This window comes from Beta vulgaris, chromosome 1 (genome assembly GCF_026745355.1).
Source record: "Beta vulgaris subsp. vulgaris cultivar EL10 chromosome 1, EL10.2, whole genome shotgun sequence".
Taxonomy (NCBI): Eukaryota; Viridiplantae; Streptophyta; class Magnoliopsida; order Caryophyllales; family Amaranthaceae; genus Beta; species Beta vulgaris.
Window position 1 is genome coordinate 46,194,561 of NC_079202.1, and position 72,089 is coordinate 46,266,649.

Sequence of the window (72,089 nt, forward strand, 5' to 3'; positions counted from 1 at the left end):
GCCCAACAAATGGGATTATCAGGAGATGACTATTTACAAGCGATGAATATTGAAATTATGGATGCTCTAGAAGCTAAGGAAGAAGCTTTAGCCAAAATGAGAATCCAAAAAGAAAAGGTTGTTAAGGCCAAAATGATAATAATGTTATATCTTAAACATTCCAACATTGTCTAACAGCTAAACTAAGGTTTTTAATGGCTGATCAAGCATTACAGATCTAGTTTCTCCTTTTGGAGGATCACGCTTTGTTGTACAACCATGTCTTGGTTCCTCATTAGTGTAGCCTCTTCTTTTTAATGTCAATGGAGCTCTAAAGTGAAGACTTCTCATTGATAATGTTTTGATCTCCTCTCTATTGATCTCATCCAGGCGATTCTGCAAAGTCTGCCTTTCCTCAGAAAGAAACTTCAGCTTATGAATAAAAGAACTCAAAGAATCTTGAATTTGTTTACTGAAATTTTCGAAGGATTTGGCTTGAGTTTCCAAAGAAGGTTCCTCTTCTTGAAGTTTTTGAGCTGATAATTTCATAGATTGAACTCTTGATTTAGCATTACATTGCTGAAGAAGAAGGATTTCTTTGACATAATCAAGGCAAGGTATCTAATACTCAAGTCCTTGAGAAATTACGGACTCCAAAATATGTTTGAGTGTCTGTGTAGAAGTATGATCATAAGGGTTGTTTGTTAGGGTCAAGCAGAGGTCCCATATCTTGTCTTCTTGTTTTATATGCTTAGAAGACTCATCGTTGGAGGAATGATCACTGCTAGCAGAGGCAGGCTGATTCCTTACAATGATGGATGTTTGCAAATTAACCTTCTTCCCTCCATCAGACTCTTTCATCACACTTGCTTCTTAAGTGCTTCCCTCTGCATCATAAAATAGAGAAGTCAAGTTAGCAAGAGAGTGAAGTCTGGTTTTATGAGGATATGGACTCATATAGAGGAAGTGTAAAATGAATTTACGAGGAAAGAAAGGCAAACCAGTCCCAGCAGAGGATTATGAAGTTGATGATGAACCTTTAAACACAGAGGTAGTCAAAAGCTCAGTATTAATCCTCAAGGGTGTGATCTTTAAGGGAATAACATCTTTTGGAACCTCACTCCTAAGCCTAGCAGTAGAAGGGCTTGCTATGACAATTGTTGGAGCAACAGCAGAGCTTGGAACTTCAACGTCTAAAGGAATTGACTCCAAGGGATCCTCACTAAACAGATGAAACAAATCTTCATCAGGGAATTCCACGTTACGATGCTCATTTTCTTCCAACTGGGGCCAACACATCCTTCCAAAGAGGAAGTAGCCATATGCTCCAATTGGGGGACAGGATCGCTTGATAGGGAAGTGGGATGATTGATGAGGGGTTCATCAATAGAACCATCCTTTGAATTCAATCCTGGGTCAACCACTTTAGAAACATCTACTGAAGGTTGACTGGTAGAGTCAAGAGGTGATGGCTTCTCAGAAAAAGGATCACTGGAGGTCTTAGGTTCTTTCAAACCAGAAGAACCTAGAATTAAACATGTTAGTGTTCCAGAGAATGAAACTTCTTACAAAATAGAGTAAAAGATGGTATCCATACCTGCTTGACTCCATAATGTTTGATTTTAGGAAAGATTTGAGATATGATCTTAGCATATTCTCATCAGAGGAGATCACGTATTGTTGTACCTCATAAGATGTTTCTAACTTAGGATGTTTCCTATTGGAATGTCTCAAAGGTTGGGAAGCAGAAAGGCAGCTGTGATTTTCCTTTTTGGTAGCCTTCTGAAAAGGCTCGGGTTGCTCTACTAACCCCTAGGGTTGAGTGTCCTTGGAGGCAGAGAAATAATTGTACTCTCTTTTCTTTGCAGCCCTCTTAAAAGGGTCAATCTGCTCCATTGATCTCATGGTCTGAATGTCCTCCACAGCCTAAACATCTCCATATATAGGAAACCTCTTGATCATAAGCAGCATCATCTTCATCCTCTGAAGAGGCATGGGGTTGAACCCTTTTGTCTATGGTGGCCCAATAGAGCTTGCCATATCTAGAGTATCTTCATCCCGTCAAACACTCTTAGCTTCTTCCTGCCAGCTTTAGCTAAAAGTCAACAAAAAGCACACGGAAGATTTAGTAATACTCATTCCCACTAAAAGTTACAAAATAACTGAAGAAAGAAATTACTTACAGCCTAAGAAGAGTTAATTCTCAAAATTTGCCAAAGCATCAAAGCATTTTGAGTAGTCTGGGGATACATGATCCCACCACAGATGGAAGCCTTGAACAACTTTAGTGATCCATTTCCAAGGAGAAATGGACATGAAACTAAGGCTGAGAGATTTATTTTGAAGGGCTCTACCTTCTTCAAAACGACCCCTTAAAATCGAAGGATCAGTATTGCGGGTCAAGAAATAAGGTATAGCTAACATTTGGACATTGTCTAGCTACCAGTTGTAGATTGTAGGCTTCAAAGCCAAAATACTCAGGTTCAGCAGCTATCAAATCACTGGACCTAAGGACACTACTCCAAAAGTTCCCACTCCCTAAGGAACTAGAGTGGATGTCAAGGGATTGTAGTCAAGCAGGCATTGCATGAAGGCGTCAAGTTTCATCTTCAACAGAAAACAACCCTCTTGCATAGGAAAATATTCTAGATGCCGAGATTGAATTTAAAAAACCAAGTAGTACAAAGAGATCAAACTTGGACGTCAAACCTCATTTGGAGATATAAGATTGAAGCTGACTTCACCATAACAGTTATAATCTTCAAGACTAGATAGGAACAAAAGAGGATCAAAAGAAAGACCTTCTTCCTCTAAACCCTTAGGTGCTTCAAAGCAAAAGAGGGTTGAGAACCATCAGACTGGGTAAGTACATGTGGTCCCAACAGGTACAAATCCCTTATTAGTAGAGAATACAGGGGACCTAGAGGTATGAATTTCAAAACCTTTGTAAGATTCTCTAGTCCTAAAGACACATCTACAAAGTTGTCCCAATTGAATAGGAGTCAAAGCTACTTCTTCAGAAGTAGAGGAGATATTAACAGCTAGAGATAGCCATAATGTTTGCAACTCCTCCAGCTCTAAACATCATTAATCTGGAAAATACAAGAGGATCCAAGGTCTATCAAATAGGATCCAATTTAAATCTCATACGAAAATGGATATTTTTTTAACTCGAAAGGAATGACCAGGTTATATTTCTTCTGGTTTGCAAATCATAGGGAAAAATCATTACCGAAGAAATATGGCAATCTAACATGCATTGGAGATATCTAAAAAAACTCTTTGTCAAAGTAACAACAAAAAAACATCAATATTCATCCACAATTGATAATTATACAAAAATTATTAAAAGAGAGAGTCTAATTCTAATATAAAAGTAGACCCATCGTTCTCCTCAACTTAAAAAATTAAGTTTTAGGTCCAATAAGTTCAGATAAGTTGTAATAAGGTACAATCATGGCAATAAGTTCCAATCAGGTCTAATAAGGTCCAATAAGTTTCAATCAGGTGCAATAAGTTCTAATCAGGTCTAATAAGGTCCAATAAGTTCGAATCAGGTCTAATCAGGTCCAATAAGGTCCAAACAGTCAATGTTCAATAAACATTTGTATTATTGTCCATTATTTTATTATTCATAATTTCATATCACTATTAGCTGATTATGTTATTATTAGAGTTTTAATTAAAGTACCATAATGATTATATAGTATTATACTTGTATTAGTGTCTATTATTTTATTAAATTTTTGTATTTTTTTTTTTAGGGGAAAATTTTGTATTATTCTCTATTATTTTATTATTCATATTACTATTAGCTGATTATGTTATTATTAGAATTTTTTTATTAAAGTACCAGAATGTATAGTATTATACTTGTATTATTGTCTATTTAATTATTCATATTAATATGAACTGATTATATTATTATTAAATAATATTATAATCATGGTCAAATAATTAAGGTTAACAATAATAATCATTATAATTACAATATTTTGCTATTCGTCTTTAAATAAGGAGTTAATGGATTCTACTACCTTCAAGTAAATGAAAGTGGGGTGAAAATTTTTCATATGTGCCAATTTTAACTTGTTAACAATAAATGTTAATCAACTTTTGATTTTCTACTAGTGCTTTATAAAATCAAAACAAGACTATTAGATATATTAGTGGTAAAAGTTATCTACAGGCAAATATATAAATAGTAAATTTTTTTTGTTAAATTAATTATCATAAGAGATAATTAATAATTATTATTTTTTTAAAGGACAGATTTTAATAATTATTACTTCATAATAAATTTGAGGGGTAGTATTTACGTTTGGGGTAATATTTATGTTAGTAATGGTCAATTTTTTTTGTCTGATAAGGTCAAATAAGTTTCAATCAGGTCTAATAAGGTCTAATAAGTTTCAATCAGGGCCAATAAAGTCTAATAATATGGTCAATAAGTTCCAATCAGGTCCAATAAATTCCAATTATGTTCAATCAGGTCTAATAAGTTGTATCAGGTCCAATCAGATTTAATAAATTGCAATAAGTTCAGTTCATGTTCAACAAGTTCAGTTCAAATAAGTTCAAGGCCAATAAGTTGAAGAAAACACACCCCTAGTCACTAAATGGATTAAACTAGTCACCGAAAAAAATTAATCTAGTCACTATTGGGCTAATTTTGTTTTAAATATCGAACTTACCATTGCCTAATTTTTATTTTAAAATAGACGGTTTCTTACAAGACAAACTCATACTTATATTTGACTAATAGAATTGCTTATATTAACGAGAAATTATAAAATGCCCCTATGTTGGAACTTGTATAAATTCCCAAATGACAATGAATTTTTTAAGGTACCAAAATATGGCAAATTTTTTTACCATGCCCACTTGGACCGTAAGTGCATTTTGAGCTACCTAATTTTTTTTTTCTGCTATACATCATACATGTAATCGTTTCCACAGTTCCAAGGTCCAGTAGCAACCATATGCACAATTGGATATTGAGCATGATGGTCGTAATCACAATTCACAGATATTGGACGTTTCAGTACATCTGGAACTTAACTTGGAACCATCCAAGTTTGACAAAGATAAATAGGCTCCAAGCATGGAAAGAGAAATATATTGATTAACTATGTGCAGAATGCTTGTCATCGGATTGCTCCAAGCAAGTTTGCACCATCAAGCTTTGCACCTTCCAAATCCTGAAGGGAAATAAAAACAAAAACAAGATTACATCTATTAGTGTAGGAAACCTTGTCGGATAACATTCAGCAATGCAGTTAACAACAATTTCGATCATCCAACAGAAACATTTCCATTCCAAAGAGACATCGCATTAAAAAGACACAATTGGAACTTCAGTGTATAACTGGAAGCTCACAGAAACAAATTTGCGAAGATTCAGCTCACAAGACAGCTTGTCTGCTTATAAGAGGGATTTCCTAACAATAACTAGATTACATTTTCATAACGTTATTTAAACTTTAAAAAAATGAATCTTTCCATTACTAATGTAGATAGCATGAAATCAATAACTTTCCCTTGAAGGTACCAACCAACGGGCCATACTTCACATATTTATCAAGAAAAACAAGCTTCTGCACAATTTACATCAGAAAAGAGCAGGAGTGCTGCCCTTACTGGTGAAGTTACATCAAAGAAACTATGTCTCATGACAATCCAAGTATTCATTTGCACGCAAAAGTTGCAGCAGTTCTCATATTCCTATTCATCAAGGCTTTATTCTCTTGCACTCTAATAATATTTAAAATTCAGTAAAAACACGTTCTACTTAGTAAGATCGGTAAAATTCAGTACAAGTAAAAAGCATTAGAAAATCAGCAAAAACTAGTAATAGTCACTTAAAATCATTTTAATCAGCAGATATCAGTTTTACTACAATAAATTCAATTTATTCCATTCAGTAGAATTCAGGTGGAAAAAACAGGGCCTAGGTTACTGGAGTTGGAGCTATCTGGCATGTTTTCGGTTTTCTGGGTTGCTTCTACAGGGCCTCATCAGTTGCACTTATGGCAGTGTCATGTTTGCTGTTAATCAAAAGTTTGTATACTTACTTGGGGAGCGCTGTGAACTTTTAAGAAAACAAATCATTTCAAGTAAACTTCCTCGTAAAACCAGAAAAAGAGAGAAATGGCGTAGATATTAAGCATGGAGGCTGAATGTTGTCACCAAACTTTATAATAGGGAAATGTGCATGTGTTTATCTGGCAATGCAAGAACTCTCAAGCATCACCTGCCTTGTTAAAGTGGCAAAAATCAACCCAATAAGAGCAGTGGAAAAATAAACTACATTCAGCATTCTCCTTTAAATGAACCTAAGTCTTTTAGATGAGTTGTTCTTCTATAACGCATCATGTTCAATGGATAGGCAGATTAAAATATAAACTTGGATCGATTGTTAGGAGAAAAAGTGTGTAAGGGATTCATAAGTGGATTAAATAAAAAGTAAAGAAAGCGAGAGGGAAGGATTCAACATAGTGCACCCACGTTCAATGATAAAAGATTGGGCAATTGCTTAGTTGTCACAAAGTCTCTTTGTTTTTTTTTTTTTTGGGGGGGGGGGGGGATCAACATGATCAAGTACAGGTGACAGACTGACAGCGCATTCTTCAGGTAGTAACTTCCACCCTATCTTCTGCAAGTATAAAAGCAAAAAAATTCCCCGGATTTCACTTGGATTCACATCTATTCTTAAGACCCAGAAGATGGATGGACTTTGGCGGTATCCTTGAGAGGGAACAATTGGGTACGTTTATTGGAAATGCCATTTTTTTCTGGAAATCTATGTTTTGTACGACACAACTTGTACAAATTTCATTCTTTCTTGTGTTCTTGAGTCTTAAATTTAGTTCTGGAACTCTTATGCAAAGTTTTTGTTACTTGACTGAGTTTTTCCATGCAGCGTGTTCTTCTACATTATGTTGAGTAGGGAAAATCAATTGCTAAAGATGCTTTTAGGTTCATTTTGATCTTTGTACTTTTTTTTAGTTTCATGAGATCTTCTAAGGTTTTGTTTTCTTCACCATTAAAAGGAGATACGTCTAATACGTCATATAAGTTCCAGTAAGTTCATATAAGTTTTGTTAAGTTTAGATAAGTTCAGCAAAATTACTGTGAAGGAGTGAGGCAAAACACATCGTAGATCAATTGTTGTTTATAAGTTTCAACTGTTACAACATTTCAAGTTCGACTTATGTAGTTATGTATGTTAGAGTATTTGTATATTTACAATGTCGTTTAATGTTTAGCATTTTGTTACAGATTAATTGTTACATGGAACACCGAACGTTCCGAAACGTGGTACAGAAACGGGAACGCGGAACGCAGCCTCTTGAGTAAACCAGATGGACTCCTAGACCACGTACCACGTTCCGCGTTCCGGGACGCGTCCCGTGGAACGTGGCCACGTTCCTGGTATCAATGAGACCGCCTATTGGCCACAAGTCAATCCAAAGTATCCTCGGATAGAAAATTTCACCTTGTCTTATAACTGGGAACATATTATAATTAAATTTAAAATAGAACTTTGCAGTAGGGGAATATATTTGTAAAAAGAATAATTTGATAAACTCACTGTTTCTCGAAGATTGACATGTCGTAGATAAGCTCGTTGAAGGTTTGCTCCCTTTAGATTAGCATTGGTCAATTTTGCCCCCTGAAAAACACTGCATGTCATTACTTATGCCTTTTGTAGTCTCATCTCTGACTTTTGTAAGCCCATCATGTCACACTTATCTTGTTCCTTATTTCCAAATTTGTTAACTAAGCACATGGATACAGTATCGAGAAGCTAGATTTGATACTAGAAGCCAAGTTACCTTTAAGTTGGCCCCTTCCAAATTCGCTCCCTCTAAGTTGGCATCAGTAAGATCTGCACTCTGGCAAGTCAAGGTTATCAAATAAACGACACCATAACTTGCATTATATAAATCATTAAACTTGCATAAGAGAATTGGAAAACCGTTACACACTGTGAGCAATCAACTTAATTTCTAGGCGAAGTATGAAACACATTCAATAATGCAATATGATACTTCGACTAAGGCTCTATTTGGCACAACACATGTTGAAGTTAGCAAAAAGCCTAGTGGGAAGCTGGTAGCTGTTGAGTGCTTAACCTGATTCCTTTTGATTAAATATATAAAAAGTGTTACAATCTAGTGCAATATTAAATGTCATTTGTAATATCAACACAACATAACAAGCAGTCAAGAACATCAATACTATATATATGCCACTTTACAATACCATAGCAATTTAACTTTAGCTCAACTGATTTCTAGATATGATTGAATCGTTGGAAAGACTAATAATTTGAATCAAAGGGAGCATTACATAGATAAGAGAAGAAACAAGGGAATAAAATATAGCAGATGCAGGTCATGGAAAAAAAAACCGCCAGTCACGCGGCAAAGCAGCCCAAAAATATTGTGTAAAAGCCTCCAGAAGCCAAATTACCCATATGCCCCCCCCCCCCCTCCCCGAAAAAAAAGCACATATAACAAGGGCCTCATATCCGAACTTTCATATATTCACCTTACACTATGCTCATTATATTGTGAACTAAAAGAACCTGTTCTCCAAACCTATAGGAGCCCACCGTATGACATTCCATTAGGAAAGTAAAAATAAAAATTTATCCACCACAAGTCCAAAGGGTAGTGCAAAACTGGTCATTCACATCTCATAAGCAAATTTCCTTTTGCGACCAATCTGATACCAAAACACCACTGATGATCAATAGGAAATAATTCAAATTATTACTTGACAATCCAAGAGCCCCTCTCCCAAATTCACTCATAGTTCAGAGGAATACCAAAAGCAACATATATTAACAAGTGAATGTCAGGATTTCAACAATAAATTACACACGTCTTTATTTAACACCATTCATATACGTCAATTAGATGAGAGACAAACGGCTTTCTTTACATAATTTATGATATTCCTTCCCATTGTATCTAAGGATAGAAACATTTTATTGAGGCAAACACAATATATAATACAAGTACGGAATAAAAAGTCCTCTTCAATGAAACTTTTTACAACAAATCAGCAAATCACGTTGGCCATCCGGAAGCAAGCAAGTAGGAAAAAACCCCAAAACCAAAGACCGGTAGACCAGAAAGCTAGAAGCACCGCACAATCCCACAGCACCTCAACTCATTACGCTCATTACGACAGATAGGGCATCACGTTGTAATCATATCAGTATATCACCCAAACTACCATCAGAATTACACACCTTCAAGCATCCTCTGATGTTTACATCTCCCCAAACCAACCTTTCTCACATAAAAGTGCCCCATCAAAGATACAAAGTACAGTTGAAGCTCACCTCTTAAGCCAAATAGCCGACTCCACATATTAGGGCCACATCTAGGATTATATATTTCAAACGCCACCATTAGAGTAATATAAGAAACAAGAATCAATTCGAACGAGTTATTTAATGTTAAATAGTACACGTAATCAAATTTGAAATCAGAATCTATTATAGAAAAGCTGGATCAAAATTTTTGTTACAATTATTCTGGTCAGGTTGTCATCTAGTGTAGACCATTTAAATGATCAAATATTATTAGTTATTCATATATACCATTTCCAATTGATTAAAACATTGTTAGATTTTTTATCAGTAATCTGAGTTGAGAGTGTGCGTTCATTCAGATTTTGCATTATAGGCTGGTTTTTCCCGAAAAGATTGGAGAGAAAGAAAGGCCAAGATAGAAAGTCATGAAAATTTTCCGATAATAATCCTTCTGAGAATTAAGGACATGCTTTTATTTAAACTTTGACAGTAGTGACTAGTGAGAATTACTCGATCAGTTGACCTTGAGAAATGTGCCGATATGTAAGGATTATCATTAAGCTTTTCCTATGGGATTTTAAGATGGCAGAATAGCCTTGGTCTAGGGTTGCATCTTGCAGCTTCCTGTGAAACTTCTTCAGATTTTCTCCATAATTCTAGTAGCAGCTGCCAACTGCCACTCCTTTTAACCTGTTCCTTGCATAAAGCACCAGCTACATAACCATGTATCCACACAACATCTCGACTCCACAACCAACCCCACCCCCCCCCCCAACCCAAAAGAAGATACAGTCCTTTCGGTCCAATTATATCATCTAATCTAATTGTGAAAGTGCAACTCCATAACATACTCTAAGTTCACTAATGCCGAAACCAACCCAACTCACATGACACATAGGGCCATTTAGGAAGCAGAATCCTCCCTCTATAAAAGCAAATAGCCCATTACATACCAGCCACATAAGGTATTGGAAGAGATGAGATCCAGATTCCAGAGTCTCTACCTTAGCAAAATGTTACATGCTTAGGAGACAGGTTTCATTGGCCCCTACACCAGCTGATAATATCAAGATGGTTGGTCCCATCCACATTTATTGTCGGGTTGTTGGCACAAAAGATTGAACCCTCATACAGATCTTCTCCTTCAAAATAAACTTAATTTTCCATCCCGCTCAAAGCATGAGTCCATGATATATAGGATTGACTATGTTTTGATAATTTATATTTATTTTGAAATCCATACAAGCACATATCATTTGCGTGGAACTTTTTTCAGAGGCTGTGATAGAGTACAGTAGCATTAGAGAAGAACATAGAGGGATGACAGTAACACTAATGACTTGCACACAAAAAAAATGACTGTTTAAGCAAGTCAAGGAAAAAAGCTAATTCATCAAAAATATATAATAATTTTCGTTCAAGTAATCAACTTAGATAGGAAAGTAAGAAAATTTCGAAGGTCTCAAATACACTGAATTTCCTACAAGATTTTGTCATATTTCTCATTCTTTTTAATGTTTGAACAAGAGAATATATTCTCATTCTAAGGTCAACAAAAAACCTTTTACTCCCCCTGCCCACAATGAAATAAACATTCACCAAGGCTTGGGTACATATTTTAAGAGTAAGTTGTAGATGAGTTTTTGGTATGTAGCGTAAAAGTAAGAACAAAGAAAACTAATTGAAAGAGAAACAAAGTTAGCCAGAAATAATTGACAATAAACTACTGGAAAAGAAAGATGATAAGAAATTCTAAACGTACTTCCTCCATCTTTAAAATATTGTTATGTTACTCAGACACGTATTAGTGTCTACTCGGATACGTGTGTCTAAGCATCCGACTCGGCTATTTTGTAGAAAAAAGTCAAGTTTTTAGTTTAAAACGAAGCATCTAAGTGAAGTATCTTGTTGGACAGGACACGACACCTGGTTTTTGAGGTTAATGAAGGTGTCAGAGTAGCATAGAAATATAGTCACATAGATGTACAGAAAAAATTTGTCACATTTCTTAAAATGGTAATGGTTTGTGATTAGATTTCCAAGATGACCCGACTTATAGTAAATGAGGGGGTAAGTGTGAGAATGATACAACTACCACTAAGGGCCTCGATTTCACCTCCTAAAGAGATGTATTTTATTACACCCAAAAGTTCTATCGCCAGCTATTGTTAACAAAAGGATAAGATAACAGAAGTATATTAACCAATCTTGTAGAAGCTATAGTGACTTTTATAAGTCCATATCTTACTGTAGGCAGCCAAAACATCACATAATACAAAAATGGATTATATAGTAACAAAGTACAAGATTTAGTGATAAAGATGCAAACCTGCAAGTGAGCAGAACGCAAATCGGCTCCGCAAAAACTGCAGTCAATTAAACAAGCATCTGCAAGAAATAAAACATTTGGTAATCAAAACAGGGGTATCCTAAAAGAAAATCCGAAGTAACAGGACAAAATTTAAGAAAATTTTGTATGTTAACCCATAAAATAAGCTACACAATGCTTCAGTAACTTGTAAGTCTAATATTAGTAGGCTTTCTTGAATCAGTAATTTTGAAACCACCTAAGTTAAAGCTAGATTTGACCTTCAACAGCCAATAAATTCCCGTCATGGAGGGAAAAGAAAAGGGATTCAAGGTCTTATACTCTGCACAAGGACATACACATTCATAAGTACTCATTATTTTCCAGGCTACTGATGGGCAAAGTTCAACATTAAAAGAATATCATCTACTTCCTCCGTTTCAAATTACTCGCTACACTTCTCAATTCACGGACTCCTAGGCAATTTTTGGAGAAGAGAGAGGTAGAGAGTAAAAAGAAAAGGGACCCATGTGATAGGAGAGAGATAGAGAGAGTTTATTGCCCAAAAAAGAAATGTAGCAAGTAATGTGAAACTTCCCACAATGGAAAGTGTAGCGAGTATTTTGAAACGGAGGAAGTACATAATACAAAATCAAATCAAATAATCAATAACCAGACATGACATAATCTCTCCCTAAATATAATCCCACCAAAGTTATATATGAAATATACTTTTGAAGGGGAAATGTCCAACTTCCTTTAACTGAAAGTTTCAAATAATCTTCCTCTAAGAATTTCAGATGGACTAATGTTGTTGAGATTTTCATTATATATGAAGATGGAAAAATTGATTAGAGCAATCCCAACTATTGGTGTTCCGCTATTAATAAACCCAACTAACCTATGTCTTCCCCAATTGCCCCAAAGTCACCTACAACTTGTTAAACCGCTAATTTTTGTTTCTAGAAAAAATAGAAACAAAATTGCCCTTAAGCACGCACCACCTACTCCATCCAAAAGGCTTAGCTTCCACCCTCCGATCCATCCCTCCGACCAACCAAACTTACAGCCACCACCTCCAGCCATATATAGCCATTGCCGCTCCCTTCATCGGCCACCAAATCAGAGTAATTGTAAACAACAGAAAACTACCATCTCTGCCTAACCAACCTAACCTGCTGCGGAACACCTAATTTTCCTCTCACAATTACCCAGCCAAGCCCAGTAGGCCACCTCCCACTCTTTTACTGGCCACCACCTACTGCATTTTGAGAATTCAGCAATTCACCAACTCCCCCCATTAGTTAAGAAAATGCATTACTGAGCTAATTCCTAAGAAATCTAATGAAAACTTATTTATGGGTGAATTGAACTTGTGTAGACCTTGGTTCCAGCCCTCAGAATGTTGGAAATTGATATAGAGAACTAGGAATGAAACACAACAAAGGATAAAGACGGTATTTATGTAGTTTTAGAGCCCTCTTGACTCTTGAAAAAGTTCTTTGGTTTGTTTTTCTTATCATTTGTCAGTTAATAGTTTGGAGGTAAACACTTTTCTTGTGTTTACATCATTTCTCAGATATATTGAGCATGACATTTAAGAAAAACGTGAGTTATGTTGATTGTTGACGGGTAGTGATTGGGTCGTTAAAAAGAGGAGGTATGGTGGCAAGGGAGATCCTTCCTGGTGGTGGAAAAAGGGTAAAAAAAAGCAGCTGAGAAGGTGAGAGATGGAAGGAAAGGCAAGAAGATCAAATAATTATCAAAAGAAGCAGCCATCACAATGTCCCAAGAAATGACTTGTTAAACAGGTTATTTTAGGTTACGGAGTGGCTTCTGAAGACGCATAGCATAGTTGAGATTATGATGATATAAATTATAATTGGGATTATTGATAGCTGAACACCAATATTTGGTATTATTGTACAACTTTTCCTTTGAAGATCGTAAAATTCAAATATGCAAATATAGCACACAATGTTCTCAAAAAAGGGAAAAGACACCTTATATAACATATATATTCCGAGCTAAGTTGTAGTCAAGTACCAGTACATTTATATACTTCCACTGTAATAAGGGAAATTCCATTTGGTACCCAAATTTTTTTGGATTCCATATGTTACCAGTGTAGTTAGGACTAATTCTATACCGTAACATTCCGTTAAATAAAACATTAGTTTTAGATTAAATAGGATTAGTATTTTGCCTCATTTACGTGCCTTGCGCATCAAGAATAATTCAGCTAAGGTTTGGGAGTCATTTTGGCTCTTATGGTTCAAAATTGAAGTCGAAATTAGAGTAAAATGACTAGAACCTCGTTTTATGTGTCAGAAAATGCCTACTTGTTTTTTTACAAAGTTTGACCTTAAATTTAGTCGTTAAGGAAAAAAAAAACTCCCAAAACCTTAATTACGTAAAATTGACAAACCCCTAACCCTTTTTAACCCCCAAACTAATGTTTTGTTTAATATACGTGGTACCATATGAAATCTAAAAAAAATTGGGTACCAAATGAAAAATCCCAAAGTATAGTGGTACCAAGTGGAATTTCCCTTTTCTTAATTGCACCATTTCGCTTTCCACATTTGCCGAGATGTTCCTTTGAACGTCAACATCTCTTATTGCGGATAAGTAAAATTTATAAAAAAAAAATTGATATTTGAAATCCTTGCATTAAATCTAACAAGAATCCACTTTACTATGTCTTTTCTTATATAATGATGCGAGATAACTTAACAAAGTTGTTGATGACTAGTGCTAAAATGAAATAATGCAATTAAAAGAAACAGAGGAAGTATAGAAGAACTTAATCACTTTTGCACTCTCTTATTTATATCATATTTAAAAGAAAAAAAGGGGATTTAGGGTTTCAAGGTAACTTATTCCAAGATTTTTGTTCTATTTCAATGAGTTCGTAGGGGAAGATCTATAGCTTAGATTCTGTTTCTAGCCCCTCCTTCCCCCCCCCCCCTTCCCAGGCTTTCCTTATGATGGAAGTCACCACTCTCTTTGTCTCTTAATGTTTTTTTTTGGACTTTCTTAGCATAAATATCCCAACTTGTATTTCATATTTCTTTCTTGGGTAAAAAAACCCCTTTTTCATTCGCAGAATGTCCATACATGCACAAATTCCAAATGATACCTTTTTTACTCTGCCTAAAACTGCCACAGGCCACAAATAAGGTTTTTGGGTATTTCAACTAGCACATGCTATCCCTCACCTATGTTCTAGCATTAATATTTATGACAAACCATACTGAGGAAAATGTTGCAAAAGTAAGACAAACTTGTGAAGGATGACAGGATGTCCACTGCTATACTAAACTAATAAGTTAGAGAAACATCTTCAAGTTTAGATGTGAATGTGATTTATGCATCTTGGAGCTCTCTCCAACAAATTACCCCTAGGCCTGCACCCCACCAAGCTTTCTCTTGGTGTTTCCAAAAGATATTCATTTCAGAATTGATTGAGAATTTGTTGTGCTACATTTTAACCCTGGAAAATGCAACAAGTTGCCTTTCAAATGACATGGTTTCAAGAAGTAACATTCTAACTTAATAATTTCAGAAAAGGTATAAGTTCAGAAGAAAAGAAAACATCTAAGTTAGCATCTGAGGTATCTAAGAGCAAAAATAGTGAGACAAAGAAGAAAAGGACTGTGCTACCTGTCAGCCAAAAACCTAAAGCCCATATTGCCAGTTGTATTGGCTGAGTGTGCTACCTATCCTAGGGACAAGGTTTTAAGTATAATAGGCAGTAGCCCATAGGTATAGTATCATTATAAATTAAGATAGGTTCAGGGTTTTAAATTCGGTTTTATGGTTTTATTTGAGAATCTAGAGCAAAGGGGTTTAATTCTTTTATTTTATGTCTTGTGATATTGAAGCAATTGATGCACAATCACTTTAGTAGATTACAATAATCCATTACTTAAATATTATAGGATATCCACATCAAACTGTCCATATTCCTTCTATCAAGATCTCACTCGAGCACAACAGATCTGTGAAACAATGAGATAAGAACTCCATATAGGCACCCTACAGATCTAAGGGCTACTACAAATATTAGTCAAAAACTTGATCCCTCAAAGGCTCAAACACAGTACAGCCAACCAAATCATGTGCATTTAAGACATTCTCAGTTGCACACAGCAATATTGGTGAGATAAAGGGATCATATTTGGACGTTAATGTCGAAGGAAGCCATTACCAATTTCTTTTTTCTGGCACAACGGATTCTAAAACTAAACAAACTTTTATAGAAACTTTTCTAGGAAAAATCGATAAAGGGATGGAGAAACAGTCAATGATATTAATGGAGCTTATGTTGAAACAGTGATAATTTGTTTCTTATAGGTGATTGATCCATATCTGGATGTCTGGAAGATTAAAACTACAGCTGAACGTCAACAGCTAAACCAATTTAAAGAATGATCTTCTGACATCCTGAGATATTTTTCCAAAGTGTTAAGACGTGCTTGGAAAAAACTACTGGTAGTTATCTTGAACAATCAGGGCATTTTGGATACATCAGCAATTATTCGGCATGCTATTCGATTCAGGACCATCAAGTACGGTCCTGTTTAAAACCTAAATGAAGAACAGTTGCTACAGATATTCGCCAAAATAGCTCAAGATTTGAAGGGAGCATCTAAAAGATACAAATAGGATGGTATGTAGAGCCTACTATGCTTTACGCTTCTGAAAGTGTTAACAGCAGCCATAGAGCTGATGCTGTATTTAAGGTGCATTGGTCGTGCAAGGAGAAAGTCTTTTTTAGAGGAGCAGGGAAGTTGGTTAGCAACATAAAGAGGAAGAAAGAAAGGTGAGAATTATTACATAAAACCATTGACTTGCCATTTAAAAAAGGTCACATACTTTTCAGGCTTTCAGCCTTTCAGGTACCATAGCTAGATTATTCACAAAATCAACTGAAAGTTTGAATACTGAAACAAGAAGCAGAAGTGTTCTCCATAGTGACAGTTAGCAGGCAAACAAATTAGAACAGTAATCAGATTGATAAGAATGATTGCCTTGTAGGTTTGCACTTTGCAGGTTAGCACCTGCCAGTAAAGCTCCGCGAAGATTCGCCCCAGTAAATTCACATCTTCAACACTCAACAGGCAAAGACAAAACCATCACAAACTTAAAAAGAATATAATAGAAAACCTTTCAGAAGAGAATGGGAAAACAAATAGCATTTCCAAACAAAAATTAGATATAACAGTACAAAAGTTTGATAAGTCAGTCCTGTGCGGATTGTTATATATCTATTAGAGTTTTCTTTCAGTTTCTTACTCACGCAAAGTTGCATTGTGAAAGATAGAGCCTTCAGCATCCACATCCTGCAGAAAGTGATGAAGAGATTACCCATTACATTAACAATTTGTGGTAAATTTGATTATACAAATCGCAACAAGTATTACACACTTGAATATGCATACCCGAAACTTAGCACATTGAAGGTTTGCACGGGAGAAGAATACACCTTTAAGAGAAGCATGGCTAAAGTCCACATATGAGAGGTCCTGAAATCGATAAAATTAGAGGCAATCAGATACACAGATTCTATAAGTGGTACTTGTATGAAAAAGAAACCTGACCAGAGAGAGTTCTAAATAAAGCAAGAATTTTGTCTAACAAAAAGCACTAGTACAAAAACCATCATATCGTGCTTAAGTCTTAACAGAAACTTCCAACTGCAACTCTACCTTCAGATCAGATCATGAAATCCGAACTTAGATGTTTGGACAGGAAATTCAATTTAATAAGACATATAATGCATACAAAATAATAATTACCCAACTGAACATTTAGATTGCCTTGTTAGATGAATTCACCTTTCATCCACATGGAAATACAACAGGCTCTTCCAAAAAAAAGGACAGTCTTACTCTATAAAAACATAATTCTTGTATTTAACTAAATTGGTATGCTTGATTGTAAAATGTTTGACGCCAAGCACCAGTAGTATAACTGGAGCAAGTAATGGTTATTTTCTGGCTAATAAAGGAGCGGCAGAGAACAGATGTGAAACTTTTATAGCCTTATCAGCACCTAGTGACAATATAGCTAAATAATTCAAAAAAGGAATTCTGTTAATGTTCTGCAACAAATACTTGCGTAATGGGGTAAGAGGTAAGCCACACTTAGCTGATGACAGCCACATTAGATGGAGCTAGTTACACACATTTGCTAACTGAAAAGGAAAGCAAAAGGCTGGCCCAGAATACTTGTCAGAACCTAATATAGGTATGGCAGAAGATTAGATACTATTTATCACATGACCTGAACCTTCATGGTTAATGGTAAGACTGAGACAGCAGGAAAATATGAGGAAATAACATAAATTATTTTTTTCCAGAAGCAGCATAAGGTAATGCACATTACCAGTTTGGAGAGATCAAGCCCAGAAAGATTCATCCCTCGAAATTTTACTCTCTCTGATTGTATGCACTTGATAATATCACGACGAGTTAGTTCAGAATTAAACTCATCTTCATCTTTCCTCTTATTTAGAGCTGTATTTATTCCCTCTATCAATCCCTGGAAATAAAATTCATTCTTATATATCATATCTTACAAGTTGACTGACCCAAAAGAAATAGTACTTGCAATTGGACATTATAAGTTCATGCGAATATATAAGCCATGAACTGATATTAAAGGTGGCATGCAATGTTCAAAGACTTCAGCCTCCAGTATAACAATACATCAAGGAATGAACATAGACATGAGTGTTGCTAGCTTGTGGACTTGTGTCGGATATTAAATTGTGATATTGTCATGCCCGATTATTGTCCAATATTAATAGGTAACAGCATTGAGAAACAGCTTAAGCCACATTATGGCTGAGAAGATCAACAACAGAATCCCCTTGTTTTAATCAGATTGTATAAATCATAGATTAACATATGATGGAAAATGAGTAAATAACTACATGATTACTACAAACAATCAACTTCACTCTGGTAATTTTAATGATATGGCTAACAAAAGTTTCAGATTCTTCAATCTATTACTCTTTTCATGTTCAGACACTTGTAAAGTACAAGAAAAAGGAAAGAACAATTATAGGAACATCATTAGCAATTTCTTTGCTACTGGAGCAATTACATAATTAATCCATGAAAACCAGAATACAATTTAGCCCCAATAATTGGACCAATAATACTTAAATATCATTAGGATTTTTTTGTGGGTAATTCTAACGTGGATGCCTTTACAATCCCCAAGTCGCCAACTTTCTGAGGACTGCCTAAAATGGAATATGGAAAATCTGGAGATGGAATAAAAGACATTGAGAATCATGTTTTTTTCCCCGAACTCCATCAGTGATGAAAAAGGATTTGGTTGAAGCTCAATCCCTCATTTCATTTTTTTTAACTGCAATAAATAAATTTTCATTCACTTTCCAATTTTAGCAATAAGATTATATTACATCAGGTTTCATTTTCTGATTCCAGCTCTCTATGCCTTTGCAAGCTTAAACAGGAAGCTCGGAATATAGAAAAGTATATTAATATGATTGGATCAAATTGCAAGTCATCCTACTACAAGATACTTAGTTACTTTAGTACATAGAACAAAACACGATTAATTAAAGAACCATTTAGAAGCATGGAACTTGTAATATTCTAAGAATTAAAAGAAGAGGCCCCATATAGATTGCAATTTACAAGTTCCCATAGAATCAAACGATAAAATGAACTAATGACAAAAAATGATCTATCTTTACATCTGACAGATGGAGTTGTATATTCTTCCTCTTGCTAGAGTTGTAGTCTTTACCTTTTAGGATCATGCTACGCAGCTACGTAGCACGGAAATAATTGGGATTTGAAAACGGAAATATTCCAGAAACGAGGAAACCTCAAGTCCCTGCCCTTTTCAGGCTTCGTTAGCACAAAAATTCTGGTTACAGGAAAACCTCATGTCCCACAGGATTCCGTACTTCATAGCTCTAAAGTAATCCTATTCATCTAATATTGCCTTCCCTTAGTTAAATTGTTTACCTTTTAAAATGCTTGTTATCTCTCTTCTAGTTTGACTATTCTAATAATTTCTCTTTACTAGCAAAGAAATCGTCACCAGAGTGTGCAATGACATGAGTGAATGCAAAGAATCTCATTCTCATCCAAGGTATAGATGTTTTATAAAAAAATAGGACTGAACATAAGAAAGAAACCAGGCAATTAATTACTACCACCATTTACAAATACACGCAACTGTTAGGAATAAGTATCACTAGCGCTAACAAATCGAGCAATCAAATAACAATATGCGGAAATCAATAGACAAGAAAAAATATTTCAAGCAATAAAGAACGCACACGATTACACTAAATGAATTTCTCTCTCAATCTAAGAATATAAGTCTCACTTATGTCATACAATAATCAAAACGGCCAAAACATATTTACAATAATCACAAACATAAGCCGAGTACACCTAGGAAAACCAATCTGACGAGTTGCTTACCCAGGCTAGGAAACCGCCCCACCGGGCCCCACAACATGCCCGGGCTCGGTCACTGCCTGTCTGGGCAAAAACCTAATGCCTACCCTGAAGACTGTCAGACGCACGAGCAAAGCCACCGACCACCAGCAGCCCGCCTGGGCCCAACACCAGTCGGCCTGAGCCCACTGACGTGCTGCTGTTTCATTGCTCTGCCGTGCAGTGCATCGTTGCGTCATGCCATGGCTCGTCGACACCGCACTCCATCTCTGGCTTCAAGACAAGTAGACAACGACGTTCAACCAGCATACCTTACAGGCTTACATTAACATAGCAAAGTGGCACATGAACCAAGGAAGAGGAAAGAGAGAGTGCAAGTTCTCTTTGTTGCTCATGTGATTGAGAATAAAGTATTGCACATGGGATACAAGTGTCTTTTTGTATAAATAAGTCTACCCAAGTATTATGAAACATCCCAAAAAGGAATACGTTGCATGTATTGCGAAATGAAGATAGTATATTTCACCACTAAAAACTAAGAGCGGGAGATAGAGAGGGGAATTACACACACTTAATGAACCTTCCCCCACATACAGCTTAGTTAGAACTGCCACATAATCCAATTAATAATCACTTTCCCGCTATTTAAATATTACGATTCATATTAACAATCCAACATAGCTACTCGTGATAAATTTGAGTTCCAATTGGAGTACCGTGCTTATGGCCTCAATCTAATCATTTAGTTAAATAAAAAGTGCAGATCTTGATGCAACATAAATTTCAACGTAGGACACTAATGAATACTCAAATAGTCAAATTGCCATATATGTTTTTATTTCTTCAACATATTTGATATTAATATTGTAAATGTCAATAAAGGGGTGACTACGGCACTTTTTTTTATATAATCACCGTTATTTTTTATGTTGGATGCAATCACTGACAAAGAAAAAACATTTGCCTGAATATACAAAATTAATGTCAAGTCTGAGGAATGATAGAATGAGAATTTGGTACAGCAGTAGAAAAGTGATAATGTCAAATGGGAAGAGAGTATAGTTTACAAGTAGTTGGTAGTATTCAGCCTCTCGTAGTAGCTCAGCATAATCAGAATCTTTCAAAGTAGGAATCACACCATCCCGTAGCCAATTCAAGATATGCCGAAAATGTTCACCATCTCTATCCACAAAGATGTAACCCTGAAAAAATGCTATGTTATAATTGATTACATAACAAATATATGCCATTTGAGAAACTAAATGCTGCATGACAAGATATAAAACTAAAGCAATCATTTTAGCTGTCCTGAAATTTCTTCCTTCCTTGTGAAGATGCAAGGATGTTTCTATCTTAGCACTGAATATGCAATCCTCTAGAACTAGCAGTGGGACTGCAGGAGGAAAATATACCTCACACTCTAGACTTCTACACAGGATTTCTGCAAAAAAAATATAGCATGATTCATCAAGCATGATGAATGATGATGCAGATTATCCTCAAGTAAACAGTTCCTCTTATATAGTCATGTCATGTTGTGTCTAAAGTCCCACAACTAAATTACACTGAAATGTTCAGCCTATTATGAAACAGCAAATTGGTAACATGCAACCTAGGAAAAACAGATGAGAAATCGAACTAAGACATCAGCTTGCTAAAGGTTAAAATAGAACTATTAGTTACATGAATGTCTGATAAGAAATAACTTCGACAAACCTATAGAAATGATGGGAAGGTCATAGTTCGAAGATACAGTTTCGGTCACGGTTGCGGTAACGGTCACGGTGATGTAGGAACAGGGATGATGCGGTTGTCGTACCGCTGAATATCGGCTCAAACCATGAAATATCCCTAAAACCCGCCTAAAATGCGGTTTTTTTACACCTTTACGATGCGGGTAATATCGGTTCGGTAGATTTGAAAACCTTTACGACATGGGCGATACGATACGATGCGGCCTTGTTTTGACACCATGGGGAAGGTTCTCCAGCACAATTCATATGATTGAATAGATTTCTACATTCTAATACCACAGTGAGTCTGTGAGCCACTATACCTTGATAAAATGGGAAACAAAACTAATATTCCAGTAAAGAGTACATTGAGACAACAGAACACCTCTGTTCCCAATAAAGAGATAGGACACTTGTCTCTCAGTCTACTCGTCATTCCAGTGAACAGTTAAAGGTTCTCAAAGTGAATAACTTCACATTTATGTTGTCTAGATGATCTACCTTGTTGTCATGACGAATGCAGAACAAAGAAAATAGACGAATAAACCAATACACAATTTACGTGGTTCACCAATAATGTGTTGGCCAGTCCTCAGAAAAAACATCTTATTAGAGATTTGAGGAAAGAATACAGATTTCTGAATAGGGACGCGACATATTCAGAATGAACTTCATTGAGTACTCACAAAATACATAGATATAAAAACAGGTACATAAATGAATAAAGAAAAGTCCCATATATCATGAGATTCGGCAGGTGTTTCCCCTAATCACTAATGAGGACTCTTGCCCCAGATTTAACTTGCTGAATGGGCAGCGACGCGCATCGCACCATGGATCGTTTGAAACGTCAAGTCCAGTCATCACAAAAATTCATAGGCAGGATTTAGATTCTCATGAGTTACTTCCTCAATTAGCAAATTATTGCAACACTTTTTTTCACGATCTGTATCCACAACTTTGACCACTAATATCTTTACTTTTACATTACTAAAGATTATGAAGAGTTGGCATCATGAAGATACACAATGATACAATTTTAACAATATCCCACATGATTTTGTTTCTTAATGAATTATATTAGTGAGTATTTACAGTCGAAGTGTAAAAATAAAATATGTGACTATTAGAGAAGTATGATACTCACTGATGATGTGGTTGGGGGTTGTTGGGAGTGGGTGGGGGGTGGGGGGGATTTACTCTAGTATCTAAGGGTGTCCGTGATCCCTTCTTACGAATATAAAAGTTCCTTTTATTGGAATTGGTACAGCAATGTGAACCCCTACTTTCGCAGATTTTAGAGTTTAGACTCCCAGATAGGGGTGATGATGCACCTGACAAGCTCGCGCAACAGTTCGGGCTCGGCTCGGTTAAGTCTCGAGGAGAGTCACAACGAGCCGAGCTTTAACCGAGCCGAGCTGAGGTGAGCTAAGCAAAGCTCGGCTCGAAAAGCTCGTGAACAGCTCAATTATTATTTTATATCAAAAACATATTTTATATTAAAAAAATTTATGTTGGAATCATCAATGATGATAGAATCCTTGAACTCACTTTATACAGATTTTTCCCAAAATAAATTTACCAAACAAGCTCGAGCCCGTAATCGAACCCGAGTTCAAGCCAAGCCTAAAAACGAGCTCGAGCAGCAAAAACTAATCACAAGCTCGAGCCGAGCTCGGCTCTCCCAAGCTCGTCGAGCTCACGAGCTGAGGTGAGCCGAGCCCATAAAAAAGTTAAACAAGCTCGAGCCAAGCCCGGTGCTATTCGGGCTCGGCTCGTTCTATAAGCACCTCTACTCCCAGAGCTCTCCGCATGCGAGGCATATATAGTGCTTTTACTGAGAGAGAGTTTTGTTCTACCAAAAATAGATATTAGGCTGGTTGAGACAATATATGAAATTCGTTTAGGGTAATGGGTGTGTCCCATATACAAAATTTAGCTAATAACTTAGATCTAGGCATAGGGTTAGTTTAACTTAAGCTTCAAGAGTTTTGAATATAATAGTAATTGAAAAACAGGACCTGCTATAGCTAAGAGCTATGCTACTCCAGTACTCCTAATACAGTTGTGGGGCACATTTCCAATTGCCAGGCTCCTCAAGGCTTGACATTTTCGACACGAAGATGGCTCCAAAACAGGGGCTTTTTACGTTACACATACACAAGAATCTTAAGATACAAGCCCATTATTTTAGCATTATCACATAACTTTCTCTCTGCATTCCGTCTTTTCTTACAGGTCCAAGCCCATTCTTGAGATGTTGGATGAAAGTTGAAGAAATTGGGTAAGCATCCCATGTCCAAGTTGGAGTGCCAACTAGCGAGTCTCTAACAAGGGTGCATAACACAGGATACTTAGACAAAGCAACATATGTTATGAGTGGGAAAGAAGGACAAATTATGAATCCAAATATTCCACAACCATCATATGCGACTCCATCTTTAGGTTCACAATATTAAAAAAAAATTATTAATGCTAGGATTTATAAATTACTATAATTCCCCAAAGCAAATTCTGACTCATAACTTTTAACTCTCTAGTCTCTACCAAGTACCAACTAATCCACACTCTTAATCAAATGAAACCATTGATAACATCTTAATATCAGTAAGCAATGTCAATGCTCATACCCCATTATACCCCGAATATTAAAATTTTCTCGATAACAACAATAAACACCTACTCAATAGAGGGAGAGGAGGGTTAACCTTATCAGGGTCTTGGCAAACAGTGTGGCGACCACTAAACATAGCCGCGAGCATCGAATCAGGATCTCGTTGCGTCAATGTATCAACTGTTGTGCAAAATTTCTTCCCTCCTATAGTTTTAATTATAAAAAAAAAGGAGTATAATTCACCAAGTCTCACTTCAGTTTATAGCATACATATATAAAACAAAAATGTCACCACTACATTCTACATAGAGCATGAACATGAGTAATTGAGTATAGCACAACTGTAATTCAGTTCGCATTAACAAGTTGCATTTAGGTTACAATGTCAACAAAAATTTAATAAGAAAAAAAGGTTATTGAAAATTAAGGAGAAAGATATTGTGAGGAATTGAAGTGAAATCTTTAGTTTAATTGATAATCGCGATCAATTAATTGCAAAAAACAAAACGAGAAATTCTGAAATTGCAAATGAGAGAGAGAAATTACCGATATTGAGACGGACGATGGAAGGAGGATCGGAATCCATTGGCACCGTTGGCGTCAGCAGTGAGCTCTCTTTAGCGGTAGGAGAGAGAGTTAAGAGAGAAAAGAACAGAAAAGGAGATGCCCAAAGGGCAAAGGTGACTTGGCAAGGTTTCTTAGTTCCTGAATCCTGATACTTCCTAGTTCCTTCTATAACAACATGGCCACTCATACTTAGAGTTAGGGCCCCACCTTATTTTCAGTTTAGTTCAGTTCAGCTTTAATCAGTTCAATTCCAATCAGTTCAGTTCAGCTCAGTTCAGCTCTAATCAATTCAGTTCATTTCAGTTCAGCTCCATTCTTTTATAACCATTTTGTTGAATATTATTATTATGTTGGTATAATTTATTTTACTAATTACTCTTATTATTATTATTATTATTATTTATTTTTATATCATTACTATTAACTATTATTATTATTATTATTGTTTCTATATATTATTGTTGTTTATTATAGATTTACTTATTATCTACTATTATTATTAGGAGGAACATGGTTTAGGTCAAAGCACATATAAGCCCACGTTTTTTAGCCTATAAACCAATCAAATCGTGTCAAGACGGTTTATGATGTAATTTTCGCGGTCCAACCCAATCATTATTTTTATTACTAAATATTATTACATTATTAAATCTAATTATTAAAATAGTAATATTAATTTACTTCTTAGATATTATTGTTATTATATATCATCATCAAGTATTAATATATTAATACAAATAATATAAAATAATTATTATTAATTATCATTATTATCATTAATTATTATTATTATTATTATTAATTTATGATTATTAATATTATATATTTATAACTACTATTTAGAAATATCCAAAATACTATTATTATTATTATTATTCATTATTATTACTTATCATTATAATTATTATTTAATATTCATATTATTATTGTTTAAATATTATTTATATATTTATTACATCCAATTTATTTCAATTTAATTCAATTTAATTTAATTCAATTCAATTCAGTCCAGTTCAGTTCAGTTCAGTTCAGTTCAGCTCCAATCAGTTCAGTTCAGTTCAGAACAGGCCCTTAGAGCCGGTAAACAGGTCGTGTCGGATTCATTGTTAAACGGATCAAAAAATTATCAACACTAATTGAACCATTTAAGGAACTGATCAATATATATTTAATATTGACTCAACCCGTTTATTAAACGGGTTATCCAACTCGTTTATCAACAATCCGTATATATCTAAACTAAACAAATGTACAATATTAATCCATGTCTTATATACGAATATCTTATTTAAATATATCAAAGAATAAATCTTACATATATATGAAAAATGTTTAAATTAGTTCAAGCCTAGCTAATAATATTTACGGTTTTTTCACCATATACCCCTGACAATTTTTTTTTTGCACCGTATACTCTTTCAACTTTCAAAATTCACCATATACCCCTCACTTTTCGAAAAATACATCAACTTGCCCTTTTGACTGACGGTGTTAAACTTCCGTTAGTCATTAACCCCTAATCTCCCTTTTAATCCTAATTAACTGTCCAAAACCCTAATACTAACCCTCAACCCTAAACCTAACTAACCAAAAAGACCTAACTCTAAAAGCCCACTAGCCCATACCCACCACCCCACCCCCAGTCCATGACCCACCACCCCCTAACCCTAACCCACCCTAACCCTAACCAGTGCCACCACCTGACCCACCACCAGCCTACCTGTCGCACCTCCTTAGCGCCACCACCACCTGACCCTCCTTAGCGCCACCACCACCTGACCCCACCACCAGCCTACCTGCCGCACCTCCCTCTCGCCCCACCCCCCAGGCTGTCGCGCATCCCCCTCCCCACAACACCCAGCCTGCCCCTTCCCACACCCCCAACCTACATCCCCCCTTTCCACCACCCTTCCCACATCCCCCCTCCCCTTCGAACAAAGGACCGGCGAGACCCCCTTCCCCTTCGAACAAAGAACCGGCGAAACCCCCCTCCCCTTCGAACAAGGAGCCGGCGAAACCTCCCCTCCCCTTCAAACAAAGAACCGGCGGAACCCCCCCTCCCCTTAGAAAAACATACCGGGGAAACAGAGGAGAGAGAGGCGAGACCCCTCCCTTCGAAAAACAGACCGGCGAAACAGAGGAAAGAGAGGCGAGACCCTCCCCTTCGAAAAACAGACCGGCGAAACAGAGGAGAGAGAGGCGAGACCCTCCCCTTCGAAAAACTGACCGGTGAAACAAAGAAAAGAGAGTGTGTGTTTTTCCGGCGAAAAACAGAGGAGAGAGAGTGTGTGTTTTGTGCGTAGGAACAGGGGGAGAGGGAGGGGGAGGGGGAGGCGGGTTTACGGGGGAGGGGGATGGTGGGGGTCAGGTGGTGGTGGGGTCAGGTGGTGGCGTTAGGGAGGGCTGGTGGGGGTCAGGTGGTGGTGGGGTTAGGTGGTGGTGCTGGAGAGGGTTGGTTAGGGTTAGGGTGGGTTAGGGTTAGGGTGGGTTAGGGTTAGGGTTAGGGTACTAGATTAGAGGTTAGGGTTAGTGTTAGAGTTAGATTTAAGTTAGTTAAGTAGGATTAGAGGGGAGTTTAAGGGTTAATGACTAACGGAGTTTAACGCCGTTAGTCATTAAGGGTAAGTGAATGTATATTTTGAAAAGTGAAGGGTATATGGTGAATTTAGAAAGTTGAAAGGGTATACGGTGCAACAAAAAAATTGTCAGGGGTATTTGGTGAAAAAACCGTAATATTTATGATATATAGAATAGTAGTTAAACGGGTTGTCGTGTTGTATTTGGATTAAAATGTTCAACTATAACCCAATCCGTTTAATAAATTGGTCGTGTCAAGTTTACTCGCTTACTTAAACGAATTGAAAATCTTGACTCAAACCCGCTAATTTCGTGTCGGGTTGGGTTGGCAAGTCGTGTAAAATTTTACCACCTCTACTCATACTCTAAAAAAACATGATTCATCACTCTTTCTCATCATCATTTTCTCTTTTATCTTACAAAAGTTAATCGTATCTCATGACCCGTTTTGATTAATGCACTTACTCATATCTAGGAAAAAAAAGAACGTCATCCTGAAATAAAAATTCAAGCATATAAAATTTAGAGTGAAAATAAATATTGTTAGAAGTGTGTCAAAATATAGCAAAATGGATGTATACTTATAGATCTCAAAATAAAAAAAATATGATTGTTGGTATTTTTTTTTCTTTGTAGTATTAAAAATATTTCAATTACAAATGCCGAAGTATACGTTGTGCATGTGGTCCCCACCTTTACTTATTCCATGATTTAGATTATGGGTTGATCCAAATTGCAATAGTCATGAAATAACCCAAATTAGATCATCCAAACATGAGTAGAAGGCCATGACTTGATCAGTCTTTGTGACATATATTCGTCATCCAAAAAATCATAAGGGGCATTGTTCTTAATATTAATTTTTCTTGGATGAGAAAGACATAAGAATATTATATAAAATCTTCCTCAACAGTTATTTAGACTTGCAAAATGTAAATTTCAAAGAAAAAGACTAAATGTCATTTGACAAACATTAGAAGAATTCTAGAATCAATAATCCACTTGCATTGGGATTAGGTACAACGTCTACCACCAAACTAACATCATCTTCGTCATAGTCATTAAGTCTAATAGTATAGGTATCACCTTCAATCGCATAGGTGCCCAGATCGAGTTTCATCCCTAGTAATATTAGATTTTCCTTTAACCCCCCCCCCCCAACTTGCTAGGGCTTCTCCTACCCTTAGAAAAAAAGTTGCACATCAACATGTGTGGAATCCTTCTCTTGACCTCTTTTACCCTTACTTTGTTGCGTCTCTTAATGCTTCTTATTTTTCAATTTGGAATAGTTTCTCTGAATATGTCCTTTCTTCCAACAATAATTGCACACCAAATCCTTAATTATGTGATGAATTTATGTAATGAATTAGATGACTCAACAAGAGCGTAACTATCTTTTGCAACAAGTTCTTCATTAACTCCAGGATTTTAATCTTTCTCAACCAATTGTTCTTTAATTAATTCACGTTGCAGTAAGACATCCTTAATGTCCTCAAAACTAATCTTATCACGACCATTAAATAATGTTTCTCTAACATGATTGTATGAAGGGGTAGTGAACATAAAAGGTTAATCACCAAATTTTCATCATGAAACTCAACATCTATATTGCGTAAATCCATAACAATTGAGCAAAATTCATCAACATGTGCTTTAGTTTCTTAGCTTTGAATCACGAAGGTTGCTCCTCAACAACAATCATTAGTGACACTCTTTCTCATATACATCGACTCCATTTTTAGTCACAAGCCCACAACCCATGCCATCAGTTGTTTATTCCTTTGCTACCTCTCACAATACTTTATCCGACAAGCATAACTGAATAGTAGATAAAAGCCTTTAGATCTAGATAGTCGACCTGATAATCAGTCATAAATGCAGGTTTCTTTCTCTTCCCAATCAATGCTTTCTATTAGCCTTAAAGGATTAAGATAACACGCATCTTAAGTTTCCACAAAGCAAAATTCACATATTTATTCAATTTTCCAATATCAAACTTGAAAGTTGTCATAATAACCTAACACAACCATACACCCCAAAGCTTTGATACCACTTGATAGGAATATTATCTTTAATTTCAAATAGTATTCCTTCTTATTCCTAGGATTCAATTGCAAATTAGACAACACTAATATATCGTATATTGAAAATAAAACAAACAACACTATATAGGAGAAAAAACACAAAATACATGGCCTAGGAAGTTAATAAATCCACTAATAAAGAAAGAGAAAATCAACAAGGGAATTGACAAGAAAATTAATAAGGGAATTACACACATACACAAGTTCTCAAGAATAAAGTATGCTCACAAATTAGAGTAAACTTTCGACTCTAACTAATTTCACTTGATCTATCACACACACATGAGTTCTCAAGAATAAGCTCGCAAAAGTATGCTCGCAAATTAAGGTACACTTTCAACTCTAATACTTTCACTTGATCTATCGCACATACACGAGTTCTCAAGAATAAAGTATGCTCGCAAATTAAAATACTCTTTCAACTCTAACTACTTTCACTTGATCTATCACACACACACACACGAGTTCTCAAGAATAAAGTATGCTCGCAAATTAAAGTACTCTTTCAACTCTAATTAATTTCACTTGATCTATCTCATTCTCAATAAAACTTAGAGCCAAAATAAACTTATTCTCATACTAGTGATTACAACTTATAATTAAAAGCTATTATGTAGGGACAATACCTATAATAGCATCGAATAGGGATTGTTTCCTATGTTAAAAAAACAAACCATCCAACATTAAAAATCTAATTGCTAAATAATTCCTTTGGCTTACCAATACCAACACTTGAAGCACAAGAAATTAATTACTCTGTAAGCCAACAAATTGCCACAAAACTATGCAGACAAAAGGAAACAATACATGAACCAACACATGAACTACTTGAGAAACCATGTACTACCAATTTTCAAATTCGAGACACAACCCAACAAACTCCACCTTGGATCGAACTTCCTAAAATCCATCATTGATATAGTGGACACCATGAATCACCTCTTGCCTCCTCTAATAGAATCCAACTTGGGCTCCACCTCAACATAAGGAATCTATACTAATGTATTAAAAGGCGTTCCTAAGCACGAAACGATGCCACGTGGCGCCTTCGCTTGGAGAATTTTATGCTATGTAATCCACATACACTAAAAAAAATAAAAAATGCATTATGTAAGATTCGATCCCGAGATCACAAGCACATATATTAATGTCTTAAACCACTAAACCAAGTGATACTTGATGTTAATATTTCAAAGTAAAATATTAATAAATAAAAGATATAATTACCTGGGGTGTAGCCCGGGTCTAAAAACTAGTTTTAACTTAAACCCAAGACACAATTAGGCAACCTAACGGGTATAATTTTTGGAATTGTGAACCGACACGCTGTTACTCAACACTTGTGCACTCCGATCACTAAACCCCATAATATAATCGCTAGCATGACGAACTAGAGAGATAATGGTAGGCATGTGATTATCATGTTTTAACTCACACAGTTTTGTTATTTTTTGGCTCGGAAAAAGTTTCCAATTAATTTTTAGGAAAAACTAATAAAACAAAAAAGGAAGAGATTTTGAGTTTGGGGTTAATTTTCTTACTTTATTCAATGAAAATATTTACATATATGCACATCATTCGAGTAAATGCATAAATAGACAGTCATGTTAAAAGTCATTTTCTCAACATATAAGATCTAATTTTGGTGATCATTTAATTAAATCACAAGATTAATAGGTACCTAGATCGGTGAATTTTTAGGGAAGACTAACAAAATAAAAAGGAAGAGATTTTGAGTTCGTTGGTGAGTTTCCTTACATTATTTAATGAAAACATTCAAAATTTATGTACATAATTCGATTAGTTACATAAATAAACAAACATTAAATAAAAGTCATTTTCTCTACAGATAAGATCTAATTTTGGTAATCATTTAACCAAACCATAAGATTAATAGGTATCTAAATCGGTTGTACAAAATATCTTATTATGCATGATTTATCTAAATTACATGTCTGAATTAGAAAACAATAATACATTAGTTATTAGGCAATTGCAATTAAGAAGACATAATTAATTATTGAAGACATGTAAATAATTATGAATATAAAATGAGAAGAGAGATTAGAGAGAATGTACAACTCTATTTACAAGATTGCATATGTTTATGAATTAAATCCGTACACCATGAATATAAAATTATTAGTATAAAATGAATTAGTTTAGAATTGACCATTAGGAATCAGTTTATCGCCTAAGTCTTACTGTACAGACGTCAGAGAAATCAATCTTTAGCCTTGAACAAGGAAGAATTTGAATAAAAGTTCTTGTAGTTGAATGTGTTTGATCAGTTTGAAAATAGTTTGTAGAGAGATTTTGAGAGTTTTTTTTAGTTTAATATATGTTGAAATAATATTGATAAAAATGCTTCTTCAAAATCCTGAAAAATGTCGAGATATTTATAGTGAAAAATTCAATCAGGCTTCGAAAAAACGAGCCGCGAATAACATCAAAACTGCACCTAACGCAAGCCTCGTGCATCTAGCACATGGCTTCTTGCACCTGTCGCATGCTTCCTGCATCAGCATAACTCTTTTTACGATACCTTGACTTTGTAAACTTATTCTGGTAAGCTTTGACACATAGGCTTGCGTCAAACACAAGGTCATGCAGCTGCTGCACTTTTTTAAATTTGAACGTACTTGTATTTTATCTTAAATGAATTAAAATTATAAAATCTGATTTTAAGAAAATAATTTATTATCATGGATTATTAATTGAGCTTTTGAATTGGGTCTTGTTTTAGAACATATTTTGACTCAAAAAAGTTTTGGATTTAGGCTTTTGATTGTTCTTCTTCAGTTCGAACCAAGTAGAACGACGATATGTTTAATCATTAGGTGTTAAGAGGGGATGCAATTTATTTGTATAATAACTGAATTTATCACATTACTTCTAACACTCTTAACATCTAAACATGATACAACATATGAACCAGTCTCATAAATAGTAGATCCAATTAACTAGCTTATAAATTGACCCAACTCTCTTAACAACCGGAATGCCTCTAGAAATTATTGCCACACAATTATCATGAACACAATTGTAGACTTCAACATCAAGATCACCCAAAGTAATAAGGTTAAATTTCAAATCACTGTAGCATCAAACGTTCTTACCTTCACTGTCCCAACTCCAGCAACACTATGTATCTCACCATTGTCGAGCCTAACTTCTCCATCTTGAATTGAATCATAGCTAGTGAAGTGATCTTTAATAGGAGTAAATGGCGAAATGTTCACTGGTGAATGTTCGATTTCTAGTCTTTTTCCTTTTCTTTTTATGTTTACTGAGAAAAATTATAGTGCATTCATACTATGTATTGTATATCAAAAATCTATTTGTACACCCATATGATTTGTTTTGTACATTCAGAAACTATATTTGCATATTCATAATGGTTTTTGTATCTTACATGCATTAGTATGTTTGTACATTTAATTACTTTGTTTGTACACATCTATAATTTATTTTGTACATTCAAAATTAAGTTTGTACATCCAATACACCCAAAAAGTATATACGTTAGTATATCCATATTATATTTTGTACATCTAAAAATTATATTTGCACATCCATGATTACCTTTGTACATTCAAAATCTATATTTGCATATCCATAATGGTTTTTGTATCTTACATCCATTATTCTTTTTGTACATCCAAAAAATAAATGTATTTGCACAAATGTAATTTTGTTGTTGAATATCTAAAAACATATGTTTGTACATCTAAAGATGCCAAAAAGTGATTAAAGGTATTTTCTCCAAAAAATAAACCTTAAAGTACTTGCCAACGATGTTCACTAGTGAACATTGCACCATTTGGCCTGACTCAATTTCAAATTTTAACAAAACTTGTGTATTTAATGAAATAATGGAAATCATACTTTACATGTATCCAAATTCACGACTTCTATGAATTTACCTCAATAATGTTAGTATAAAAGCAAATTTCACTCTAAGCTATTTTTAAACTCATTTTTCAACATACTGTGCATAAAAAAATTGGTTTGTGGAGATCGGATAATAATGTGTAGAAGAACAATATAATATACAAAGAATGTTAAACAATTTAGATTTGCAAGATACTTCATACCATGTCATGTACTCATGAATCTCGCAGGGTTACTATATTTGAAGATTGATCTTTGGCAATTCTGGCCTCCCACTAACCCTAACCCTCAAAAATCTGCGATGCAAGGCCTTTAAGTTTTTGTTGCTTGCTCGTCGATTAGTTTGTTGAAAAGTTGTCAAATGTTATTGGAATATTCAGCTCTTAGCTCAAGTGATGTGTGACTTAATATTTTTGATGATAAATGATGATTTTGAAACATATCAACATGGTATATGTGTGGTACACATGTCCATTAGGAGCGATAACTAAAAGTAAGTCGAGAATCGCATTAATATATATCTATCAGGTGATTGGTAATGTAATATATGCTACATTATTAATATTAATCATTATGGTATCAAGAGTGTAGTACAACATTAATAATTCATTAATGTATTACCTAATTTTCACGCTGATTGATTGAATGCATCCTAGTCATAGTAATGGAGCTTACGAATTGTGTGATTAGGGGTAAGGTGTAAGCGGACTGTGAAAAGTCCAGAGTCCAATCCAGTCCAGTCCAGTCTAGTCCAGTCCAGTCCAAACTTGTCGGATTGGACGAGACTGAAAATTATCTGGATTGGACTCGGACTCAAATTTTCGAGCCCAAATATTTTCGGACTGGATTTAAACTCACCCATTTGGAGTCCAATAAGTCTAGTCCAATCCAAAAATATTTTTACATATAATATATATTTAATATTTATATATGATGTATATATATATATAATAAAAACATGTATGTGATTTATTTTATGGAATGGATATACTGAGCTTAATTTTTCAAATTCAACTATGAGAAAACGTCGTGAACCATTGGATCTAAAACGGAGGGGAAAATAATATAATAATCGGACTGGACTGTACTGGGTTCGGACTCAAGAAAAAATTACTGGACTGGACTGGACTGGACTCAAAAAATATTTGGATCGAAATTGGACTCAACTTCCCGAGTCCGAAAACCTATGGACTGGATTTGGATTTGACAAAGTCCAATCCAGTCCAATATATTACACTAGGGGTGAGATATGTAGTAGGGTATTCGATATTGGACTCGAGACTATTAGCAATTAATGATCATTTTATATGTGAAGCCGTCTACGTTGGTTTTCATTTGGGGTACAAAAATTGGAAGCAAGTACAAACCAGTTGTGCTCTCAACTTTATAGAACCGAAATTAGTCAGGGTGCTCGATTAAACTGAGTTTAGATTGAATACGTGAAATAAAAAGGGAAACAAAACCATTACTTTCTTTATATTTAGTTGAACTTATATAAACTCACTACTTTGATTTATTATGTGGAAGTATGTTATCGTTCTATTGAATTCGTATTAGTTATAAGTTATCCCACTATTGGTACTCGAAACCAAATATAGTGCTCGTTTGGTATACATGAGAATATAATTCTTGTAGAAAGTTTCATTTCCTAGGAAATTAATTCCCTTATGTAATTTCTAGGAAATAGCCTAAATTTGGTTGTTTGACATCAAGGAAGTTGCAATTCATGTGGGAATTCTGGTTAACCAAGGGGGAGTGAGTAAGAATTTCAATTTACCAAGGAATTTCCATTGAAACCATTTTTTTAACCTCCTGTCAACCAAACAACTTGCTAAATGAGAAAATCATGGGAATTTTCATTGCCTATATAAATTACTGTCAACGAAACAAGCACATAGTATCTGCTACTTCCAGCTACATAATTACTATCAACGAAGCAAGCAGGAAACAACAGCAGCATCCAACAAATGCAGCAACAGGCCACAAGCAGCAGCATCCAACAAGCAACATCATCCAACAAACGCAGCAGCATCCAACAAGCAACAGCAGGACATGACCACAATAATAAAAAAAATTAAATTTTTTGGGCTCTCATATCTTATAACAAGTTTTAAGAGATTGTTACCAAAAGACTCATCATCGAGCACTTGACTCCATCAACATCACAAAATATAAAAATGTAAACGAGCCACAAAGCAACCGTGGGCAGGCGACAATTCCTAAGCTCATATAAAATGTCTTTGGCTCTCAAATGTGTATCATATTCTTAATTATACATATCTAGAAAAAGCGCCGCCACACAAAGCTAGGGGCAACAAATACATAAATAGTTTTGGAGTTGATAGTCTAAAATACGGGTCAAATTTTGTCAAAGATAATACCAATATATCAAACCAGCAAAGTAGCACCATCCCGAAAGTACACCACGATCCTACAAGCACCACAACAATCACCACAATCAAAGCAACATAACATGGGCATCAACAAAAAAGAGAGCAAATTAATCACGGAAAAGAATCAAAGTCAATATCACTAGGTTCACCTAGAACTCCAACATCAAGAGTTCCTTCATCCTCAATTGGGGAATAATCAGAAAGCCAATTTTGACAAGTAACTAAAGCTTCAACATTCTTAGGCAACAAACGCGAACGATACTTAGTCAAAATTCTACCTCCCATGCTAAAGGAGGATTCAGATGCAACAGAGGTTATAGGGATAGCTAAAATGTCTGTAGCCATACGAGCAAAAACAGGAAAATATGATCACGCCAATATGAAAGAACATCAAAATCAGCATCACTAACAAAACAAACAAGGGGGGCATTAAAGTATGCATTAATTTCAGAAGTTACACCTTGAACACTAGAAGCACCAACACTAGGGCTATCAACACGACCATACTCTTTAGCAAGGTTTATTTTCTTATAAGGACGAAGGGTAGATCTTAGACCAAATAGACAAGGATTCACATTACTTTGCCCAAAACTCAAAGAACCACTAGAAGAAGATTGATAAGTTTGAGAATAATATGTATACAATTCGGTAAAATGATCAACAACAGATTTAACACGTTTTTCACGCCCGAAATCAGCATATAAACTACCATATAAATCACTAACAAACTATTTTTTAAAGTGTGGATCAAGCATGACAACAACACAAAGAATAGGAGAATAATCCTCACAATACTTGTTAAAACTTTTCATACATAGGTTCAACCATACCCTTAATGCAACTATATGCATGATCATGAGCATTAACAATCAAATTCTCAATTATGGCAATATTAGAAAAATACACGTTGGCGGTTGGGTATTCAGAACCAGAAAACAACACAGTTATCATAAAAAGGTTCCAAAAAATCACAAAGATTTTGTATGATTCCCATTCAGCAAATTCAACATCAATTTAAACCTTGGCTCAAATCTAACAAACCTATTAATAGCTTCCCTTCCTTCCAAACAATGATGAAGCATTAGATAAGTGGAGTTCCAACGAGTACAAACATCAGAAATCAACTTACCACAAAATCTAGTATAACATATTTAACACAATCATCAAATCATTGAAGTCTAGCCAAATTTAAACCAATTTAAGTAACAATTACATGCAACTTTTTAACACTCTCATCAATCATAGACATACCACTTTGTACGACTAAATTTAAAATATGTGTCGAACATCAAATATGAAAAAACTTACCACTACAAACCAAAGGATTGACTTTGTTCAAATCATTAACAATTTCAGAAATCATAATATTTAGAACTAGCATTATCACAAGTCAATGTAAAAACCTTATCTTTAAGGCCCCATTCCTGAAGCAAATCCAGAAAAAATCTACTCAATTCTAAACCGATATGGGGTTGAGGACGAGACCGAAACACAAGTATTTTAGAACGTAGTATCCAATACTTATTAACAAAATGAGCTGTAAGTACCATATAGCTATCATTCATGGAAGTCCAAAGATCATCATAAGTAATTACAACTATATATTCTGGGCTCTGGTTTCCCAATTCATATCTCTTCCAGCTGGCTGAATATTTTTTATTTGCAAACTAGGCTGTTGATTCAGAAAGTCAAGAACTTGAGCTGGATCTTTCAAGTTTGGGAACTGTAAATACAATGTTTGCAGCACTATTTAGGTCACCATTGTCCTCCTTGTTTGGATTTTGTGCATTTTTTTTCCATGAATCATAATATACTTTGGTACCGGAATTATGCTATTTATCTGTGTCTTTTAAATCCTGGTTATGGTCTTTTTTTGGGACAGCAAACTTGGTGTGCCCATAAAGACCACAGTCTCAGCAACAGTGTTGGAAGAGGCATTAAATGGTAGAGTATCTGTCTCACCTCTTACACTAGGCCAGCCTCTATTTAGAAAGGTAAAATTCAAGTGTATGTCAATAATCTCTCTATTAGACTTTTAAAAAAATGGCCTCTTCAATTCCAACTTGGTTTACAGGTAGAAAAACAATCTGCCCATATTTATTCTGTCACAATAACTGAAGGACGCGCTGGGTGGACTTGTCTGCCGTGTGCAATCATCTGATAAAAGCAAATTTAAGGTTTGTGTTATACTGCAGAATATTTTCATTTAGCATCTTAGTTCTCAGGTTTTGTGCTGGTCTAGGCTGACGTGTGAGTGTTTAAACTAGTCTGATTGAATCTCGATGCCATACCTAGCCTTGCCAATGATTTGCATAAGATAGTGGACATGCAAAGTAATGGTTAATAATTGTTTGAGAAGATGTACACATGTTTTTCTTATTGCAGCTTGGCATTGACTTATTTGTTTCCACACTTAAACAACTTTTTATTGTACACTCATGGTTTGCGACTTTGCGTCATTCATTAAAAGGAAAGGGCTTCACTGAAGAGGATATTTGACCTACCCATTTCTTTCCGTATTTGCGTCACTTGAAAACCTCCAAAGTATGAACGGTTTATCCGTCCATCAGGTTTGCGGTTCACCAAGGCTAATGTCACTCATCCTGAACTGAAATGTTCTTTTAATCTTGAGATCATTGGAGTAAAGAAGAACCCCAATGGTCCTTCTAATAGTTATGCTTGCATGCTGGTTGAGAAGTAAAGATGAAAAATATGAATTTCTAATAGTTATGCTTTTAATGTTATGTATACAACATGAGTTGTCCTTAAAGAAGCTTCGGTGCTGGAGTAGACTTGTAATCCTTCTTCCATAACCTTTCATATGTTTTTACAAAATTTTCAACTTTAATTTTCTGTCAGGTGGGTCCTAAGAAACACCAGCGCTTTCAAGCATCATATGCCACCATTCTCAAAGCTCATATGACTTCTCTAAAGAAGCGAGAAAGGAAGGACAAGCGAAAGGCTGCTGATTCAGACAAGAAAGCCGGAGAGGGTTCAAAGAAGGTGGCTGCATCTGCTAAGTAAATCTTGTTTCTTTTCTTGTAGTCAACAACAGTCGAGAGAGATGATACAGAAGGTTTTGGTTCTCTATATATGCAGCTTGAATTTTTTTGGGAAAAGAGGGTACATTTACGGATTTTAGAATTTTGCCCCATCCCTTTCAATTATGTATTCGTAATTTTGGTGATTAGAAGCGTGTTTGTTTTCAATGTTATTTGGGTTAAAGCTCAAATAGTTTTGATTGAAGTTTTAGGCTTGTCGTACAGGTTCTGATTCCATACTTAAGCCTGGGCCAATTATACTTGATACCTTGGTAATTCTTTGAAGGAATTTTTTATACCAAGGTGGCAGCTAATATGTAAGTACCTAAGATAGAAGGTACCGACTGTTGGATATTGATTTAGTCGTTTGTTACTAATAGGATGGAATTGTCGTTGTTACAAGGAGTGATGGGAGGATGGCTACTGGCTGCTGCTAGCTTGCATGCTGGCAGTAGCAGTGGTTTTTTTTTTAAAAAAAAAAATAGCCAAGTGCTCCGGTTGATAAGAAAAAACCGGAGCACTTGATTCACAAGTGCTCCGGTTTTCTTATCAACCGGAGCACTTGAATTATTTTGAGCATATAATATTCACAAGTGCTCCGGTTTTTAATACAACCGGAGCACTTGTGAATCTAAGTGCTCCGATTTTCAACCGGAGCACTTGATAAATGCTCAAGTGCTCGTATGACATCTGCTACGGGTCAAATACGGAGCACTTGTACGGTTTTTAACCGGAGCACTTGATGTTTTTTCCACTAGTGTAAAACATATTCTACAAGCCAAATTCATCAACAAACCACTCACACTTTTTTTCATAGTCTCAAACTCATTAACACAAATCTTAAGCATCGTATTCCTAGTTATGTGTTTTACTCTAGGATCCACATAAGACAACAAAGCCCTAGTCCTAACATGTTCAACAATAAGTAAAGGATAAACATGGACCATTTTGGCTTCGGCAAACATACAACAAAAGATTTTTTGACAAAAAAATCTTTCCAGCATCATTACCTCTAACACTTAATAAATAAGAATCAATGTAGACAAATGTCTACTTTGATTAGTGGTACCTCTATCACTTTCAGCACGCAAATGACACTTTTACCGTGAATGCAAGTAGAATATATCTTACCCTCAGCTTTGTATAAAACAAAATGCTTCCAAACAGCAGAAGTGCGTTTACCAGATAGTGAAAGATCAGGCAGAGGAGCAGAAACAACATCATCACCAGTAGTAGTAGCAGTAGAATTTGATTGAACAATTGACGCATTGTTAGAAACAACAATATCAATGTCCTCCATTTATAACTAAAATTTAAAAATGGTTTAAGGGTTAGGAGAAAAAAATAAAATCACCTTCATTCTGCACATAGCAGAATCGAAAATTTTCAGACTCGATTTTGAAAGAACATATTCAACATATTCACATGAATCAAAACTCGTAACTAAAAAAATGCCCATGTTCATCATCATATTCAAAACTTGTAACTAAAAAAAACAGCCCATGTTCATCATCATATTCAAAACTCAAAACAAAAAAATCAGCATCTTACGTAAAACAAAATATATTAAATAACTTCACATGAATCTAAACTCGAAATTAAAAAAAAAAACTAACAAAAGTTCATCATCACATTCGAAACTCAAACAAAAAAATCTACATATTACATAAAACAAAATAAATAAAAATAAGATATTAAACAACTTCACATGAATCGAAACTCGAAATAAAAAAAACCAACAAAAGTTCATCATCACATTTGAAACTCAAACAAAATAAATCAGCATATTACATGAAGATGAATAAATAAACAAAGATATTACACAACTTCACATGAATCTAAACTCAAAATAAAAAAAAAAACCAACAAAATTTCATCATCACATTCAAAACTCAAACAAAAAAATCAACATATTACATAAAACAAAATGAATAAAAAAAGATATTAAACAACTTCACATGAATCGAAACTCGAAATAAAATAAAAAACCAACAAAATTTCATCATCACATTCGAAACTCAAACAAAAAAATCAACATATTACATAAAACAAAACAAATAAACAAAGATATTAAACAACTTCACATGAATCTAAACTCGAAATAAAAAAAAACCCACAAAAGTTCATCATCACATTCGAAACTCAAACAAAAAAAATCAGCATATTACATAAAACAAATAAAAAAAGACATTAAACAATTTACATGAATCGAAACTCGAAATCAAAAGTCGAAATCAAAAGAAAACCAACAAAAGTTCATCATCACATTCGAAACTCAAACAAAAACATCAGCATCATTACATAAAACAAACTAAAATTTTATATTTATCAATTTCACATGAACCGAAACTTGAATTAAAAAAAAAACCAAAAGAAGTTCATCTTACATAAAATAAAAAAAGATCAAGAAAAGAAAATGACAAAAATCAGACATCTTACCTAAAATAAAAAAGATAAAAAAAAGGAAATAAAATATCAGACATCTTACATAAAATAAAAAAGATAAAAAAAAGGAAATTAAGCAAACCTCAGAAAAACAGTCGATCGAGGAGAGAGAGAGAAACACCGGCGAGATTATTGTGTTTTCCAGCGACATCTTTATGCTATTCGGCAAGTCTTTATGCTTTTTGGCGAGATATTTACGCTTTCCGGAGAGATCTTTACGTTTGCCGCGAGTTCTTTACATTTTCGACGAGAGAGAGACGAAACCAGTGAGAACTCAAGAACAGAAAATGCTTCCCGACGAGATCTATGTGTTTTCTGGAAAGAGAGTGAAGGAATGAAGAAGTGAGAGGCGTCGCTGACGAGAGAGAATGAAAGAATAGAGAATTGAAGACTGAGAAATAATGAGATGAGACTTGAGAGGCGTCGCTGATGAGAGAGAGAAGAGAGTGAAGGGATGAAGAATTGAAGAGTTAGACTGTTAGAGGCGCCGTTGTGAAAGAAATTAGAATTGAGATGAGAGAAGTCTGAAATGAGAGTTAGGTTTAGGGTTTCATTTTAGGGTTTGGTTTTTATAGGGGGGTTCTTTGAGGTTGTTTCAAACCGTTGGTTTAGAGCTAACAGTTATGATAGAAAAAGAGGAGAGATCGGGGTTTCTGAAAATGAAGGGGAGATTGGATCATTTTAGGCCATTGGATCAACAAGGTTTTTTCACTTTTACAAATCAAAGGCTAAAATTTAGGATCCATGTGTTTGTTTTTTGGCCAATGAGATTTGAGAAATGATAATATTTATGGATTATGGCAAAAAATTTATTGAATAACCAATTAACGATATAATATCATTATTATTATTATTATTATTATTATTATTATTATTATTATTATTGTTATTATTATTATCATGTTATTTTATTATTATTATTTTGAATCGTAAAATTGAGTCATTTATATTTTATATAAATCCAGTAATTGATCGTATATTCGTAGTTAATTTATAATTCTCATTATATTATATGTAGTTATACTATTAGAGCATATTAAGAGTCGATACTCCTCATATTCGTTAAAAATCAATCACGTATTAGCTAGAATGGTTCCAATATTATTATCGTACTAATATATTTAAGCTTAATGATAGTCACATATATATACAAAGTTAAGAGAATACCATAAATAATATACTAGTATTAAACTATAGTATAACATAAAAACAATTAACTTAAATAATCATATAACTTATAAAGACAAGAGAGTATTAGGGCTGTTCAGAGTGCGGTCTGGACCGCACCAAACCGCAACCCAAACCGTTTTTTCGCAGTTTAGGTTGGTTTGCGATTTGAGTTATGATTTCAAGCAAACCGCGGTTTGCGATTTGGGTTGGGTTTTAATTTTTGTAAACCAAAACCACACTGCAAACCGCAATTTTATATGTTTTTTTAGAAAAAGAATTTAAATACACTTGACAAGGTGGCATACAAGTATAAAACTGAAAAAAAGAAGTTTGAGGTAACAAACTTTAACACTTCTGATAAATTATTATTTATGTTCAATTATAAAGTCAACTTCATATTTATTCGGACTCTTAAAAAAAATTTTTTTTTACTCTTAGATTACAAAATTAATGTTGCGGAGGAAAAAATGGTTAAACCGCAAACCAAACCGCATCAAATCGATTTTTGCAGTTGGGTTTGGGTTGGTTTGGGCAAAAGTGTTGTGCTGTTAGTGTTGAGAAAATGTCAAACCATATATTTGCAGTTTGGGTTGGGTTACATCCCAAACCGCACCAACCCAAACTGCGAACACCCCTAGGGAGTATCATGGTTGTTAATCTTATACTAGCATGAAACTATCTATATATATGATTGTTAACAAGTTACTATTTAGTAACTAGTAAGTACTTGTTGACATTTAACTTTTTGATGTTACTTTTTAATAAGTTATGGTTAACTTTTATATGGGATAATGATTTAGGGATATAATTTATCATTATTAGTATTGTGCAACATATGAAACCTCGCTATAATCACTTAGGCCTCATATGAACCGTCATTGTAAACATATGAATGTATGATTATCATTTGTTATAGTATTATAACATATTAAGAGTCCTTATACTAATTTATAATCAATACAGTATTAGATTGGTTTTACAATTATTTTGATACCAATCTTATATTAAAATGATTAAACATATTGACAAATAGTTTGTTTATAACTAATTATATATAATATAGTCACAACATAATACATATATACCATTTATGTTTGTTATTGTTATTGCTATTATTAGTATTGTTTCTAATATTACTATTAGTATTTTATTGTTATTGTTATTATCATTGTTAGTATTCCTCTTCGTATTTGTATTACTATTTGTTGTTAGCCTTTTTCTTGTTACTATTACTGTTATTATTTGTATATTTACTATTATCATTGTTGCTTTATGTTTATAAGTATAATTATTCTCATTACCATCATAGCTATTTATAAACTTATATATCAATCATAATGCTTATAATAATAAATCATTTATATAAAGTTTGGAATTGAGATCTTCTACTCGTTATTATTATTGTCGTTGGTTAAAATATATAATATCAAAACATATGAAGAGTCACTCTACTCTTTTACTCATTAGAGTGACTTTATGCAGTTGATTAGTCGAAATAAAAGTTGACTAAAAGTATACACTAAACATCACGGTAATCAATATAGTGTTTTTATTGGTTTTTTGTTATCACCAATATTTTTTTTTTTGGCAATTCAAAGTTGTTATTGATAACCAAAAAAAATGTGGTACAATCTACAACATTAGAGTAACATCCTACTCCAAATGCCAACTAAAACACCAAAGCTGATACTTACACCACTAGCAGTTGCTTTTGCTTCTCATTACATCTAACTGCTATTCTAAAAATTATACTTCTAACAGTTTGATTGGGATTTACATCTGACCCTCTAAACACTTTAGCATTTCTCTGTAGTCAAATGGCATACAAAGTCTCTGTGTACATCATAACATATACCTTGTTTCTATCTTTGGTGCTGCATGCTTTTTTAATGACCAACTCTAGTTCATTCTGAGCATCAACTTGAGGCTGAGTGTTCAAGTACCTCAGTACTTTGCACCAGATTTCTTTACAGTACGAGCAATTGAAAAACAGATGATGTATATTTTCAATCTCATTGTCACACATTTTGCAAAGGGGACTCACATCCCTGCTCCACTTACTCACTCTTTCTGTTGTAGCTAGCCTATTGAGCATAGCTAGCCATAATATAAACTTGTTTTTAGGAGTAGCTTGGTTATTGCAAACTAACCTTTTCCATACCACATTCTCATAATCTTCTTGGAGGATCTTGTAAGTTTTCTTGATGCTAAATTTCCATTGATTGCTCACTGTCTCCCATCCTCCTGTTCTTACCAACAACTCCCTAGCTTCAAAGATTTTCCTCAGTATCTATGAAGTGTTACTGCTAACAGTAACACTTTCAATGTTTTGCCTCTTGATGTAGTAGGCATTCACCCATCTAACCCACAATTTATCCTGCTTGAAGGACAGAGCCCACAGAATTTTCAGCACTGCTGCTTTGTTCCATAGTATCATGTTAGTTACATTTAGCCCACCAGTACTCTTTGGTTGTTGCAAGAATTCCCAAGCCACATGAGCCTTAGAGCTAGTATCCACTGTTCCAGACCATAGGAATTTCCTACATATTGTTTCAACTGCCTTTATCAGTTTCTTAGGCAAGGGAAATATTTGGCCCCAATAATTTTGCATACTGCTAAGAATAGTTTTTACCAGCTGAAGTCTACCAGCATAAGATAGCAAATGAGCTACCCAACCTTGAGCCCTAGCTGTAATCTTATCAATGAGGGGTTTACATTGAGAAAAATTAAGCTTTTTTGATGCTAGAGGGACTCCAAGGTACCTAAATGGCAGGGTACCAATAGGCATCTGTATTCTCTCAGCCAGTTGATTTGCCTCTTCCTGACACACACCCCCAAAATATATGCAGCTTTTCTCTATTTATCACCCATATATTTATCGCCCACACATATGTATATATATGTCGATCTATATACTTTTATTAATATGATTCGTTTACAAAATTCATAACAAAATCAAGATGGCTCGACCATGAGTTACCAAAAGTTGAATTGACGTTCAATAGCGAATGGACCCGATGTTTCACAATCGAACTAAGGTCATTACTTATTCAACCCGAGTACACTTGACTCAATTCAAGCGTACATAAAACCAAAATATGACTTGCACAAACCCGGTAAAAAATGTCTACTGACGATCATACCTGAGAATGGATCGACTTGTAAATGGAACGTTCAAACCTGTCCGGCACCCGGTATCACATAATTCATTGTGTTCGATCCAGTTGAACAAAATTTGACCAATCACAACCTGGGGCACTGACTGTTAGAATCCTAACCTATTCAGATCTAACCTGATTCACCGTGATATAACTAAAACTTGTTTGAGAACCTGTTTTGACACCACTGGCTTTCACTCGAGTCCTGACGAGTGACGACCTATCAATCTTATTCCAAATCGAATTTAGACCAAACCCAAAGGGAAAGTTGAACTTCCGCAGGCAAAGTTCCACCTTATGACGTCCTCTATATTTGACCATTTGACATGGAAGCAGAAATGCAGATTTAGTCAACCTCCTGCACTCACCTCCCTCACCGCCCTCCTCCCTGATAAAAGAAACCCAAACACAAAACCATAACAATCAATTAAAGGCAAAAAAGGGAATATAAATTATGACCACAAGAATGAAAGCAGAAAGCCTAACATTAGTGCTAGTAAATTTAGCTGGAATAATGGAGAAAGCAGACGAGTCAATTTTACCTGGAGTTTACAAAGAAGTTGGTGAAGCACTTCACGCTGATCCCACTAAACTAGGCTCTCTTACTCTCCTTCGATCCATTGTTCAATCCGCGTGTTATCCACTTGCTGTTTATCTCTCTGCTCGCCATAATCGGGCCCATGTCATTTCTCTTGGTGCTTTTCTCTGGGCTGCCGCCACTTTTCTCGTTGGGAGTTCGTCTACCTTCTTTCAGGTACTTCCAACTATTTATACTTTTAGGGGGGTGGGGGTTGGTGTTGTTGGATAGATTAAGGGCGCGTTCTCATCACCTGAACTTAATTTATTAGACCTGATTGAACCTAATTAACCTTGATTAGACCTTGTGTTTTATATTTTATTTGGACGTGCTACGTCGTGTAACTTATTTTTTTAAGGTGGAGAGAATGCATTTCTAATTGGTGGGTGGTTCATGATTGTAGTTTGTTTGAGCTAATTATGAGAACTGGACAACATTTGAGGACTGGATTATGCAATTTTTTTACAGCTTGTTTGGTTTAGTTGAATGGGTTTTGGTAGATTTGAAGAGGTAATTTTGGAAGAGTTAATTGAATAATTGTATTTGAGTAAGAGAGGTTGGTTGGTTGGTTATAGGAGTTTCTCAGTGCTGAACTTCAAAATGTTTAGTTAGGGTGAAGTTCTTTATATTTTTTTTTGCTGTATGAACCAGGGAACTTTAGGCGGAGTAGTTGTTTTTCATCTTTTATGACGAGTTGTATTGAACATATATGACAATGAATCACAAGGCAAAATGGAGAGAGAACATGCCCTATAGATTGTATACTAATGAACGAGAGCTAGCTGCAGCAAGAACAAGAATCTAATACACTAGCATAAATGTTTGCATTTCTCAAGTGGAAAGTCGAAGGTCGCTAAGTGTGTGTGTGTGTGTGTGATGGCCGGATGGGAGTGTTGAATCTAAGATGCTGTAATTGTTAATCGAGGTCTCAAAGCTGTTAAGAAATTGTATTCAGGTGTGCACAGGGTGCTCTAATAATCTTAAAGCATTGAGCTGATGAAAGGGGTGCTGACTTTTAGATTTTGCTGTATTAATTTTTTTTCCTATTCTTCATTTATTCATGGGTGTAGGAAATAAGATAAAAAGGTATGTAGAGGGAGAAAGGCTGGGGCCAGGAGAGTGAGGAAGCACGTAACATGTAAGAGATATTGCCTTAGATTGCTAGACTATTAGTTGAGTGGAGGGCAAAATAGGAAAAATATAAGCTACAGCTTTTCCGGGGGGACATACTATTGAGTGAGTATAATAGGTATATTGCAGCAATAGATATACAGGAAGGAGACAGAGAAGGGCAAATTTACATGTCAATTCTCAAATTAAGGGCTACTTTTGCAATGTTGATCATTGAGCCATTCACAGTTTGTTTCACTGTTGGCGGCTGTTGCACAATCATTATTAGTCTTGTACATTTCTATTGAAGTGAAGGTCTAATATTGATCTCTCCCTTAGTAGAATATGGAGTTGCAGTTCTTGCACACAATTGTGACCCTTTCATTGTCGTGACACAGCAGCTAATACATGCTACTACGAGTTTGCATAAGTAATTGGATTTACTGGTTGGAGGAGATCCGCTTTCTAACTTAAATTTTCAGAAATATGCCAAATGGAATTTAGTGTAAGGTGGAACCTGGTGGTGTATGTGATGCAATTCATGGAGGAAAGCACGAGTCCCTAGTGGTATTAGTCTTTCATTCTTGGAGGTTTTCTTTATTGTTAATATTCCTGGTTGAGGTGCCCACAATTTGTGCTCATAGTCTTTGCTAGTTGGGGAGCAGGGCGGGTCAGGGATGGCCAGGGGTTTGTTATCTATTCAACTTCTCTGTATAAGGTAGTAGATTATACTTGCTATTTTACCTTGTTGGTACCTGGTTCGACACAATACCTTTCGCATCATGAAATAGCAATATTTATCGTGTTATTCATTAGTGGTCTTGAATTGTTATATTCAACTCTTCCCTATGCTTACATGTTGATAGCTTGATATATAAATATAATCCTAATTAAGAAGCACTTGGCTCCTTAGTAAGTTGCCGCTGGAATGTCTATTTTTTGTTTTTCTCCCTTTCCTTCCCTTTTTGGGTCTGGTGACTCTGGTCTATCAGTATGACTATTCCATCACTTCTTATTAATTTTTCGGATAGGTGGCAGTTTCAAGAGCTCTAAATGGGATAGGGCTTGCAATTGTTGCTCCTGCTATTCAGTCCCTTGTAGCTGACTCAACAGATGACAGCAATCGAGGAACAGCATTTGGGTGGCTGCAGCTGACGGCCAATCTTGGCTCAATTGTGGGTGGGCTGTGTTCAGTTTTAATTGCTCCAATGACAATAATGGGGATCCCAGGGTGGAGAATATCTTTCCATATTGTTGGAATTATCAGTGTGATTGTGGGTATTTTAGTCCGTTTATATGCCAAAGATCCACATTTTTCTGATGAGAGTACTACAGTAGTGAGTACCAATAAATCATTCTTGTCACAAGTCAAAGAATTAGTATACGAAGCAAAATCAGTTGTAAAAATACCATCTTTCCAGATTATTGTGGCCCAGGGTGTCATGGGTTCCTTCCCTTGGTCAGCTTTGTCATTTGCAGCCATGTGGTTGGAACTCACTGGTTTTTCTCACACAAAGACAGCATTCCTTATTGGGCTATTTACTGTTGCTAGTTCACTTGGGGGCCTGTTTGGTGGTTGGCTAGGTGATAAATTTTCAAGGCGTTTACCAAATGCAGGTAGGATAATACTAGCACAGATAAGCTCTGGGTCAGCAATCCCTCTAACGGGTCTGCTTCTGTTGGGTTTACCTGATGACCCTTCTACTGCTATGATGCATGGTTTACTCATGTTCGTCACAGGGTTTTTCATATCCTGGAATGCTCCTGCTACCAACAAGTAAGTCTTGGAGAATCATGCTTGTCATTTTCCTTTGTTTTTTTTTGGGAGTGTATTCTTGTGGTTGGCTATACATTTTCCAAACCCCAGGAGGAGAGAGCATATATCAAATTTTGGGCTTCATATTGCAATTTGGTTGTTAACTTGTTATAGTTGAATATATGCTGTAATGCAAGATTATAACTGCTGTGCTCAGTCCAATTTTTGCAGAAATCGTTCCTGAAAAATCAAGAACAAGTATCTATGCATTGGATCGATCATTCGAGTCAATACTTTCATCCTTTGCGCCGCCTGTTGTTGGCATATTAGCTCAGCATGTTTATGGTTACAAGCCTGTTTCTAAAGGATCCAGTATCACAGAAGAAATCGCAACAGATCGAGCAAATGCTGCATCATTAGCCAAAGCTCTTTATGTTGCAATTGCGATTCCTATAGCCTTGTGCTGCATTATCTACTCATTCTTATATAGCACTTACCCGAGAGATAAGGAGCGGGCCCAGATGCAGGCATTAGTAGAGGCTGAGATGCAGCAACTGGAGGCTGACAACTTATTTGAAGGGCAATACTCTTTGGCCGAGATATCAAAATCAGAAGAGCTGCTTTATCCCGAGGATGGAAACATTGAGATGGATTACAAACTAGAAGATGATGACAATGATGATGACAAGATGTTGCTCCATCATCAAACATAGGAGTAAGATGATGATGTATTCATATAGTTACAAGTATTTGGGAGTTTAACAGATATTTATAGAGCTAGTAGTCTAAGCAGAATTTTTTACACGGAAGATTTAAGGGAAAATTCTCACGAAATGTCATGTGTACATAATAGGATTTTGTACTTGTTCTGCTATCATTGTACAGAATAGGATTTGTAATGGTATTGAAGAAATAGCGTTGTATAATGTCCTTTTTAATGAAATTAGTAATGTCATTAGATCTTGACCTAGTGTTTCTACATTTACTTTAGCATATATTAGTAGTTTTCAAGTATCTTTTGTTTCAAGCGAGCAAAGATTTTGGTATAAGTTACCCCTTGTTAATTGCCTGACGGTTGAGCGATTGGGCCGGAGCTTATTTATACGTAGCGAATTTTGGCATGTATTGAAATTTATGGATGAGAGCCAGAAAGAGCAATTCATCCATTACATGTAGAGGTGGTTATTGGACAGGGTAGCCCAATGCTTAAAGGGTTAGGGTCAATTTTACAGGGCTTTTATTGGACAGGGTCATTATTGGATAGGGCCATTATAGGGTCAACAAAGAAACCCAATAATTTTAAAAAATAAAATAAGTTCGGTAGAAACAATTACATATTCGGATTCACATTCATTTATACTTACTTTTGGCTCTTTTGTTTCCTTGTTTTTCTTGCTCGTTTACAGACCCGCCATAACCATTTGGCCCGACCTGCTACCGACCCTTTATGAGGCGACCCTCTTATGACCCGACCCGCTTCCGACCCGCACTGACCCTGACCCGACCCGTCCAATAACCAGGTCTACTTACATGGGACATGACATGAAAGCACACTGCAATTGTTAATTTGCATGGAAGCTAAAAGCCGTACGTAGAGTATACGTAAGTAGTAGTATACTCTGCAAAGTGATATCTTTGTTTTTGTTGCGGAGGCATGATTTTAGTAGTGGTGAAATTAGTTACATTTGGTGCTTAATTAAGTATGAAGTCACTTAACAAGGACCCTTTGGTCTAATGGTATGACTTCCTATCTCCCACATGGACGACCAAGGTTCAAATCTTGGTGGAAGTAAAATTTCAATATTGTTGTTGGGGTGTGTGTGTGTTAGGGCTTGTTGGGCTTTTGAGTGAGTGACCCTGTGCGAGGGCAGCCTAGAGGAAATTCATCTTACCACGGATTCCTGAAATGGGGCCCAAAAAAAATAGGATGAAGTAACCGTATATATAGATCCCAGTAGTTCCTAAAGATGAGAGAGAAACTTAAAAAGCAAAAGTTCTGTAGAGAGAGAAAAAAAGAGGAAAAAAAGGGAAAAACCCCAAGAAAGCACTTCTCCTTTCTCATGCTTGCCCCTTATGCCCTTCTCCCATGGAGTCCATCTACCCGCACCTCAGATCTGACAAAGCATCCATCCTATCCAAAATAATTACACCTACATGGTTACTTACAATCCTAGTATTGCTTATTTTCGAAGTCCAAAACTGCTTTTTATTTTTGTTTAATACCACTAAACAAGACATTAAAGACAAATTCCCTAAAGGTAATAATTGCAAACCATCCTCTCCCATAGGAGGAAGCTCCAACTTTATAAAAATCGGAAATATTTCGATTTTTTTTCCAGATTTCTTGGAAGAAGTCCCGAATTAATTTTCACCACAAGCAAAGTAATATGGCCAATACAAATCCAAATTGTAGCCAAGAATGATTCAACTACTCTTCTACTCTTCCAGATAAGTTTTTGCAACCCTCTCATTTAATTTCTTTAATAATTTTTCTGGTTGGGGTCATGATTAATTACTTGTCTGCTTATTGTTGTTGGGTTTTCTTGGGTTACTTGTTGAAATTAATTTGCTTTCTTTTAGTGTGCTTTACAATTTCTCGATTTTTTCCTTCTACTGTGATTTTTCTTAACTGGATTTCCCCCCCTCTCTGAGTTCTATATAATGCCCCCTTTTTTCACCCAAATGCACCATAGTCACCGAAATCTCTATCTCATTCTAACCTTTCGTGCAATCTCTCTTATCTCCTCTTCTACTTTCATGTCTGACGCCCGTGTTTGTTTGAATATCAACAGTACCAAGCCCGTTTCCCGCTCTATCACCATGATTTTTCGAATACGAGTCTTCTGAATTCTTCCTCTCTTATGAGGGGGTCCATGAGTTGTGTCCTCTTTGTGGTATCAATGGCCATATCCTTGCTCTTTGCCCCAATATACCCGCACCTTGCCTCGAGTTTGTCGTAGCCAAGCTTGAAGCAAGCAACATCAACCCCCCTCTCCCAACAACAATGAAAACAATCATTGGTTCTTTGTTAAGCCTCAATGTAGAGGTAGACCCCCCTTCAAAGGTAAGAAGTACACCCCACCCACGCCTCCTCCTTCTAAGGACATTGATCATAGCAACCTCACTTGCAAGGAAATCATCTTTAACCCCCTCTTCCCCCCATTATGCCGACATGGTTGCCACCACCAATGCATTTGCTCCATACCCGAGTTCCAAATCAATGCCAATGATGGGGTGCAACTCAATCCACCGATTCTAAGCCCTCCACTCCACTCCATAACCTTGAACCTATTCTCAAAGATCCAAATGATGACATAGATGATGAATTCCTCAATGCTTTAGGTGTTATCCACCACAATCCTAATGTTCTTTTTGATGCGGATATGACGGAAATTCTATCTACATCGGCTATGGGTTCAAGATCCCTTGTTGGTCCCTTCCAGTCTTCCTTCATCAGGGTCACTAGATTCTTGATGGTGCCCTAATTGCCGGTGAATTAATTGAGTCTTGTAAAAGAAGAAACTTGAAAACCGCTGTCTTGAAGCTTGACTTCCACCAGGCCTTTGATAGCATTTCATGGTCTTTTCTTGATTGGGTTCTTGATCAAATGGGGGTTCCCGAAAAAGTGGAGAGGATGGATTAGATCTTGTGTGAAGTCGGCTTCTGCTTCCATATTGATAAATGGTTCCTCGACACCTCCTTTCAAGCTTCAAAGGGGGTTACGCCAAGGCGACCCCCTCTCACCTTTCCTGTTTAACTTGGTAGCAGAATCTCTTAATCTTCTCATCATAAAGGCCACGAATCTCCATCTATGGGAAGGTATTCAAGTTTCGCTAAATGGTACAAAGATCATGCACTTACAGTTTGTGGATGACACGATCATTTTTTGCCCCCTAGATTGGATTATTTGATGAACATTAAGAAGACCTTGATCTCATTCCAATTAGCATCTGAGTTACAGGTAAACTTTCATAAGAGTTCCTATTTGCGATAAACATCGACGATTCATGGCTTAATTCTATAGCCGAGGCCTTGCAATGCAAACATGGGCTTCTCCCTACAACCTATTTGGCCTCCCAATTGGGGGCACTCTATCCAGGATTTCTACATGGGAACCGATCATAAAAAGATTCACAAAAAACTTGCAACATGGCAAGGTAAGCTCCTCTCATTAGGCGGCCGTCTAACGCTCATAAAATCTGCTCTTTCCCGTCTACCTCTGTATTATATTTCACTGTATCCTGGCTCAAAATTCGTGATTGATCAAATGAACAAAATTCAGAGAAAATTCTTTTGGAGTGGCTCTTTGGATAAAAAATCGATGTGTTTGGTTTCATGGGCACGCATCGAACTGTCGAAAATTATAGGTGGTCTTGGAGTAGGGTGTCCTTTTTCCCGCAACATAGCCCTATTGTTCACGTGGATATGGAGGTATTCTTATGAACCCCAAGCTTTATGGAGGAAAGGAGAAGTATGGGTACTCCTCCAATCTCATAATCAGTGAGATATCTCCTCCCTCCAATAGATGACCCTGGAACCTTATCTCCTCTTCTATTTTCAAGCATCCTATTGCAAAATCCTGGACTTCCTCTTTGATCGGAAAAAGCGTGGGTAACGTGCAAGCACCCTCTTCTGGCACGAAATATGGATTGGAAGCCTTCCATTAAAACTGCTCTTTCCAAGGCTGTTTTCAATAACAAGGATGCTACTATTTCATCTCTCGGGGAGTGGGACATTTTAAATTGGTTATGGGGTTTTTCATGGTCATGCCCACTTCGGTCCCCACATCTTGCAGAAAAGGAAAACCTTCTTTCCCTTTTGGCGAATGCTTCTCTAAACCCGCAAAATGAAGATGCCCTTGGATGGACACCCTGCAGATCCGGGTCCTTCTCAGTCAAATCTTCCCACCATGAACTCGCTAAATCATCCCCGCTTGCAAGCACTGATACTATGAGAGGTATTTGGAGGATCTAGTTCCCCCAAGAATTGAAATTTTCATGTGGATGACATTCATGGGTAATATCAACATAAGGTCGAGGCTTACAAAAATTGGTATCCTTCAAGCAGATGATTCACTTTGCATCTTTTGCCATGAGTCCCCGGAAGATATGAACCACCTTTTCATTCATTGCCATCTCTCCAGTTCGATATGGTCATGGTGGCTTGCATTATAAAACCTTCATTGGGTATTTCCATCCTCCCTAAAGAATGCCTTCCACCAGTGGAACTTCTATGGCCGCGGCAAATTCCTCAAGAAGATTTGGATTGCAATCTTTTGCATCATCTCTTGGACAATTTGGAAGAAGAGGAATAAGCGTGTCTTCCAAATCTCTGCATCATCCCTATATGATGAGCTAAAAGATCTTGTACTTATTGGCCTTAGTTGGTGGATTGATGGATGGGGCGAACCCTTTACATACAACACAAATGAGTTACTTCGCAATCCCTCATGCTTGCAATGGTCTCCCCTCTCTATTTTATCTGTACCTTATTAGCCTCCAGACATTCCTTCGCCATCATGGTCTCCTCCACCTCCTACCTACATTAAATGGAACGTTGACAACTTCGTCAACCTTCTTGCTTCCTTTTCGGCCATTGGAGAAGTCTTAAGGAATTCAAATGGGAATTTCATGTGCTTGTTTTCAAGTCTTATTCCCCATATTGAAATAAACTTCGCCAAGTTCTTTGGAATCCTTAGAGCCATTAATATATCCCTTTCCTTTCCAAGTATTTGCGTTGCAACATCATAATTGAATCGGATTCAGCCAACACGGTGGCTTAGTGTAACGTACGCATGTCATGGGGTTCCTTGGAACCTCAACTTTCCTCTCAATGTCATCCGTCATGCTTTTTCCAACCTTTCCCTCTCAATATATCACAAGGTAGGTCCTCCAACATGGTTGCAGATGCACTTTCACAAGCAAGGGTTGATTCGAGACATTGAGTTCCTAACATGGGTGATCCTCAATCCTGAGTTTAAATTCTCAAAAATTTTGTTTCATTTTACCCTTTGATTTGTTTTTTTGTCATGCCTTTTCCAATCTCTCCCTCTCAATCTATCACAAGGGTAGGTCGTCCAGCATGGTTGCAGATGCACTTGTCAAGCAAGGGTTGATTCGAGACTCTGAGTTCTTGGCATGGGTGATCCTCAATCCTGAGTCTAAATTCTCAACATTTTTGTTTCATTTTACCCTTTGATTTGTTCTCTAAGTCTATCTCATGTGATAGGCTTGATCTATGAGCTTATGGCCCAGTTTATTATAGCCCCTTGGCCTTTAATGAAAATTAAACTTATCAAAAAGAAATAGAGAATCAAAAACTATCAAAATTTATGAATAAGATTCCACTATTTTTTTATTTCTATCTGGAGTGGGTTGTTGACCCACTGAGTAAATAAAGCTTTTACCGAAAATTTTCATTTTCATAATCACCAAACAACATTTAACTATTTCTAGAAAATTCAATTACATGAAAATAAATTTCACAAAAAATTTACACTCCCTATCACCAACCAAACAAATCTTTTCTCATCCTTATCAACCTTATTTAAGAAACCTGTGAATTCTCCCTGAATTGTCATCATTTTCTTTTTGGTGAAAAAGGATTATTTCATGTATGTCATTTCCTTCTACAAACTGAACATTCTGGATTTTGCGCCTTTTTGAGGGAGCCAGTTAGACAACTGCTACTCGTCCTATTTTCTTTGTGACATGACAAAAATAACCGACCCTTGTCTTCTTTACCACCTCTTTCTCTTACCCTGCCATGCAATTTTATCTTCTCCCAGTTTTGTCTCTTGTTACACTATGGTTTTGTTAGTTTTGTCTCTTGCTACACTGGTTTTGTTTAGATATCAAAAACGTTTTTGATTGTGTTACTTGGTTTGTTCAACACATTAGTATCATTGACTATATAAGCGCTTATTTAGTTCATAATACAAACATATTATCTTACTAAGAAAGTTGTAATTTGTTGGGAAGTTATTAGGAAATTATCTAATCATGCTAGTTGTTATTTTGACATTTACATATGTCTGATATGTTCCGAAATTGACCTGTGAATTCTGACATACCAGATTAAGGAAGCAAAAACTGCTTATAAGTTACTCTACAGTTCATAGAAGAATTTCAACTTTCTAAAGAAGTCCCGCCTTTTCATTTGCGAGCCAAACAACATGTAAAATAATAAAATATGCAATTCTTCGAGTCTCATTTCCACGTGTTGAGATCCTCTAGAGTTTCAAAATAACTCTACACGGTAGAGTTCGTTAAACATCAGTCGTTGATTAAGAAATCAAAGGCTTGTATTTTCTTTCCAAAAAATCCCCCTATTCCCCCCGAATATCTTGCCCATATCTTTTCCTTTCCCACTAATCATGGGCCTTTGATTTTATAATATATGGTCAGGATTCAACTCTACTTTGTAGAGTTTTAATAAAACGCTAGAGGATCCGGACCCCTTTCCTCTATTTATTTTCAGCTAAATAGTAGTACTAAGAGATACCAATAGCTATTTTGGAAAAGAACTTCATTAATCGTCAATATTGTGATCAATGTTGATGAATCTCGAGTCTCGACTCCAAATGAGTAAAATATTTTAGATGTAAATAATACTCCCTCTGTCCCATAATATAGTGCTTGTTTCTATTTTACACGGTCTTCAAGATATAACTTTGACCTTTAATATCTTCAATTCCGTATTAATAAAAAATATAAAAATTTGATATTATGAAACTACATATCGAGACGAATCTAACAAGATCCCATATGAATATGTTTTTTTATATATACAAATGAGAATATTCAGTCAAAGATTTTAAAGTTTGACCCACCAAAAATGAAATAGGCACTATATTATGGGACGGAGGGAGTAACACCTAATCCAAGTGCTTCACCCTCTTAAAATATCACTCACAAACTTCCATGAAATCCAATTTTATTCTCCCTACCTCTCCTAAATAAACTCCTGTCTTCTTCTATATAAATACCACTCTGGGCCTTTTCCAATACAATCTCTCAACCATACGCTCACATGCCTTAACTTTCGCTACTTAAGGACTCGTAGAAGAAGAATACAAGAATTTTACACCAAAAAATTCATAGCTTCTTCTCCTTTGCCTTAAACCATAATGATGATCATTTTGATGCTACTGTTGCAGTTTTTGATGGGTGTTTATGGGGAAAACTTCATTCAAGATTTAAAAATAACATGGGGAAATGATAGAGGAAAGATTCTTAACGATGGACAGCTTCTGACCCTTACTCTTGATAATTATTCAGGTTCTGGCTTCGAGTCTAGTAAGGAATATCACTTTGGTAAGATTGATATGCAGATTAAGCTCGTACCTGGGAACTCTGCTGGAACTGTCACAGCTTATTATGTACTATTTCTTCCTTCTTTTGTCCAATTGCTTATATTTTACTTTTTTTCAAAAAAGGAATTGCTTATATTATACTCCTTCTGTTTCGAAAGTTCATTTTATTCAATTCGCTCTAACAAATAAAGAACAACAAAAGAAAACTGAGAGAGTATTTTTTATAAGTTCCATAAGTTAGTTAACTGTCATGGTATGAAATTTGTTTTTGTCACCATATAAATATATAATTTCTCCATTTCCCTCCCTCCTTTTCTACTTTTCGAAGTTGTAAATTACTTATGTCTCAACCTTTCTTCTATCTTATCGATGTTTTTTTTCCCTCTCTATAACTCATTATCTCTCTCATCTCCTTAAACTTGTGTATCAGGTAAATGATGCAAGTGAAAAAATGGAGGAAATATTTCCATAGTAGATCATTTTTAGTTTTCTAAATGGTTCCATGGTTTTTCAGCTATCATCGAAGGGTGATACCCATGATGAGATAGATTATGAATTTCTTGGGAACTTGACTGGTCAACCTTACACCGTGCACACCAATGTATATGCTGAAGGGAAAGGGGAAAGAGAGCAACAATTTCACCTCTGGTTTGATCCAACTGTTGAGTTCCATACTTACTCCATCCTCTGGAATCCACAAACAATCATGTAAGTTTTTTTCAACTGAAGAAAAAGATATAATTCATTGTTGAAATTCATATGACATATACAATTGATTTTTAAAAAAAGAATTACAATCTAGATTGATCAAATAGGATATAACTATGATGACATCATGACGATCAACTAGATTTGACAATTTTGCATAACTTTTGTTTGTTTGCTAAATCATGCAGCCTTCTATGAGAACGTCTATTTCCTAGTATGATTTTGAGAACATATAAAGTCGTGTCAAACTCGACAATATGCAATATAACTTGATCATATATTGTGGTTATACATAAGGAAAATATAGTCACGTGAGTTCTTGTTAAATTTTCTCGATGTATACTTTCAAAATATCAACTTTATATAATTTTTCTCGTAAATAAACATATTAATAGTTAATAATATGCTTTAATTGGTAACCGTGTCAAGAAAAATGCGTCAAAGTATTTTGAAACATAGGTTAGAGGAAGTATATATATGTAGGGTAGTTCACTTATTAGTCATGTTTTATTCAATGAATATCTAATTTACACAATTATTGTAAATTTTCCATAGATAAGATACTCAATGCATATCTAAATTTACGCAATTATTGTAGATCTCTATTATATAAACGAAGGGGGAGCTATGATGTCCCCTTTAAAAAGTCATTTATGTCCTTAGTTTAATATATAATTGGATATTCAAATCTTCTACAATATATCCATTCCTAATTTAAAGATGGGATCAAAATTCTAATAATAAATTAAATAAAATAAGCATTAATAAAGTACCTTGACACAATTAGAAAAATGGTTATTTAATTAAAAAAAAATTACAAATTTCAATTGATTATAAGAACTTATATCTAAATGTTCATTACAATTTCTAATCATTTTACGTTAGTTTGTACAACAATAATTACAAATCACACTTCTAAAATTATATTTAGATGAAATTTATTAAGAACAGACTCAAACCATCGACGCACGCATCGCGTGCATAAAAGACTAGTTTTCCAAAGATGAGATACTCAATGAATATCTAAATTTATGCAATTAATGTAGATTTTCCATAGATGAGATACCCATAAGGGAATTCAAGAATAGGGAGTCGATAGGCATCCCATTCCCAAAGACCCATGCAATGAGACTCTACTCTAGCATATGGAATGCTGATCAATGGGCGACTCAAGGAGGCCGGATCAAAACCGATTGGAGTCAAGCTCCATTTCGTGCATCCTACCGGAACTTTAAGGCGGATGCTTGCGTTAGAGACGCCGGACGAACATCGTGCAGTCCTCGAACACTTACTTGGATGACAAAGAAGCTTGATGATTTGAACGTCAATAGGCTTAAATGGGTAAGGGAGAATTTCATGATTTATAACTATTGCACCGATACTAAGAGGTTCCCACAAGGTCTCCCAAAGGAATGCCGCGTCCGCGAGTGAAAACTAAAATTAAGAGTATTTCCAGTGTTCAGCTTGTATAAAAGGGGTTAAATATGTATTTCATCTTTCGTTCACTCCACTACCTTAGGTAATTATGTTGTTAGGTAATAAGTATATGGTAGTTTTGGTTCACTGTTATTGCGAAAGTACTACCCTCTATCGATGTCACGCATTGCAGTATCGCTATGTTATGTATATGTACCGTTGATATGGTAAGTGACATGTAATAATGTATACCATTGTTAGCTTTTGCAAAAAAAAAAAGAAAAAGATTGCCCACTTACAATTACCTGGCATGAACCAACTTAGCTGTATTAAACTGGTTTATAACTTGTAATTGCATCACTTGGATCAATTTAGCTTTCCCTGCATTATATTCATAGTGCATAACAAGTCCAATTTGCGAAAAAATATGAGAAAAAAAGGAGATATTCATAATGGTACAGAGGTTGAAGTGGAAAGAATCATGAAGGATGAGTGGTTGAAGTGGTCTCTAAAAGCATTTCCGTTTTATAAGTTTGCCATAAATAGAAGAATGACCCCGTCAAGTTTAATTAAGATGTATATTGTCTCCAAAATATGACACCTAAGAATAAGTAGAGACTAAATGACTTAAATTGGTTCGATCTGGTCTAATGTATTTTTGGGTTTGGGCTGCACCATATATCATCATTGGATATTAAGTTGAGACGGATAACAAAAGTAGTTGTTTGCACACTGCACTGGCCAGAGATCTAAATCAAACTAGCGTCAAGTTGTGCCAAGCCGCCCCACATCTAGTATTAGACATGCAGCAGCGATTGAACCATGTCGTGCTCATTGTGATATCGACGATTTTATCTATTACTAAAAACTACTATGTTTCAATATCTATACACCGAGAGTAGAACATAAAATTCCATCTAGAAAGTCCAATCTAGATATGTGATAATTCAATGGAACACGTACAAGAGGGGGGGGGGGGTGAATTGTACTTTGTAACTTTTGGCAAAGTTTTTTGCGGAGTTATCAAACTATAAAGGAACGGTAGGTGATATGAGAGGCAGAGAAATATAAGATTGAGAAAACTTCTTGACACTAATCAAGAAGTGAAAACCTCAAAAACTTTATTATTGTAATGACTCTATTACAATAACACTCTACAACTCGAGTTCCTCTCGAACTCAAGTTCCCACAGTAATCCCCTCTGATTACTGGATTTCTCCTCTCTCTTGCTTCTACTCCGAAGCCTCTACTCACTGACTTAACTCTAAGTCGTTACAAGAGTCACTCAACCCTTGTTCCCCAAAATAGAACTCAAATTTTGTGAAAAACACTAGTTATTACGTTGAATCCAAATACTTAAGGAACTTTGGAACTCTTATGGAATGCAACTGACTTTTTGAAAACTCTTAAGATAAAAACGTAGACAAATATGTTTTCAGTTGGTGGATTGAAATGAGGCAGACTTCTCTTTTTATAGTGAAGTCTTCTCATGCCAGTTCCACTTGTTCCTCCACTAAGTGTGAAGCGGTAACCCACGTAGAATTATTTTCCCACGTTCACACTTCTTGAGGAACAAGCAAAGTAATGAACAATCCACTAACAGTACGTGGTTTTAAACAGTTGAGAGAAATTTCCATTTTTTATTTATCCAGTAACAACGAAAGGATCTTTATTAAAAATAAAAACTATTTTACTTATTAACAATATTTCCTAAAAACTATGCGTTAAATACTTTTTATAACCACTCTTGAACTTAGACTTCATGTCATTCCTTTAAATCTTCAACTCTGAAGATCCATATGTCCCATCTCAGGAACAACAAACAGTTCCTTGAAGGAACTATAAAACACGAATGCAGCAGGTAGTTCCTGAGGAACTGTGAAACCAAATGCATCTGGAAAGGAACAACAGATAGTTCCTTAGGAACTGTGAATAGGAACTTGAATCATAAATAAACATTTGAAAGTCTAAGTCTTGTTGTTGTGTTTATATTGCTTAGTCTTGATTATGAGTGCCACGCCATCCATGATTCCAACTCTGGAACTCGCTTAGATAACAAAGTTCCTACTCCGGAACTAAAACACTATTTATCAAAACAATCCAATATGTCAGGAAGTTTGTAATGTAGTCATCATCCAAAACTAAGGAACAACAATATGTTATGAACTTGGGAATGAGTTGGGAGTTGTCTTTATTCATTAGTATCAGTAGGTAAATTGTACATTCATACTGCTGCTTTGTTGGTCAATAAAGAAGTGGAACAAGTTAACAAGATTACCATCCAACAAGGATCGGAACAAGAGCTGGAGAAAATCATAGTTGTTATTGTGAAAAATGGTGATTAGCTGGTGCGATTAATATTGATTTAATACTATTTAGTTGCTACGACTAATGGTGATTGATTAACGTTATACTTATGCGAATATGCAGCTACACACAACTTTTGGTGCTATGCACCTCACAAGATCAGTTTTTCTAGTAATAGTCACATGATCCCAGGCTCATATTGTATCTGTAATTTTATCTCTTTATATAGCTAGTTTTGATTTTTGTCTGCTTATATAGATAGCTCTCTAGGTTTAATGTAGCTCTTGTATATACATAGAGAGTGATAGAAGGTTAGCTGTTATAATATAGAAAAGCGAAATTTGAAATACAAACTCTGAAATACACAAAAATCTCTCTCAGAATTATCAGAGGAAAAACATTATTGTTGAGGTTTTGATTTCTCTTCATGGTATTAGAGCAAGGTCTCTAAGATCCTTATCTGAGATATCAAAACTTCATCATATTCAGAAATCTTAAGAAAGTTTCAATCTTTGTCCATTCTAAGCAAACTATGGTAGAGAAGGGAGAGAAGACTAATCAATCCAACAACTCTATCAAAGACCCTCTTTTTATTGTTGTGAATGAGAGAGCTGGTACAACTCTAGGAAGTATCATCTTTGATGGTAACAATTTCTTAAAAGTGGAGCAAAAACATCAAATACGCCCTTAGAACAAAGAACAAAATGAGATTTCTTGAAGGAAAAGACCCAAAACCCAGTGAAGCTGGAGATGAGTTGTAAAAATGGGTGAGATGTGACTTTATGGTTAGGTCTTGGATGCATGCAACAATGAAAAGTACTAGTGAGGTTGTTGGAAGCTTAGAGTCTACGCAGTCATTGAAGGAGTTGTGGCAAGAAATTATGGAAAGGTATGGACAAATCAATGCACGTGAGCTATTTTATCTCCAGAAAGAGTTGTGGGAGTTTCAACAAAAACAACTTAAGTGCAAGTGAATACTACTGTAAACTTATGGAGTTGTAGGATCAAATCGGTCAACTGGAAGAAATACCTAACACTAGGGGAAAAAATAGAAAGGGCTGCGCAGGAAGGGCTGCGCTTTTTCCTAAAAGCGCAGCCCTTCACCTAGTAGGGCTGCGCTTTTAGGAAAAGCGCACCGTAGGTAAGAAGGGTTGCGCTTTTTTAAAAAGCGCAACCCTACTAAGTGAAGGGCTGCACTTTTTAAAAAAGCGCAGCCCTTCTGCTATGTAGGGCTGCGCTTTTTTAAAAAAGCGCAGCCCTTCTTGAAAAAATTTGAAATAAAAAAGTTCGCGGGCTTCAAATATTAAGCGGGATTCGTCAAATATATTATCCCTCATTCTCTCTCCTCTCTCACGTCCCTCATTATTCCTTTCCTCCTTCTCTCTATCCTCTCTTCTCTCTCATCCTCTCTTATCTCTCAAAAACTCCCATAAACATTTGCGACAAAAACCCTGAAATGATTTGCACTAAACATGTCGACGGAGTCCGATTGCCTATTGTGATACCTTTTCGGAAGCGGAATGGGCCAACGAGTCAAACTCACCGCTATGCTGTGATGTTTAGGCTTTTTAAGCCATTCGAGTTCGTTTAAGCATCCAAATAGGCATTTTAAGTTTTTCCGAATTTTTTTTCCCTTAAATTATGTATTAGGGTTTTGTTTTATGTATTTAAACATTATTAGGTTAATGTTTGAAGGTAGTTCTTGTATTTTCAGATCTATAATATTCTTGTATACTTCTCTTTGTTTATATATTTTGATTAATGTTCTTGTATACTTCTCTTTGTTTTGATTAATGTTCTTGTATACTTCTCTTCGTTTTGATTAATGTTCTTGTATTTTCATCTTTGTTTTGATTAATGTTCTTGTATTTTCAGATATATAATTTCTTGTATTAGTTTTTGTTCGTTTTTTTCATTTTCGTTTCATTCTTTTTTTTTTGTTTTGGGTTTAGTATTTTCATTTTCGTTTCGTTTCTCTTCTCTTCTTTTCAATTTCAGAAATGTAAGATTATGAGTAAAAAAATGTCAAAAAAAAAATTTTTTTTTTATTTATTTTTTGGTAGGAAGGGCTGCGTTAGTTAGGAAAAAGCGCAGCCCTTCTAGCTCAGAAGGGCTGCGCTTTTTCCTAACTAGCGCAGCCCTTCTAAGCTAGAAGGGTTGCGCTTTTTCCTAACTAGCGCAGCCCTTCTAGCTTGAGGGCTACACTTTTCTAGCACAACCCTACTTAAAAAGTGAAGGGCTGCTACTGAAAGGGCTGCTGTCAAAAAGCGCAGCCCTACATGCCTTTTTCAGCGCAGCCTTTCTTCATTTTTCCACTAGTGTAAATGCACCAATGAGTTGTACAAGAAGATGATGAAAATACAGTCAAACAACAAAATCCTCAAGTTTATTATTGGTCTGAATGGTGGATATGAGCATATGGAGGGGAATATCTTAGGCATGGACCCTCTGCTCGTTGTTAACAATGCTTACAACTTGGTGCTACAAGTTGAAAAGAAAAAAACAAATCATAGGAGGGATAAGTTTGAGAAATGAAATGAGTGCCTTGAATGTGAGCAAGTAAGTGCAACACTTGGGACCTCTGGCACAATTTCAGAAGAGATACTTCTACAAGAAAATGGGAATGAGAAGGAAGGAAAGAGATGTGATTATTGTGGCTTAAAGAATCATGTTAAGGAGAGATGTTGGAAGCTTAATGGATACCCTAATATTAAAGAACCCTAAATGAAAGAGCATTTACAAACAAGCTGCAAACGTCACGAAAGATGAGGGGGAAGCAACTAAAGAAACTCCACAGGTTTCAAACAATACTCGAGGTGAGACAAGTGAGAAGACAGATGATAGCAAGCTTATTTCAACTCTGGTGCAAGAAGTGATGAAAGCTTTGGGATGAAATGCAGTGGCTTACAACAACTTTGCAGGTAAATCAGGTCTTTCAAATGATGTAATTCATAAAAAGATGTATGATTGTGACTCTTGGGTCATAGATTCAGGTACTAATGACCACATTTGGGGGAACAGAAAGCTATGTTGTAGCATAAAACTTTTGAAAGGTATTATAATAGTAGGCCTACTTGATGATTCAGTGAAACAAGTGAAAAAGTTTGGAGATGTAGAAATATCCCCTGAGATTACATTGAAAAATGTACTCTATGCATGTGAATGATTTTAAACACAACTTATTGTATGTATTAAAGTAATACATGACAGCAAGGTCATGAAGTTCATTTTTGATAAAAAGTGGGTGCTATGTACATGAACTTACCACTGAGTAGATCATAGCTCATGGAAGGAATGAAAGTGACTTGTACAACCTAGTGACTAATGAAAGAAGGCATGAAGATGATGGTGTGAAGAAAAAAGGGGTGATAGCAGTATAAAGAAGAAAGGATTTTGAGAAAGAATGTTCTAATATTAATACCATATTAGGACATGTCTCACTATCTAAAATGAAACATTTGAGTTTTTGTAATTGTAAAGACTTGAAAAGTTATTTTATACTTGTTATGTAACTAAAGATCACAGATTGCCTTTTATGTCAAGCCATTCAATTGCTAAAAATGCGTTTGATTTGATTCATATAGATTTGTGGGGACCATATAGTGTTAAAGCTATAACAAGTGCAATCTACTTCTTTACTATAGTAGATGATAATTCTATGGCAACATGGACCCACCTACTTGCCAACAAAGAGCAACTAAAGCAAATCCTTGTTGGTTTACTAGTTCATATTCTAAACTATTTCAAAAGTGGAGTTAAAAGGGTGAGATCAGATGAAGCGACAGAAAACTTTCAACAAGAGTGTGGAAAGATATTAGTAGAGAAAGGAATATTTCATGAAAGAAGTGTACCAGGAAGACCTCAGCAAAATGGTCGAGTCACTAGTGAAAAAAATCCACCCGACCCATTTTAAATTGGGTTTACAGATCCTATTTTGGTGCGGATCGGGTGGGCTCACAACTATTAGTCAAAGTCAACTGATCAGATTCAAAATCGGATCAGTTAGGACTTAACTGATCCGATTCTTTAATGACCGGATCACTTAGGTAATTGTGGGGTGTAAAAAAAGTACTTTGTACAAAGCACAATATTGTGCTTTGTATAAAGTACTTTTTATATTTGTTCGAAAAAAACTTTGTCAGGACCTTGATATTATACAAAGCAATTGTGTTATACAATGACCATATGATATTATCAAGTTGTTAAAAGAGAAGATAAGCACCTTATTTCCTTTGATATTATCAATATGAAAAATCGATCAGAAATTCCAAATTCCAAATTCACAATAGAATCAAAATATTATCAATACGAAAAAAAAAGATACAAAACTACAAACATTAATATAAGAAAATCCATATATTGTGATCTTACAGACGAAACGTAAAGGAGAAAAATGACTTAAATAAAGTAAAAGATATAGATGTAATTAAGAAAATAACCAAAAAAAATACAGTGGAACAAGAAAATACGAAGGAAATTCAGAGAAATGATAAACTAAGAAAGAAATTCAAACTAAAAATTACAAGACAAATTTTGACAAAAATAAAAACAAAAATTACAAAAATATATACGAAGGTGAGCGATGAGAGAAAATCGTGGCGAGCGACGGTGCGGGAGTGAAGGCTGAAAGAGGACGATGAGCGAGTGATGGCAATGAGATAGAGAGATCAGAGAGAGAGCGGAGGGTTATTTCCTCGTGCTTCTTTCTTCGCCTGATCTGGTGGCGATTTGTGGCTCAGAGAGAGAGAGAAACGATGGAGACGAGAGAGAGATGAGGGTTGTTTCCCCAATTTGTTTCCGATATCACGAATCGTAATGGTGGTTTAGAGAGGAGTGGTGGGTGATTTGTGAGGATTGAGGAGAGCTAGGGTTGGAGATCTGGTGGGTGATTCGTGGAGTGGTGGTGAATCGTGAGGGTTGATGAGAGAAGTGAGGGGATGAGAGAGTGAATGAGAGAGGGAGAACAAAATTGGTTGGGGTTAGGGTTAGGAAGGAGAGCAAATAGGTTTGAATGGGGTTTGAATGGGGAGGAGAGGGGGGCTATGAGAGAGTTGGACTTTTTTAGTTTAGGGGGTTGTCTGTGTTTTAGTTCTATGGGTTCAACGCTTAAGCATTAACTGATTCGGGTATTGAACCGGATTAGTTGACAAAAAGGACTGGATCCATTTTGTCAACTGATCCTGTTCAACACCAATTGAATCAGTTAATCACCCTTTTTTGTGCACACAAAATTTACGGATTTATAGTTTCGGTTTTGTGAAAACCAAATCGGTTGTGTTGTGACATATAATATTTTTCCACTATGGAGTAGAAAGGAAGCATAGATTCATTCTTGAAACTGCTAGAGCCTTGAAAATACATGCCAACTTGCCTGACAGTTTGTGGGGGTTGGTGTATCTTAACTCTACACATTTGATTAACCTTCTTCCTAGTGCAGTGATTAATTGTAAGACCCCATATGAAAAGCTCATGAAAAAAACCAACTTATGACCATCTAAGAGTCATAGGTAGTCTCTGTTATGCTAGTGGACCTAGAAAACCCAGTGATAGTTTGCTAAAAGGGGTATAAGAAGTGTAATGATTGGATATCCTTGTTGCCATAGCGGATACAAGTAATATGATATTGAGAAGAGAAAGATGTTTGTTAGTAGAGATGTTCAATTTCAAGAAGAAATATTCCCTTTTCTAGCAGACAATGGAAGGGGGAATCACATAAATATCATAAGAAATGGCATGTCTCTCATGAATGATTTAAATGATGAAGAATTGATTAAGGAAGATGAAGAGATATTTGAGCAGATTTCTCTAAATATAAATCAAAATCAAGATTCTTATGCAAGACAAGTAGAAGAACAGGAAGACACCACATAACTAATCCTACAAATTATATCACTCAAAATTTTGTAGAAGGTGGAGACCCAGCTGAACAAGAAACTTACCAGAGAGACTGAAAGACTATGTTGCAAGCTTTCCAAAGTCCATGGACATATCACCAGAAGACTGTATAGTGAACATGATCATGAAAGACTTGCGAAATTCAAAATATATTAGGAAGATTGCATCTATACAAATATATTAAAAGGCGTGCGAAAATAAGAAACTGTGCCACGTGGCACTCTCCCTAGGGAGTTTTAGTTCATGTAATCCATGTACAATAAAAAAAATTAAGAAATTGCATCGTATAGGGTTTGATCCCAAGATCTCAAGAACATATACTAAGTTCTAACCACTAGGCTAAGTTGTATTTAGTGTTATTATCATAAAGTGTTATATTAATATATTAATAAATGAAATTTTTTCTTACCCGGAGCATAGCCTGGGCCTAATAACTAGTTGCTTCCCTAAACAATGTGCTAAAGGTGATAGAACCTTTGAACTATAAGAAATCAACAAAGCATGAAGGGTGGATCCTTGCTATGCAGAAGCACTAGTAGATAAATGCTTATTGCTGCGATAATATTGCCACGGTTTTAACCATACGCAACAATATATCACCTAAAAAGAAAAGGAAAAATATAAAATACCCATATTGTTGCGGTTTCGACTGAAAACAGCAGCAATATGGTTTCAACGGAAATTTTTTGAAATTTTTTTGACTATTTGACCAAATATATTGCTGCGGTTTTTTGATAAAACCGCAGCAATATATTAAAATAATATAAAAAATATTAAACCATGTGAAAAAACGTATAATATTAAAATATTAACCTATTGCTGCGGTTTTTTTAGTATAAAAAAGAAATAGTGGCCCAACTAGGGTTTTGTTCCTCTCTCTCAAAATCTCATTAGCCGTTTCACCCTACTCTCTCTCCTCTCTCCTCTTCGGTGTTCGCTTCATCGTCCTCTCCCAATTTCTCTCTCATTAACAATCCTCTCCTCTCTCTCTCCTCTTTCTTCTTCGGCTCGTCCTCACCGTCCTTCATGGCTCGCCGGTTCTTCATCGCTTGTACGTGGCTTGTGACTTGTCAGCCTTTGTTGCTTGTGAATAACACAACCACCATGTCGCTCGTTGCTCGTGGCTCGTGACGCGCAAGGCCTCGACCCTCGTCGATGGTGGCTCGTGACGCGCAAGGCCTCGATCTTGTCGATGGTGGCTTGCTTGTGAACTCGCCAGCTTTTGTTGACCGCGGCTGAGAACTCCCATTTTTTAGGGCTTTAATTTATGCTTTAATTTTTGTTTTTTAATTATTATTATTGTAGATTTTTTTGTTTCTCTGTAATGTATTTCAGATTTTTTTTTTTTCATTTTTCTTATTTTCTTTGTTCATTTTTGTTCTCTTTAATATAATTTTCTTATTTAAAATGTAATTTTTTGTTCATTTTTGTTCTTTTCTTTGTTCAGTTTTCTTTTTCTTATTGTTGTTTTTTCTTTGTTAGTTTCATTTTATTTTCGATATCTTGTTTTTCTCTTTGTTCAGTTTTCCTATTGGTTTTTTTTCTTCATTAGTTTCGTTTCATTTTCTGTATCGTTTTGTTGTTGCAAGTTTCTGATTTTTTGCTATTTTTTTGAATTTTTTTTATGTTTAGAATTTAATGGTAAAATGCAAAAAAAAAAAAAAAAAATTGTTTGCTTACACCTGTACATATGTTCAAATATTGCTGCGGTTCAAAACCGCAACAATATATTAATTACCTATTACTGCCCCCTTAATTGTTGCGCGGCCAAAACCGCCGCAATAGGCCATTTAATGATCGCAGCAATAAGCATTTATTCTACTAGTGAAGGAGTTGGAAGCACTGGAAGAAAATGAAACCTGGGAGATCACAACACTCCAAACAAATAAAAGAGCCACTGACTAGAAAATGGGTCTATAAGGTGAAGCTGAGACCATCTGGAGAAGTGGAAAGATTGAAAATCAAACTAATATCAAGGGGTGATAAACAGATTGAAGGCAAAGATTACAAACATAAATTCTCACCAGTTACTAAATTCACTAATGTGAGAACTGTAATTGCATTGGCAACATGTCAACATTGTTCTCTCCATCACTTAGATATCAACATTGCATTTCGTTATGGTTATATAGATGAAAAATGTACATGAAACAACCACCGGGGAAACAAGAGTAGAAAAGTGGTAAAGGGTGCATACTGAAAAGAAGCTTATACAGTCTAAAACAGGCGTCAAGCTAAGATAATGAAATCTATAGCTAACCAAGTTCCTCCTCAATGAAAATTTGCAGCTGAGTAAAAGATACTATATTCTCTCTTCTTTAGGAAGCAAGATAGGAAACAAGTTATCAAACATATGTATGTTGATGATTTGCTGATAGCTAGTGATGATCAAGTTGCAATCACTGCTCGAAAGCAAAAATTGGATAGTGCCTTCACTTGCAAAGATCTAAGAAGGATTAGATATTTCACTAGTAGAATAATGGTTTATTGCCGCGGTGATATTGCTGCAATTTTATCCATACGTAGCAATATATCACGTAAAAAGAAAAGGAAAAATATAAAATAACCATATTGCTACGGTTTCGGCCGAAAACCGCAGTAATATGGTTTCAACGGAAAGTTTTTGAAAAACTTTTGACTATTAGACCAAACATATTGTTGCGGTTTCTGGCAAGAAGCGCAACACTATATTAAAATAATATAAAAAAATATTATTTTAATCTATTGCTGCGGTTCCTTCTAGAAATCGCAGCAATAGTGTCATTAGGTTTTTTTAATACTAATTAAGGGTGCCGTTTCACTAGCTTTCACTTTCACTATCTTCCTCACCCTCTCTATCTCTTCATCCTCTCTAGATCTCCTTCCTCCCTCTTCACTTTCGCCGTTTCTCAACGCCACAATCAATTATCTTCCTCACGCTCTCTATCACTTTCGCCGTTTTGCATCAACCACAGGAAAATACGTCCTCCACCTCGACCCTAACCCTATCTACGGCTCCCACTTCTCTTCTCTCATATCTCCGGACTGTTCCTCCTTCTTTCTCTCTCCTCTCCCTCAACTTTCTCTCTCCTTCCCAGCCTCCACCGATTACGATGTCGTTTCTCTCTCCTCCCACTCTCTATACTCCGATGTTGAAATCGACGAATTCGGGGAGGATTTTAGTCGCATATTTGGCTTCGATGTTTCGGGACCTAGGGTTTTGTTTTGCTCTGATTCTGCCATTAGTTTGTCGTTGAAATCTGATGTGAATCATTACTTGGAGCTTAAAGGTGTTGATGCGAGCTTGATTTATCATCATCTTCTCCAGATTTTTGGTTGAATTTTGAACATTTCTCGTAGATTGTTATCACTCGCATCTGTTATCACTCTCAACATTCATCAACCGACTCGACACTCGCCTCGATGACGGCTGCAGACTCGCTCTCCACCTTCTCACCGTCGCCCCCTCGCATGCACACCAAATCATGATAAATCACCGAGAATAATGAGCAATAGGGTTGTAAATTTTTAGTTTTTTAGATCTAGGGTTTGAGTTTGAGTTTTCTTTTCGAAACAGCATCCTCTCGAAAAAGGTGGACCACCATATTCTGCCTCTGAATTTTGCTGCTGCACCTTTATTCATATTCAGATATGACTTTTAGATTTTAATTAAGATTTCAATATGTTAGTTTTCTCAAATTTCTGAATTTTGGACATTGTCTTTTTTCATTTTTAGATTTAGAATTCTGAATTTTGCTTCAAGTTATTGGAATTGTTACATATTGATGTTAGAACGATTGATGAAATCATTCTAGTTTCACTTTTAGATTTCAACTTGGGTTGTTGCTGATTTGTAATTTATTACTATGTATTTGTTTTGAATTTATTTGTCGTCCAAAATTGTAATACATCAATATATAAGTTATTAGAGTTAATTTTGGGATACAACCGCAACAATAATAAGTTAAATATTGCTGCGATTTTCGCTAGAAACCGCAGCAATACGTTGTATATTGTTGGGTTAAAAACCTCAGCAATAGTACCTATCGCTGCGCCTTTAATTGTTGCGCGGCCAAAATCGTTGCAATAGGCCACTTAAGGACCGCAGCAATAAGCATTTATTCTACTAGTGGGAATTCAAGTGTCTAGGAATGAGTAAGGTACTATGCTCAATACATTATTAAACAAGCAGGCATGAGAGATTGCTAACCCTGTAAATTCCCATTTCCAAAGGGAATAAAGTTATTCCTAAATGAAGGAGAGAAACTTGATGA

General features: G+C 35.6%; 3 protein-coding genes and 1 long non-coding RNA gene across 8 annotated transcripts; 3 read left to right on the top strand and 1 right to left on the bottom strand.

Annotated features, from left to right (window-relative positions):
• Window positions 1-4,766: 4,766 nt before the first annotated feature.
• Window positions 4,767-25,134, bottom strand: LOC104892516 (FH protein interacting protein FIP2). Of its 4 annotated transcripts, none has more exons than XM_010678476.4 (11): window positions 24,971-25,134; window positions 24,519-24,628; window positions 21,145-21,279; window positions 18,012-18,167; window positions 17,066-17,149; window positions 16,920-16,966; window positions 16,655-16,728; window positions 11,640-11,698; window positions 7,818-7,877; window positions 7,574-7,654; window positions 4,767-5,180 (listed from the first exon to the last, which is right to left on the bottom strand). In XM_010678476.4, the coding sequence occupies exons 1-11, from the start codon at window positions 25,008-25,010 to the stop codon at window positions 5,127-5,129; spliced, it is 900 nt and encodes a 299-aa protein (XP_010676778.1). In that variant the 5' UTR covers window positions 25,011-25,134; the 3' UTR covers window positions 4,767-5,126. The 4 variants fall into 4 exon arrangements, 3 of the variants coding, with proteins under 3 accessions (XP_010676778.1, XP_048498355.1, XP_048498351.1); XR_007273106.2 differs by having other exon boundaries at window positions 5,121-5,180; window positions 7,818-7,870; XM_048642398.2 differs by lacking the exon at window positions 18,012-18,167.
• Window positions 25,135-37,608: 12,474 nt separating this feature from the next.
• LOC125499631 (uncharacterized) lies at window positions 37,609-38,430 on the top strand. Its single transcript, XR_007276593.2, has 3 exons — window positions 37,609-37,693; window positions 37,822-37,933; window positions 38,014-38,430. It is a non-coding gene; the product is annotated as an uncharacterized LOC125499631 (long non-coding RNA).
• A 7,584-nt stretch (window positions 38,431-46,014) lies between these two features.
• Window positions 46,015-50,159, top strand: LOC104892506 (hypothetical protein). Of its 2 annotated transcripts, none has more exons than XM_019248912.3 (3): window positions 46,015-46,507; window positions 48,472-49,217; window positions 49,428-49,590. In XM_019248912.3, exons 1-3 carry the CDS (start codon window positions 46,208-46,210, stop codon window positions 49,438-49,440), a joined length of 1,059 nt encoding a protein of 352 aa, XP_019104457.1. In that variant the 5' UTR covers window positions 46,015-46,207; the 3' UTR covers window positions 49,441-49,590. The 2 variants fall into 2 exon arrangements, with proteins under 2 accessions (XP_019104457.1, XP_010676767.1); XM_010678465.4 differs by having other exon boundaries at window positions 46,020-46,507; window positions 49,414-50,159.
• A 6,924-nt stretch (window positions 50,160-57,083) lies between these two features.
• LOC104892491 (probable xyloglucan endotransglucosylase/hydrolase protein 25) lies at window positions 57,084-59,938 on the top strand. The gene is made up of 3 exons (XM_010678445.4): window positions 57,084-57,576; window positions 58,025-58,218; window positions 59,265-59,938. The coding sequence occupies exons 1-3, from the start codon at window positions 57,325-57,327 to the stop codon at window positions 59,647-59,649; spliced, it is 831 nt and encodes a 276-aa protein (XP_010676747.1). The 5' UTR covers window positions 57,084-57,324; the 3' UTR covers window positions 59,650-59,938.
• The last annotated feature ends 12,151 nt before the right edge of the window (window positions 59,939-72,089 follow it).

Excerpts from the sequence above, each read along its gene's own strand:
- LOC104892506 (XM_010678465.4), top strand. The coding sequence starts at position 46,208 with ATGACCACAAGAATGAAAGCAGAAAGCCTAACATTAGTGCTAGTAAAT. Across the intron at positions 46,508-48,471 it reads GTTCGTCTACCTTCTTTCAG|GTGGCAGTTTCAAGAGCTCT; the intron begins GTACTTCCAACT and ends TTTTTCGGATAG. Across the intron at positions 49,218-49,413 it reads AATGCTCCTGCTACCAACAA|TCCAATTTTTGCAGAAATCG; the intron begins GTAAGTCTTGGA and ends TGCTGTGCTCAG.
- LOC104892516 (XM_010678476.4), bottom strand. The coding sequence starts at position 25,010 with ATGGATTCCGATCCTCCTTCCATCGTCCGTCTCAATATCG. Across the intron at positions 18,168-21,144 it reads CTGAATACTACCAACTACTT|GGATTGATAGAGGGAATAAA; the intron begins GTAAACTATACT and ends TTTTATTTCCAG. Across the intron at positions 5,181-7,573 it reads ATGTCAATCTTCGAGAAACA|GATTTGGAAGGTGCAAAGCT; the intron begins GTGAGTTTATCA and ends ATTTCCCTTCAG.
- LOC104892491 (XM_010678445.4), top strand. The coding sequence starts at position 57,325 with ATGATGATCATTTTGATGCTACTGTTGCAGTTTTTGATGGGTGTTTAT. Across the intron at positions 57,577-58,024 it reads GAACTGTCACAGCTTATTAT|CTATCATCGAAGGGTGATAC; the intron begins GTACTATTTCTT and ends ATGGTTTTTCAG. Across the intron at positions 58,219-59,264 it reads TGGAATCCACAAACAATCAT|ATTTTCCATAGATGAGATAC; the intron begins GTAAGTTTTTTT and ends CAATTAATGTAG.